The sequence below is a fragment of the Lissotriton helveticus genome, chromosome 4_1, assembly GCF_964261635.1.
Source record: "Lissotriton helveticus chromosome 4_1, aLisHel1.1, whole genome shotgun sequence".
Lineage (NCBI taxonomy): Eukaryota > Metazoa > Chordata > Amphibia > Caudata > Salamandridae > Lissotriton > Lissotriton helveticus.
Window position 1 is genome coordinate 453,288,810 of NC_136063.1, and position 72,089 is coordinate 453,360,898.

The following is a 72,089-nucleotide window of genomic DNA, read 5'->3' on the forward strand; positions in this document are numbered from 1 at the left end:
AACTGCAGAAAAGGGAGTCAAACCATAAGCAAACTAATCCAGCTCAGAGTTGAAGTAAGTCCTGCACCACCCATAGCCAAACACTGGTACTGTAACAACCTTCCCCCCCAAAAATAATTGAGGTGGGGACCTAAGATAAACATAAGAAAAAGTTAACCTTTTTAAATTAAGTTAAATCCTTTAAAATAGTAAACAATATTAATAAATACAATTTAATGTTAAGAAAAATATCACCACACTACCAGGGCCGGCTCTAGGCTCACGGAGGCCCTGAGCAGGGAGTGTAGGTAGGGGGCCCGAGGCCGCCAAGTCCCTGCCCGGGGCCGCCACGCAAATATGTATCTAAGGATATATATTGGCGTGGCGGCCCCTGGGGTTTGGCGGCCCTGTGCAGGTGCACAGCTTGCACATGCCTTAGGCCGGCCCTGACACTACACACTCTTCATACCCCACATACCTACACTTCATCAAAGGGAAAAATCAAAATATTTCCAGGAAAGAATCCCTTTGCGGATGCCCGTCAGGCATTGCAGCGATGGCCCGATGAGGAGCATGCCCAGATGATGAAGCATGACACCTTTCGAGGTGTGTGAGGGCACTTGCTCCTATTGGAGAGTATTCCACTGACCTGACATACTACTCATACTCAACCTTTGTCTAAGGAACTGCACACTTCTGTATTTAAGTGTCTTTACAACATGCCAGTTTTTCCTCATCAGTGCCCTCAGTATTTTTTCTTGCATATTAAAAGAGGTCATTAACCTCTCCTCAGTTTTGTCTTTCTTTGACTCCCTCGCATTCGTTCGGCAAACAGTATGCTTTCTCTTTCTTTGTTGTTGGCAGATTTTTGTGCTTCTTCAATAGTTTTGAAGCTGTACCCCCTTTGTAAGAAACTCAGCTTCATATCTGCCTGACATTGCTGTACTAAATATATTCACTGTAAAAACAAAGGTTACAGGGATGTTATAATTCGGCTCAGATTTCACTCAGATAAAACCATTGAAATTCAGCAGTTATATTTACCTGGGTTAACTATAACTTGCTTCCACGCAATGCACTTCTTATGACCTCACATATTAAATCTTTCATGACATCACTGATGACATCTACAATTACATCAATGATATATCATCCAGTGAGTGTATGTGTTTCAAAAACGTTTCTGAGACTGGGACGACCCCTGGTGGCCGACCACACTGGGAATAGCACCAACACCCACCGACCATGCACGCAACCTAGGATTCATCCTTGACTCCTCCCTCTCCATGGCTAAGCAGGTCACCGCCATCTCCTCCACCTGCTACAACAAACTCTGCATGCTCCGCAGGATCTACAAGTGGATCCCGACCGAAACAAGACCAGTGACACAGGCCCTCGTCAGCAGCAGACTGGACTACGGCAACGCACTCTACGCAGGAATCCCAACCAAACACTTATGACAACTACAACGCAGCCAAAACGCCTCCACCCGACTGATTGTCAATGTCCCCCGCCACAGCCAGATCACGGCCCACCTGAGAGACCTACACTGGCTCCCCATCGACAAGAGGATCACTTTCAAGCTCCTCACCCACGCACACAAAGCACTCCACAACACCGGACCAGCCTACCTTAACAGCAGACTCAGCTTTCACACCCCCACCCGCCAGCTCTGCTCCGCCAGCCTTGCTCCGCCAGCCTCGCCCTCGCCGCTGTCCCCCGCATCCACAAACCACCTCCGGTGGCAGATCCTTCTCCTACCTCACCGCCAAGACCCGGAACACCGTCCCTACCCACATACGGCAGACTCAAGACCTACTCGCCTTCAGAAGACTCCTCAAGACCTGGCTCCTCGAGCAGTAGCAGCACCCCTCCCCTCAGCACCTTGAGACCCTCACAGCTAAGTAGCGCTCTCTACAAGTACTCTGATTGATTGATTGATTGAAAGACATATACTAAGCTACTGCATGAGTTAAATTATGATTTGTTTTACTACTGAGTAATATTGTTTCTAGCATATGTTATCTGAGTGGCTGTGTGTCTGTCTTTATCAGTGGGTGAGTGGCTGTATTGGTGTGTGAGTGAGTGGGTAAGTGGTTGTATGGGTGAGTGAGTGGTTGTGTGAGTGTCTGTGTGAGTGGCTGTGTGAGTGGTTGTATGGGTGAGTGATTGGCTGTTGGGTAGGTGAGTGGTTTTGTGAGTGGCTGTATTGGTGATTGAGTGAGTAGCTCTATGGGTGAGTGAGTGGACATGCAAGTGGGCATATGGGTGAGTGAGTGGTTGTATACTGTTCAGTTAGTGTCTGTATGAGTGGCTGTATAAGTGAGTAGTTGGCATGTTAGTGCTTGTTTTGATGTGCAAATGGGTTTGTAAGTGGTTTTTTGAAAGTATGAATGTATGTTTGAGTGGCTGTATGGGTTAGTGACTAGCTCTGTTAGTAGCTGTATGGGTGAGTGAGCGGTTGTGTGAGTGGCTAAATGAGTGAGTGAGTTGTTGTATGAGTGGCTTAATGAGTGAGTGAGTGGCTGAGTATCAGTATTTGCATGGGTCTGTGAATGGGTAATTGAGTGGGTGTGTGAGTGGTTCTGTAGATGATGTAATCAGAGATGTCATGAGCGATATCATTTGAGATGTCATCAGTAATGCCACTGACCATGTCAAGAGTGATATAATATGTGGAATCATAAGCATTGCATTGTGGGGATGTAAGTTATAGTTTGTTCAGTTAACTATAACTGCTGAATTTCAATGATTTTGTATGAGTGGAATCTGAGCCTAACTATAACGTCCCTGTAACCTTTGGACTTCTCAGTGAAATTCTAAGCTTTTTTATTCTATTTCCTAACTATTACATCCCTGTAACCTTTGTTTTTTAAGTGAATTTTGAAGGTTTTTTACATTTTATTTCTTGACTGTAACATGTAGCCTTTCAGAATGGGTCTGTGAGTGCCTTTATAGGTCAGTGAGTGGGCATGTGAGTGGCTGTATGGGTCTGTGACTTGGTGTGTGAGTTGTTATGTGAGTGTGTGAGTGGGTGTGTGAGTAGCTGTAGGGGTGTGTGAGTGGGTTTGTGAGTGGCTGTATGAGTTTGTGAGTGGCTCTATGGATGTAAGAGTGGGTGTGTGAGTGGCTGCATGGGTCTGTACAGTGGATAGAGAAAGGGAGCAGGACATCTGGTGAGCTTTCAGTAACCCGTTCTGTGTGACTTACTGGTGGTAACAGGGGAGTTCTTGGCCCCCAACAATCCTTAGCATCCAAGGGGACTTCACCCCCAATGAGTAATGAGGCATGTATGCAGAGTGCTAGACAAAGGGAGCATGACCTCAGATGAGCTCTCAGCAATCCTGCTGTGTTGGACTTACCGGTGGTAACAGAAGGGGTTATTGGCCCCTACGACCCTCAGCATCCAAGAGAAATTAATCCCTCAAGTAGTGCGCTGGGAGGCACATTTGCAGAGTGGTTAAGAAAGGGGGTGGGGCCTCCGATGAGCTCTCAGCAATCCTGCTGTGTTGGACTTACTGGTGGTAACAGGAGGGTTTTTGGCCCCCAAGGAACCTCAGAATCCAAGGGGACTTCATCCCCAGAGCAGTGCGCCAGGTGGCGTGTTTGCAAATTGGTGGACAAAGGGGGCGTTACCACTGATGAGCTCTCTGTTGGACCCCAGGGACCTTATCCCCTGGGACCCAGCTTCTTCATGCTGGGTGCCCAGTGTTCAATGTTGGGGACCGCGGGGGAGCCCCAATGCTCCATATGACATAGGGAGCCAGCTCTCTGGTGACAGTCCCCAGGGCCATTGGTGGCTCCAGGAGGGGAGCCGTGCAGCCCTCCTTCTTTACTTTTCCTTAGGCTGGCCGCAGGGAGATAGTGGTCCACGGGGGTGTACATAGCCCGGGAGGGGTTGCATCGCCCCTCACATTCCATTTTGATTTCTGGTCCCAGGAAGGTGGTGGTCCCCAGGGCCCGAGGGGTTGCGTTGGCCCCCTCTAACTTCATAATTTATGCCCCAGAGAGGTGGTGGTCCCTGTGCTCTAAAGAGACACAGGAGGTGGGTCCACACGATTCCTCTCCATATTAGATATCAAGCCATAGGGAGGTGGTGGTCCCCAGGGCTTAAAGAAGCCTAAGAAGGGGGTCCCTGTGCCCCCCTCTTTTTTTGAATTCCCACATGCTCCCGGGACCTGGCCCACCTGAGGTCTATACTGTAAACAAGTGCAGGAAACCAACTTTTTGAAAACAATTGCTGCAAATTTGTGAAGCCTTTGTGATTTTTGCCGCAAAAATTTGAAAAAAATACTACTTGGCTCTTGCTGGGTTAAAGACCCAAGCACCAGACCTAGGGGGTCAGGGCATTCCTACCCTGCCCCCTTCTCTTTGCATTTTTCTTTGGGACTCGGCTGAGTCAGAGTCACAAGGTGGCTGCCAACACTTTCTGGTTGAAGGGTTGTCAGCCAATCACATCTCTGCACAAGATCCAGAGGATTCATAAAGAGGTCATGTCCCTAGATATGCTAAATAATTTTTTCTTTAATATTTCCAAAACTACTGAATGAGTTTACAACAAATAACAAAAAAATGCACTTTCTGGACTAAGATCTTGCTTTTTCCAAATTTGATGTAGTCCGTCCAACGATTCAGGTTATAGTAGTGTTTAAAATCCGTTTAGAAATTAACATGGGAAACTCACTTTTTTAACCCCCCTTATTGTTGGCCCCTGCTTGACGAATCACCCCATAACTTTCCATGCACAACTAGAATCAGCACAGAAGAAAGTGGTCCCAGTGGAATACAATTGGAAAATAATTCTTTATATTGTAGCTTTCATTGAATTACTCACAATGAAAGTTCCTATTCATTATTGTTTAATCATATTGACCACATCTAGACATGTTCAAAACACAGCACATAAGTGAATGATTTGTACAAAAGTGCAAAAGTGCCCCAAAGTAGGAAAAGGGGGGTTCAACCAAGTGCATAAAGTGAGCGTTCCGTGGAAAAAGGAAGGAAAGTGACAATATATACATTAACAGTATCATATACAAAAGACTGTCCAGTCAGACAAAGGGCTAAAAACAAATATTCAAAGCCATTATGTTTAGTATGGTGCAGTGAAAAAGCACCGTTGTCCACGCTGGTGGTAAGCTCCTCTTAAGTTCAAGGCAGGAACAGCAGCAGAATAGAGCAGGGAGTGCGGGTGTTGTGATTGAGTGTTCCGGGGGTTTACTGCCTGCGACTGGGTGCAGGAGGAGGTAGGAGCCCGGAGACAAAGACCATCTGCAACTTTTCCTGCATAGATCTATGCACAAAAGGGAGGCATCAGAAGGCCTGCAGGATCATCCTTGCAGTTTATAATCTTGGAACCTTTCGATTATTCTTGGCCATAATGTTGATGCATTGACAAATCCTTTAAAGTTAAACAGAAATTGCCATCCAGGTCCCCTCTCTGCCACAGGAGCCCACAGTCCCACTATGACCATTTTACCACCACAGACATGGGTGGTTAACGGTGCCCCCCAGTCCTGAGGAAGACCCCTTTGTAAGGATCAAGTTTACCCTACACTTTCCTGGGGTCGAAGCGTCGACAATCCGTTTTTTTATGCCAATGTCCCTCCCCTACTTAATGGCTTGACCACACAGTGGCCGCCATTAAGTAGGGGAGCCGGCAAGGAGGCTACGAGGAGGGGCCGCAGAGGCAGCAGCGGTGGGGAGGAAGCGGGCAAGGAGCACAGTAACTGGAGGTGGGCATGGAGCAACATGCTAAACAAGGGTACAGTAACAGGCACAATCACAGCAAGCAGAGACACAGAGGCACAATAAACTGGCACAAAAGGCAGAAGCCGAAGCAGAAGAATGGGTATAACTGGGAGTGGGCATGAGCAGTAAACTAAAAATGGCACAATACGGCACAATCGTGGTAAAGCAGAAAAAAAAGGCAGACAAGGCGCATACTGGCACAAAAGGCAGGCCGAAGCTGAGCAGGAGATCAGGCACATTACCGGGACTGGGGCAGCCTCAAACACCTCCTCCTGGAGGTCTTGGAAGTCAGCGATGGCTGCACAGACGGCGGAGCTGCTGGGGAGAGAGCAGATCTCAAGACCAGAGGTCATAGGTCTTGCTCTATGCCTAACTTTATAACCCCTTCATACCCAACTTGAGCCTCTCTTTAAGTGTTATTTTCTCAAAAAAGGCTGAACGGACTTACGCCAAATCACAGAAAATAATTCTCTTTTAGTAAAGTTTTAACATTTTGCCAAATTTGGTGTAATTCCATTCAGCTATTTCAGCAGAGCAAACTTTTCTATGGCAATTAGCATAGGAAATTGTACCCGCACCCGTTTATTCACCACTTTCTCTGACTCATAACTCTTGATTCCTAGTTCTTTTTCTCCTTTGGTGGGCATCCTCTTACTCTATTTGACAAGACTGTTTCGTCATTGTTGTTGAGTTGTCTTATATTCTGGTGATTAGTTTTCCTTCTTTTTTGCCGGTTTCTAAAATATTTTTAATGTACTCTACTATTCATCTACAAGACCTCCTTTCTTTGTTCTCTGTGTTTTTGATAGGACAGTTGCCTAGTTCTGTGTCGGGGACTGTGCCTACAACGTCAATTTTGGTGTTCTTTGGTTAAATCGTTTATTTTCTTTGTCAACAAAGAGAAAGACTGAATTGCCAAATATTAAATGCATGTACATGCTTAAGAGTGAGAGTCAAACAGAAAAATAGAAAGAGAAACAGAGAGAAATGGCGAGAGGGCGACAGGGAGAAGAAAGAACGGGTGTGGTGTGGAATGAGCGAGATCTAGAGTAACAGAAAGAGAGAGAGAATATCCCTCTATGATCTTTCTGTGGTATCATGAATAAAGTCTGGTGACAGACACATGACTACAAATGTATGCAAAAAGGGTAAATGTACCCTACAAAGGTTATCCAGCTTTCATCGGTGGACAGCATCAAAACAAGGAGCTTTCTATACAATATGTAACTGGTTTGTAAAACATTTGAAACTCCTACCCCAGAGAGATGTTTGGTATAATTCTTTCAATTATAGTCTGCAGGGTGAGTGGAAGAATCCCGTTTTAAAGTTAGAGCACATACACTGTGAGTCTCATCTTTATTCAACACTTCTACGAGACACCTCTGTTGTAACCTAGTTCTGGTTTCCCCCCGGGACCCTATGACAAGTGGTGTGTGCCAGCTCTCCTGCGCGAGAGCATCCCTTGCCCCCCACCCTTCCCATTGGTTCTCCAACATTCCATCCTGTCCAGGTTCCGTTCCCCTGCCACCCACTGCCATTATTATTCTGACTAACTGACCTACGCACCGCCTTAAGGTGTGGGGCTGATTTAATAAACTTCTACTTCATACTTCACCTTGACCCTGACTTTCATTTCAACAGTGGCGACGAGGACCTCAGCCCCTCACCACGAACCCACTGCCTTCCAATTTGAATGCGGAAGCAACCTCTTCTAAAGGCACGGTGCAACAGGTCAAGAGCTAAGGCAAGCTCCGTAATTCCGGCTAGTCGACTTTTGAGCGGGTCGAGTGTGAAATAGCCTTCGACTTGTGAGTAAGTCGAATGTGAAAGGAGCGAGGAACAGCTCTGTGATTTCGGCAAGCCGGCTTTTGAGCAAGTCGAGCGTGAAAGAAGCAAGGAACAGCTCTGTGATTTCGGCAAGCCGGCTTTTGAGCAAGTCGAGCGTGAAAGGAGCCATCGACTTTTGAGTGGGTCGAATGTGAATTCATCCATGGACTCATAGCAGATTTATGCTACCAGTGAGTGGTGAGCCGTGAAGTACAGTGAGGAAACTGAGCAGCCTCCATCAATCTCGGCAAGTGTAATTGAATAGTGACAGTGGTAAATGAACCGTGGATTTTCTAAAAAGTAAATGTAACCGGTGATTACCAATGAAACTCTGGGCGCTTTTGTGGAGCTAGTAAAGCAAAGGAAAAAAAAACGCTAGACCCGAAGCGGATGATCACTGGATCCTGAACAAGTCTTGGAGGTGAGCCTGGGCAGCCGGGTGGTGGTGATTTAAGCTGCGCGTTAGCGTGTGTAGTGAGATCTTCTTCACATACAGCGCAAACCCAAGCCAAACGAGACAACGCTGTGTGAAAGACAGAGAATTGCCAGTTGATAAGCGTTGAAAGGAGTTAGTGTGCAAAGTTCTCCACAAGACTGAAAATCAGTGCAGCGCTTGTCTAATGAGCAGCGTCTTACGTTAAAGTGAAGTGCGTTTCGGTGAAAGTGAGGTGCGGCGCAAATCCGTAAGTTGTAACTGTCCGAATGAAAAAAGGGTGATACCTTGTGAAGCCTTCCCGCTTATGAATTAAAATGGACATTCTGTGGTGGAATAATGATGAAGACATCACTCACTGAGGCCGGAGGTGTGTGCCGATCCTCTGCGGTGTGAGAACCTGCTGGTGTCAACTTCTGGTGCCGAGGTTTGAGTGTCTCGAGTTGTGGATGCCTAAGTTGGACCACAGTCATCGATGAAGTTTTCTCTGTCGGCCGAACCTTCGCTTCATGCGCATATTCCCTGAGGCAAATTCCAGTCAGCTGTTTTCGCGCTTCTTCCTCAAGCCAATCTGCGCATGCTCAACTGCGTGTGACGTCACTGGAACGCAGCGCTGGAGGCCATTTCGAGCAATAAGTAAACAAGGGCGTCCCACTCACGCCTCCCATGAGTCAGTGTTCAATCCTGTCAACGTTGTGATTGCGAACTGTGCACAAATTAAATACAAAAAGCTACTAATACTACAAGCATAACGTGAAAGTTCTAGATGGGTAACACCAACTGAAATAACACACGTTTCTGCTGCAATTACACGGATCGTGTTGCTCCCCTTCCTAGACTTAACCCTCCCCCAATGTGAATAGAGGGTAAACGCGAAAGGTAATCTACTCCACCTGGTGACACTTCATGAACTCGTTTGGTCATCAAGATGATCGTGTGCATAAGCACTTAAAGGATCCCAATGCATAGAGTTCTCCACAGCGTCAAAGATTAGTGCCTCTCACAACTGTTTAGCCGTGTCCTAAGTGATTTGAAGTGCGACGGTGTAAACCCATGATTGTTTAATAGTTCAGCAGCACATTGTGAAGAGACCTTTCTGCACCAGTATGCGTCAGCCCCTTCTGGCCTTCCTGTACAAGTCTGATTGAAGAAAATCCTGTCAGGGGATTTTCGCGCCATAAACGCCCCTCCTGTGTACCCGTCTGCGCATGCGCCAAGGCGTGCCACGTCACTGGAACGCAGTGTAAGGCGCCAGCGCTGAGTTTAGAATCGGTGTCGGGAGTTCTAATCCCGCGTTGGCACACGCTCAGTTTGTGAAACTTTCCGTGATAAAACACACAAAAGAGAAATTATACAAGTCTAATAGGTTTGCAACTGCAACATGGATAAAAACCTAATGTGCATTTTACCCCCACCAGGAAAAGAAACCAAGAAGGAAGCGAACAGTAATGTTTTTAAGGAGGTGATGGATGACTTAAGTGAACATTTCAAACAAAAACTATTGGCCAACACACAAAATGTCACAATTCACCGGGAAAATGGTGTTTGCAAAAATGAATGTAACATGAATGGAACCAAACCTGAGAGTACCATAGACATAAATGGAGTTGGGATTGACGTTATCGCTGATTCAGGTTCGATCTGCACATTGATAAACATGAATATATGGAAAAGTAAATTGTCTGTGACACAAGGCAATGAATTGATGGAAACTGAAATGTCCCCGATAACATACACAGGAGAAAACATCAACCTAACAGGGGGTAGTGTAACGAAATTGAGCTATATGAAGAGAAGCACATGGAGTACGGTTTATGTTTCAGAAGAAGGACCCTCGGTACTGGGGTGGGAAGAACAGAAGAAATGTAACAAAATGATAGATTCCAACCGTATTGAACCTTTGAATAGGCTGGCACAAATCAACAACAATCTCAGTTCAAGCTCCAAGACGTTAAGTGAGGAGAAGCCATCTTCCATGACCAAAAGGGGATGGACAAAGGCTGCATGGAGTAAGAAAAGGGAAAATGAAGCAGTCACTGACAAATTCAAAACCAAACATAATGCATTCACGAGTTATGAGGTAAAGGACAATATAAGTGAAGAAGTCCTGGAAGATAAAAGCGAACTGACCCATGGAGGAAGGTGTATGGTATCTCTGTCCACGGTACCAGTGGAGTACAATTGTAAATCTACCCGCCACCAAGATGTGGAAGTGTCGCACTCTACAGCAAGAATCAAGTCAACACCCGTCACAAGAAGGAATGACGCTGACGACCGTCACCTAGAAGAAAATGATGGTCAGTGTCTGGTAGAGTCGAAATGCAACATGCAAGGAGAGTATTATGACTGGTTATATGATGTAGAGCCAGAGAATGAAAGTAAAAACGCACACAAACACGTACTAGATCCTCACCCCAAAGCACAGATAAGGATTAACAAGAGGCTTGTGGAACGCTGGGGTGAATGTAAATTTAGAGACACAGATGACACAACCACATCCTTTAGGGGAACTCACGTGATGAAATTAGAGGAAGAACAGGTCCTTGCGGATGCAAGTATCGAAGGCATGAGAGTTGCTGGAAAAGAAAGTACAAGTGACACTGGTACAGAGTACTACAAGAGATGTGATGTCAGAACCATCCCTGAGAGCGACAACGTGAGGGATACCTGTGGTATGAGTAAGTGTAAGCGCAGACGCGGCACATTATGGTCCTGGAAATATCCCAAGAAAAAGGATTCCAAAGCCGTGGTCCCTCACCAGGGTGGAGAAGTCAGTTCTAGTAACAGCAGACAGGAGCACTATACTATAAGGGAGTGCCATGGTGGAGAGAACGATGAGGAATCAGAGAAAGGGAACAAGAGGGCACTCAGACCAGTACCATGCCCACACCTTGTGGTAAACATAGGTACGGACTAGATGCATACAGGTCCTGCGGGCCAGCATAATACCTGTGGATAACAAGACCCAGCGAGCCCTTACGGAAGCTCACCATCCACGTTAGGAATATGACTGTACTGTGTGAGGCCCTGCCACGATGAACGATGCAAAGTCTGATGATGTGGAATGGGTCACACCCAAACACCTACAATGTTTCCACCCTGAAGGTTCCATGCTATGATATGTGAGTTGAGGACGACAACCAAGCTGGACACTGTCCCACACCCATAAACACAGCTCACGCCATCTCCCACCTGCCACTGACTCAGCTGACTGTCAATCACTCAGACCAGTCCCTGGGGGCCATCCCACGCACTCCGTTCACCAAACGGAGCTGTACGGCAACTCCCACTCTGTCTCTGAAGCCAGCTTGGCGGTCACTGCTTCAGCGTTGGGTGGGCAGAATCCACACGGAATCCCAGACTGACACACAGTGCGTTCCTCATCTCCCGTGGCAAATAGAACGTCAGGGAGAGTCTTCCTGATCCCTAATGTTTGGGTCACACCCAAACACCTACAATGTTTCCACCCTGAAGGTTCCATGCTATGATATGTGAGTTGAGGACGACAACCAAGCTGGACACTGTCCCACACCCATAAACACAGCTCACGCCATCTCCCACCTGCCACTGACTCAGCTGACTGTCAATCACTCAGACCAGTCCCTGGGGGCCATCCCACGCACTCCGTTCACCAAACGGAGCTGTACGGCAACTCCCACTCTGTCTCTGAAGCCAGCTTGGCGGTCACTGCTTCAGCGTTGGGTGGGCAGAATCCACACGGAATCCCAGACTGACACACAGTGCGTTCCTCATCTCCCGTGGCAAATAGAAAGTCAGGGAGAGTCTTCCTGATCCCTAATGTTTTTAAAACTGTTTTGTGACCAATGTTTACCAGTTCACTCACCCCTAAAGTTCTTCCTGCCACACGTTGGACATACCTGTCAAAACCCTCAAGAGAGGAAGATGTGTTGTAACCTAGTTCTGGTTTCCCCCCGGGACCCTATGACAAGTGGTGTGTGCCAGCTCTCCTGCGCGAGAGCATCCCTTGCCCCCCACCCTTCCCATTGGTTCTCCAACATTCCATCCTGTCCAGGTTCCGTTCCCCTGCCACCCACTGCCATTATTATTCTGACTAACTGACCTACGCACCGCCTTAAGGTGTGGGGCTGATTTAATAAACTTCTACTTCATACTTCACCTTGACCCTGACTTTCATTTCAACAACCTCTCTTAGACCATGAAGTGCGTTGGGCGTGTGTGCCTGAAATGCTAATTTTAGAGACAACTCTGGCATCTGAATTTAGAAGCTCGAAGTGAACTCATGTATTGCAACTCTGCTAAAGAAATCTGGAAATATCCCTGACGGAGCGGGTGCGGCACATTCGATTTAAGTACAGGTTTAGCAGTACTGAAGTGTTAGTAATGTGCAGGATTACCGACAGGCGTGTTTCACGGTGGGGTCTGCTATTCAGATGAAATTCAGAGCGAGCAACCTGGAAAATGCATAAATGTTTGAAAACATGTACATTAACATATACTAAAGTAAGCCCCCGACGGAGGGGCAGGGTGAATGTCGTCTGTGTAATGGATTTATATACAGTTACTGAAACGTGATTCCCTGGAAAAACATGCCTCTATCCCTGGACGTAAGATTATGACTCAATACCTCAGCATTTCATTTTTAGCAACAAGTAAAGGGGAAAACACGGAAAGCGCACAATTTGTTACAGACAAGGGTGGCAGTGTGGTATTCCCTTACAACATACCTCCACACATAGGCGGCCTACGGCACGTGGTCAGGTCTGTGCATTAATGCAGCGGCTCAGACCTTTTGACATCTGTGGCCCTCACTGAATCATTACTGGAATCCTTGGACACCCAATGAGTGATTATTGGAAGACGGGGACCCCCCCCAGCCTAAGACATTTTTATGATTTGAACCTCATAACAATACACAAAAGTAATAAAAACAAACAAGTATCCACTAAACAAATGATCAAATATTGAAATATGTAGCTTAATTCACAATAAAATATTTAAAAAGTTTTCAAATGTTCAATTTTTCTTCTTAATTTGTAAATACTTTATTAATTTTAATGTACTCAGTTTAACATTTTTTAATTTTGTAAACACTTGCAAACCTCCTGACTAAGCCTCGTTGACTCCAAGGGGTCCCCGGACCATAGTTTAAGAACCACTGCTCAAATCAACTAATTGACAAAAGCTAATCCCTTTCTTATTTCAGCTGCACTGGACCTATTGGTTGCCGCTTGAGTGCTGGGACGACTTTTCTGAAGCAGCCGGTGCTATACAAAAGTTTGATTAATTGATTGATCAATGTCTTCCAACAAACTCAGGTGTGGCATGAGGACCATTCAGGGACTTTGTACCATGCAGTTTACAGACCTCGGCCACCCATTGACCACACCTCTACTGGACTACACACTCTCCACTTTCACCATGCAAACGTGGGGGCATCCAAAGAAGCAATGTTGGAAGGAGTCTATGGCAGAAACCAAATTTCACTTTCTGGTGTAGCAGTCTCCAACACACTCAGATGAGTCTGTTTTGGAATAAGCCATACCCTACCTTCTAGCACCATATTTGGGGAATTCTTGAAACTTGAAAGCCCGTCAGGGTGGAAGAGCTACTCTGTTCATTGAATTGTTGCAAAATGATTGGGGATGGATGTAACGTTAACTGGCTGCGCGCCGCAGGTTGTTTTGATGCAACATACCTGATGCCAAGGTTTAAACCGGGCGTCCAACCATTCTCCAAGACATGTTAGTTTTTACCCTTCATCAGAGGAAAGAACCAGAGCACAGTCCTTGCTTTGAGAACCAGAAGACAGAATGAGCTGGTGATGGTCAGTTACTGCAGCATGGCTCATTGTCCTCAGCAAGGGCTGTCCAAAGTAGGTCCTCAATGCCCTCTTACAGGCCTGATTTTCGTCGTAACCTCTGACTACGTAATGTAACTTCATTTGGATTTGTTAGATATAAATAGATCTTTTGTGGACAGTTTAAGTATCTGACATGGATCTGGCTCTCCTGGGTCTGTGCTGGGCTCCCTCCTACCCTGGAATGTTACAGCCTGAAGAATACAGTTGGGATAGTTTCTCAACCCCCTCTTTTTACATGACATATTGACACATGAGAGCTCGTGTGCTGAAACATGTTCAGACATGGCCTCTACCAAGCCACAATCCCAAGGAAGATTGTCTCACTTGCATTAAGGTCACTCAGCCAGTGTAATGTCATTTTTACTCCAAATCGCCTTCACACCTGCATACTCAATCAATCAATCACAGACATTTATAGAGCGCACTACTCACCCGGAGGGTCTCAAGGCTCTTGGGGGGGGGGGGGGGGCGTGCTGCTACTGCTCGAAAAGCCAGGTCTTGAGCTTCTTCCTGAAGGAGAGGTGGTCTTGGGTCATGTGCAGGTCGGTCGGGAGGGAGTTCCAGGTCTTGGTGGCCAGGTAGGAGAAGGACCTTCCTCCCGTTGTCGTTCTTCGGAAGCGGGGGACGGCGGCGAGGGCGTGACTGGCTGAACGGAGGTGGCGTTTTGGAGCGTAGAAGTTGATGCGGTTGTTGAGGTAGCTCGGGCCTTGGTCGTGTAGGGCTTTGTGTGCGTGGGTGAGGAGACGGAAGGTGATTTTTTTGTTGACGGGGAGCCAATGCAGGTCTCTCAGGTGTCCGGAGATGTGGCTGTGTCGTGGGATGTCGAGGATGAGTCTGGCAGAGTCGTTCTGGATCCGCTGGAGTCTCTTCTGGAGCTTCGCGGTGGTTCCGGCGTAGAGAGCGTTGCCGTAGTCCAGTCGGCTGGTGACGAGGGCCTGGGTGACCGTCTTCCTGGTCTCGGTGGGGATCCACCGGAAGATCTTCCGTAGCATGCGCAGGATGTTGAAGCATGACGAGGCGACGGCGTTGACTTGTCTGGTCATGGTGAGGGAGGAGTCCAAGATGAATCCCAGGTTGCGTGCGTGGTCTGTCGGTTTGGGTGCGGTGCCTAGGGCGGGGGGCCACCAGGAGTCGTCCCAGGCGGAGGGTGAGGAACCCAGGATGAGGACTTCCGTCTTGTCTGAGTTCAGTTTCAGGCGGCTGGTCGTCATCCACTCGGCTACGTCTTTCATCCCTTCGTGAAGGTTGGCTCTGGCGGCGGCGGGGTCGTTGGTCAGGGAGAGGATCAGCTGGGTGTCGTCAGCGTAGGAGATGATGTTGAGGTTGTGTTGGCGTGCGATCGCCGCGAGGGGGCTCATGTAGACGTTGAAGAGGGTGGGGCTCAGCGAGGATCCTTGAGGGACGCCGCAGATGACTTCGGTGGCCTCTGACTTGTACGGTGGTAGGCGGACTCTCTGCGTTCTTCCGTCGAGGAAGGAGATGATCCATTCCAGAGCCTTCTCCTGGATTCTGACGTTGCTGAGGCGCTGCACTAGGGTGCGGTGGCAGACAGTGTCGAATGCAGCGGAGAGGTCAAGGAGGATGAGGGCCGCTGTTTCTCCGTTGTCCATCAGGGCTCGGATGTCATCGGTGGCAGAGATGAGGGCGGTCTCGGTGCTGTGGTTGGCTCGGAAGCCAGATTGTGAGGGGTCGAGGGATCCATTCGTCCCGAGGAAGGCGGCCAGCTGTTTGTTGACGGTCTTCTCGATGACTTTGGCTGGGAACGGGAGGAGCGAGATGGGGCGGTAATTCTTGAGTTCGGTGGGGTCTGCTGTAGGTTTCTTTAGCAGGGCGCTGAGTTCGGCGTGCTTCCAGCTCTCTGGGAAGGTGGCGGTGTCGAAGGAGGTGTTGATGATGTCCTGCAGGTGGGGTGCGATGACAGCGTCGGCTTTGTTGAAGACGTGATGAGGGCAGGGGTCGGTTGGAGATCCGGAGTGGATGGAGTTCATCATGCGGACGGTGTCTTCGGTGCTGATCGGAGTCCAGGCGTGGATGGTGGTGGTGGGCGGTGGTTCGGACGTGGCGTGCGTCGGTTGAGCGCCGAAGCTGTTGTGAATGTCCGCGATCTTGTTGTGGAAGTAGGAGGCGAGGGAGTTGCAGAGGTCTTGCGATGGGGTGATGTCGTTGTTTCCGGCGTTGGGGTTGGAGAGCTCTTTCACGATGTTGAATAGTTCCTTGCAGTTGTGTGCGTTGTTGTCCAGCCGGTCCTTGAAAGCAGTTTTCTTGGTGGCGCGGATCAGTTGGTGGTGTTTCCGGGTGGCAAGCTTGAGGGTGGTCATGTTGTCCGGTGTTGGTTCCCTTCTCCAGGCTTTCTCGAGGGCTCGGCAGTTCTTTTTGGAGCTCTTGAGTTCGTCAGTGAACCATGGGGCCTTCTTGTTGCTGGGTCTGCTGGGCGGGGTCCTCAGTGGGGCGAGTTCGTCCGCGCAGCTGCTGATCCACTCCGTGAGGTTGTCGGCGGCCTGGCTGGGGTTCGCTGAGCTGGTGGGAGGGTGCTGGCTCAGGGAGGCGGCGAGCTGGTCGGCTGTGATCTTGTTCCAGCTTCCTCGAGCAACCTGTTGCTGGTGGTGGTGGATCGTTGTTTTTCTGAAGGTGAAGTGGACGCTGCTGTGGTCCGTCCAGTGGAGTCCGGTGGCGTGGCTGAAGGTGATGTCTTTGCTGGATGAGAAGACGGCGTCGAGTGTGTGTCCGGCGAGGTGGGTGGGGGTGGACACCAGCTGCTTGAGTCCGAGGGTGTCGAGGTTGTCGAGCAGGGTGGTGGTGTTGCGGTCGTTTTTGTTCTCCAGGTGGAAGTTGAGGTCTCCCAGGAGGATGTAGTCAGCGGAGGGGAGGGCATGCGGGCTGACGAAGTCGGCGATGTCCTCGCTGAATTGTGTGCGTGGTCCCGGGGGGCGGTAGATCAGGGTGCCTCTGAGGGTGGTCTTCGGGTCGGTGCGGATCTGGAAGTGCAGGTGTTCGGCGGTTTTCAGGGTGTCTTCGGTGTTGGTCGTGATGTGGATGGTGTCCCTGTGGATGATGGCGATGCCTCCTCCAGTCTGGTTGACGCGGTCTCTTCGGGTGATCTTGTAGCCCTCTGGGATGGCGATGGCGATACTGGTTTCTTCTGATAGGACAGGTTTCACATGAGAGGGATTACCCGACATCCTGGGGGCCGGCTGAGTTATAAACTCCGCTACATATGTTAATTTTTACTAGCAGCTAGGCATGGTCTTGTAAAGAGTCATAAAAGTATCTGTATTTGTGTTATACATACTCCTTAATGTTCATCTGTGCGGAGTGACGCCTGTGAGGCTCATTGTCATGTTCCTGAACTAATGGTGCATCTCTCACCTTTTGCTGTAACCACTGTATTGTTTATTAATTCTCCAATAAAGATGGCTTTAAAAAAATAAAATAATAATTATCACTGTTGGGCGCCACATAAGCACTTCCCAGCTGCGTATTGTTTAAAGTACATGGTTGAAAACAAGTTAGCTAATTACTGTCATTTTAACCCAAAACAAGTTAGGCATTAAAAAGGAGGCTGAACTTAGAAAAAAAACAGTTCTGTATGTAAAATACATGAGCTTCAAAGTATTTCATGTATAACTTAATTGACAATGAGCCTTTACATAATGTATGTTGTATGCATGATCCCTCTACTCCTTGATTAGAATCTGCCTGGGGAGTAGGGTCAACAATATCCAGGAGATCGTGCAATCAATGAGACACGTCCATGGCTGTCTTACCTCCAAAGTTGTACCTTGGCCACCAATTGAAGTCTAAGACAGTTCCTTATAGTTAGCCATTTTGACTGTGATGAGATCCAGAGCTGTAGCTGGCAGCGGTGCAGCTGGTGCAGTAGCACAGGGTCCTATCGGTGCAGGCGGAGCCCCGTTTGCCTTGCACCAGCTGCAGTTAGATTGCAGGTTACTGGCACTGAATGATTTAAACAGAGAGCCTGCCTGGGGCGTGGCGTTGTGTTTACTGTTGAGGGAGGGTTCCATGGGTGGAGGGATCAGTGAGGGGATAAAGATGAAATGGAGAAAAGAGAGGAAAGGAATGAAAGAAGAGGAAAACGTGTCTGAAAGAAAGGAGGTAAGGATGAGCAAAAGGGGATGAAGATGATGAGAAAGAGGTCAGGAAAAATATGTCAAGGAAGCAACAGGAGGAAGGAGATGGAACATAGTAAAGAAAGATAAGATGAGAGCGAAAGAGAGGGAAGTAATAAAGAGAAAAGATAGATTAAGAAGGAGCTGGGGAGAGAAGGGTGTGGTGTAGATTGAAAAAACAGGACACATGAGAATTGGGGATGCGAGGAAGGGAAGGAGAAGGCGAGGAGAGGGGTAAAGCAGATTGGAGAGAGAAAAAGTGGGAAAGGGTTGCAGGAGATAAGGATAAGAGAGAGGCAAGAGGCGAAGAGATACAGAAAAAGTCATGGGGAGCAGAAAGGGTTATGAGAGAGCGGGAGTCCAGAGGTGCGAGGGGCCTACTTCACTCTAATAATGGCAGTCTTTTATTAGTAACCTGGGGTGCAGAGGGGGCATTTTCCTTTATTGCAATAGGGTCCATGGCACCTTTGTTACGCTGCTGATGAGATCTTCAATTTAAGGTGTAAATATTACTGGGTGGGATTATGCGTCTCTCTCCAATACAAATCCAGCCGCTTTATGTTACCAATGAGCTAGTTCATAAGCTCTCACTGTTTTGGACTCAGAACGTTGGGTCTTAGTGAACCAGGAGTTGGTGGACTTGAAACTGAGCACTATCCCTCCTCTTTGGTGTTCCACAGAGCATACATGGGACAGCATCTCACTGTTAACAGGTCACAAAAATACTCTCTGAGAACCCTTGTTTCCTCTACTCGGCTTTTTAATGGCAAGCAGAGATATTTCAAGGTTCTGCTCCAAGTACCAGGATACAGCACCCGAGGGAAGCCCCGCTGATTGTGCAGGATGTACTTTTGACAGTTGAAAAGACCAGCATGCCCATAACCCCGGCTTACCCCCGACCCTACAGCCTGACATCTTTCAAGCTTGGGAGGCCGGTGAGTGCCCCACGATAGCTGATCCCTTCGTAGGAGAGATATTTAAAACATTTGACCAATGTAGACAAGATTACCACCTTCCCCGCAAGACTCACCTTCAGTATTATCAGATCAGACACTGGCTACATACTACTAACAAGCATTGAAAATACAATAGGTCTCGCCTTTGATTAAGTTAAAGCCATTTGCTTTGCTAATGGTATTGTATAGCAAAGCAAATGGCTTTAACTCAATGAAAGGCGAGACCTATTACATTCTTAATGCTTGTTTTGGTTCTTTGTTGACCTAGCGCCATTTCCCATATTTACAAGGTGGAGCTAAACCACGTGACGTAGCTTAACATCACCTTGTAAATATGCCCCTTACCGCCACATTCCTCTGTGGCAAAGGGGTGTGCAATGTGTGTTGCAGTGGGCTCAGCACCCATTGCTTTTAGACGCAGCCCCAGATTTAAAAGTGAGGCAGCGCCAAAAACTAACACCAGGGAATACTTGCTCATAGAATGGCGATACGAGGAGAACCTATTAATTTCACCTCGTTTTTTTGCTTTTTGTAGGTGTGCTGCATTCTGCAGCACACATAGACAGCAAATCACCATTATTGTTTATGAGCAGGAAGGTAAGCCTTCCTGCACAAAGGCTATGACCCACTCAGACTGACGTTTGATACTCCATGTGTTAGGAGCAGCAAAACAGACCATTGTGCTCCACTGGAAAAAAACGAGCCTGTCTTCGGTGTGGCTCACCCGCCTGTGGCATGTGATGGAGCTCCTCTCCAGTCGCCTTGTGCAGGCTGATGCCAAATTCATGTATATCTGGCAACCCCTAGTACAACATCTATCCAAATTAGAACACGTTCGCTCTGTTCCTCCCCATCTACAGGCTCTCCAGCTGTTTGATGATGCTTTGCTCCCAAAAGGGGAGGACCTCTCAGACTGAGGCGGAGCTGGTAAAAGATCCACTACACCCTTACTATCCCCTCTCCTCTTCCCCGCCCCCACACGGAAAAAGATACCTCCTGAGGCCAGAGTTGGGGAACATCCCCAAACACAACGGCATGCAAATTACTCTCTCCCCAACCCCCCCCCCTTCTACCGGGACCCCCCTCCCGCACCCTTTTCATTGGGTTTATTGCCGTCCATTTCTTTTTTCCTTTGTGTGCTTTTCCTCATTTTGTGGTTATCATTGTCCCTTTTTATAGAACTGCCGTACATGCCATACAAGGAGAAGACAATGTGGCACTATCTATGTTATTATGTAATCACTGGCCTAACCCTTTCTTTCATAGATAATGTATATGCCTGTTAGCCTGCGACTCCGGATGGACATGAGCAGCTCTTAAAGCTGATTGCTAAGCATTTCTGACGCGACTCAGACTGAAATACCTATAGCCTCCTTGCTTGATGCTTATGTTAATATTGTGGCCATTCGATAATTTTGTTTGATTGTGTGAAATTAATAGAAGAGATTACAAACACAAGACCAGCATGAGTAGGGTTTATTCTTTAAGCCACAAGCAGATTACATACATGCCCTGCCCCTGCTCTGCTTAAGAGAGAGGACCCATTAGCAGTGTAAGGCCTTTCCTTTATACAGTGCTTAATTTGAAAAAGAACATGAGCCGGGACCCAAAGGTTTGCTCAGAAGTTCCTGGCTGGCACTATTGAATGCTGGCATGCCGAATACTTAGGCTAGATAGTCATGAGCCCACCTCATGCCTCTTTAATTCAGCACCAACATTCCCTGATACGTTATCTTCCTCTAGCAGGCTCCTGGTTTGTCCCTTTGTCATGGTTTTTCTGTCCTTCTCTCTCTTTCCCACGTCTCTGTTTTTCACACTCTTGCTCTTGGTCAAAGTCTTATGAGGTAAAATAAGTGCTGGTGTCCAAATAAAAGCGCTGGTGGGTCCCACCTGCAACCACGGGCAGAAATTAAGCACTGCCTTTACCTGCTCTGGGAGATGCAACTTGGGAGGGATAGGGAAAGAATCACAACATTTTTTCATCTGTTTATTTTCAGAGGTAGTATTAGACCTGGCATCATTGGCGTGATTTTCCCTGACTTTTTGCCTCTACCTCCTGCATTTTTTGAGACTGTGCTGGATTTAGTTTTTGCTAGTTTAGATGCTTTGGGCACTTTGCCACTGCTGATCAGTATCAAAGTGCAAGTGCTCCCTGGGTAAATTGCTATTGTGATTGGTTGTCCATGATTGACATATTTGTTTACCAGTAGGTCGCTAGTAAAGTGCACTGAGTGTGCCAGGGCTGGTGATTCAAATGCTACCAGTGGGCCTGCAGCACTGATTGTGCCACCCACATGAGTAGCCCCAAAATGGTGTCTCAGGCCTGCCACCGCAGTGCCTGTGTGCAGTTGCTAACTGCCATACTGACCCGACCAGTGTCCCCACTGGCCAGGCCTAAACCCCTCCTTTTCTGTACACATTGGACACCCTTATGGAAGGCCAAAGGTACCCCCATGGGCAGGGTGCAGTGTATGTGAATGGTAGAGCATGTACTAGTGTGAGTGACATGCTCTGATAGTGAAGTACTGCCAATTTCGTTTTTCACTATTGAAAGGCTATCTTGCCCATAGGCTAGAATGGGGAATGCTGTGTATAATGTTTTCCTGCATATCTTCCCAAAGGAGCAAGTTATAAAATTGAAGTCTGGTATCCCTGACCACAGAATTTAATAACCCATCTTTTAGGAGGGGTGTTTTTTGAATCCTTTGTTTGAAAACATCACTTTTAGAAAGTGTCTGTTTTCTTGTCTAACTTTTCTGTGTGCCTCTGCCTGTTTGTGACTTGACTGTCTGTTTGTGAGTGACACGGGATGGGGTGGCTCCAGGAGGCTGGATGAGTCAACAGTGGGCTGAATAGCTCCATCTGCGTCTTGAGTGGTGGGAGGGAATAGCACTTGGGCCTGAATAGGGCTGTGGCCTGCCTTCCACAATGCTGGCTCTACCTCCTGCTGGGCGGCTGACGACCCTGCCCCTCTCTCTCAAAGGAATGAAGGAGTCATGTAAACAGAGTGCTCCAGGACTGACCAGAACTGGTTTGGACTAGGCAAAGGCCTCTCTGCCCTCAGAGAACAAATACAATAAAATCTTGGTATAAAGAGGGATACCCAGACCCCAGAACTTCAGATCATCCTGGAATCAAGAAGGAACCTCTGCCAAGGAGAAAAGCTGGAAGACTGAAGAGGAAGGACTGCCCTGCTGTGTGTTTGTAGGCTGACCTGCAGTTGCTATTTTTCCAAGGAGAGGGGAAGGACTTTGCTGTTGCTGTGTTCCCTGCTTCAAGAGATCTCCAAGGGCCTGAGGAGAGCTGGCCTCCTGTTAATAAGTCCCAGGAACAAAAGGACTTCACCCCCCATCTTCCCCCTGAACTCTGCTGTGTGAGGTCTGACCTGCCTAGAGTGCTTGATCCATTTGGGGGGCCTCTGGAGGTTGTTTCCTGCTGTTTTGGGAGCTGGACAAGAAGAAAGGAAGAAGATCTACAATTTGCACGCATCCTTTGCGTGCGGAGCGCATCGCCCCGGTGCGGGAAGATGCTTGTCGCTGCGAATATCGTCGCAGAGCCTGCCATTGCTGCGAGAACCATCGCACCTCTTGCTTCCGGACCGCATCCCGCCGCTGCGAACATCAGCGCAGAGTCCAGCGCCAACGCATCGAGGTGCCGTGGCAGAAGAGGATCAACGCTGCGCCGTGCATCGTGCCACCCCTATGATCGTTGCGCCGTGCCTGTGTAAGACGCTTTCTACCGGAGAACCTTCACCCCGGAATCCATACAAGGTATCACATCGCTCCCCATACAGACCGGATTTGTCGCAACATGCCTGCTGCATGCAGCGGGGTTGTCGCGTCGCCACCCCAGGGTCTCTGGAGTGATGCATCGCTTGTTTCTCGATGCTGCAGTTGCCGCTAGGAACTTTTGTCGCATCTACAGGTACTTTGGGCTAAAACTGACACAACTGTGGATTATTTTGACGCAAACCCTAGAACTCTTTTAAAATCATAATCTTGAACTGTGTATGTTGGATTTTTTGTCGTTTTGGACTTGTGTAGTTTATATAAAAATACTTTATTTTTTTTAACTTGTGTGGAGTCCATTCGTGGTGTTTTCACTGTGTTACTGTGAATGTTGGTACAAATACTTTACACATTGCCTTTGATAAGCCTGTCTGCTTGTGCCAAGCTACCAAGGGAGTGAGCAGGTGTTATCTAAAGAGTGTATCCCCCTTACCCTGACTAGATGCAAGGGTCCCTATTTGAACATTGGTACCTACCTCTGCCAACTAGAGACCCTCAGATCTAACAGGTACTATCTGTATTCATGTGCCAAAATACCCTCAGTGCACAACTCCATACAAAGAGCAAAGGACATTGTTACCTCCATGAAGCCTCTACTACCATAGTCAATGTCAGTAGTATGTTGGAGTTTGGGGAGGGGTGGCAATCAATAAATAGTTTCTCTTGCAACGGACATACAAAACAACCTTTTGGTCTTATCAATTAGACAGACTCTAACTCGAAATGCCACATGTCACTGCTCATTTGTGGATGTCCACTGATTATATCAGTGCAACATCATCAGGTCACATTAGCACATTTCTTAGCTTTTTTAATCTGCTCTAGCCAATCAGAACACCACAACTGACCAATACCACCAGTCACTGAAGCAAAAGAAAGGTAATGTTGAAGATCTGACAGCCAAAGGAACCAGGAACTTTGTTCATGGCTCACCTGGAGATGTGATGTTTTCTGCTCTGGCCAGTTCAGATATGTGTGATGAAATAGTCTTCAATCTGGAAGGTGAATTCAAAAGATAAATTACCTAAAAACGTTCAAATCGCAAATAGAATGGTTTAGCCTGATCACTGCATTGATTGATTATATAGGTGATAACCTATAACTGCAGAAAAATGTTCACACATCAAGGGCCAGATGTAGGTAGGATTGATTTACCGATTCATAATTACCGAATTTTACCGATTCGGTAATTATGAATCAGTAAATCAGAGGGGTGGGTATGTAGGTATTCCAGATGTGCTGGAATACCGAATCGGAGAAAAAACGCTATTTACCGATTCGGTAAATACCGATCGGTAATGCCCATTCATTCCTATGGGCTTTGAAGTCCATAGGAATGAATGGGCATTACCGATTCGGTATTTACCGAATCGGTAAATACCGAATTACACAAGGGTGCAGGGGGTGTCACTTTGACACCCTCTGGCCCCCCAAAAGAGGCTCGGGTGCCATGTGGCAGGCATACCTGCCCTAAGGGCAGGTCTGCCTGTCATATGGCATAGGTGTGCATGCACACATGTGCATGCACACCGGAATCGGTATTTTACCATCAAATTGGATTTGATGGTAAAATACCGATTCGGTAAGGCTTGTGGGACTCAGAAGAGTCCCACCTACATATTAAATTTACCGAATCGGTAAAAATACCGATTCGGAATTTTACAGAATCGGTAAATTTACCGATCGGTAAATTTACCGATTCTGTAAAATTTAATGCCCTACATACAATTACTGAAATACCGGTCGGTAACGGCCGAAAATACCGATTTTCGGCCGTTACCGACCGACCTACATCTGGCCCCAAATGTTCTAGTCTAGAAGAAATGATTCATAAAATGTGTCTTGTCCATATAAGGAATCGACCATGCTATTGGCCCGCCATAAGGTTTGCACTAGCATTCCCCGATCCCCTAGATGACAAAATGTTTTTCCTTTTCATAGTGTCATTTGTCCACTAACATTTTCAATCCTATATCAAGCTCATTGCAGGACCACAAACATATGTACCACCATGTCACTGGTATCCCTGCATCAGTAAATCTTAACTTTAGTTTTTTAGCTATAAAAGTCATACAGTGCAGTAATTTCATGTAGTTTTCCTTCTTGGTGCATGCATCCTCAGCCCAGTTTAACATTCTCTGCACAGTCTCTGTAGCACCTGCAATGCACACTGTAGAAATATGGATTCTCTGGTTTTGGTATACTTTAAAAATGTCTTTTTGTTTACTTTTTCCATAACTTGTACAACAATTACATTAATTGCAGTGTAATACGTATCATTGAGTCCACTGTTCTGTTTCAAATTTCAGTACTTTGCCCATAATCCCAGCACTCCACCACATCATTCGGATCAAAATGAGAAGGAAAAAGAGATAGAGAAAAAAAGAAGCAAATTCCCAATTCAACTACATCAATAAGTACTGTACATCTATACGCATTTCAAAAACAACTTCTTCTTCACCATATTAGGGGATCTCCTTCTCATATATATACATTACATTTTGCTACTTCATGGATCATTTGCAGCTGTGGAGTTAAGCCAATTTACAAAGGGTTCCCATATATCTCTTGGACGAGATCTGGCCAGTAAAAGCTCCCAATAGTTTGTCAATTGTGCCCTACAGTGTGCTACATTCTTAACCCACTCTTGCGTCGTTGGAGGTTGGATCGCTTTCCAGTGTACGGCCACCTGTCTTTTAGCCATTAAAAGTAGCATTTCAGGTAATTTACGTGATTTTGGTGGTCCCGTCTCTCTCCTTTCCAACAGGGAAACTAATGGTGTGCAGGGCCGGTCCAGCCCAGTAATGGCTTTTATGTGACTCATTACTGCAATCCAGAAGTTTGCCACTGGTCTGAACTGCCATGCTAAATGTAAAAAGGTCGCCGGTGGGGCACAGCAGCGCCAACAGCCGTCATCCGCTTGTAGCCCGATCCTATGTAGCTGTATGGGAGTTTGATATAGGTGGTGGAGATACTTAAAATGGATGAGCCGGAGACGGTAATTGGGCGACAGCCTCTCTAGCTGCCTATAGCTGAGGTCCCACTGCATATCTGTTATGGCTTCCCCCAACAAATCCTCCCAGGCCCTATGAGAGATTGGAACAATTATGGGAAATTCCCTTTGATTGATGTTGTGAATACGTGAAATGAGTTTACACCTCGATTCCACCACCAATAGGTTTTCAAGTGCCGGTAGTGTTGGAGGCGTGTCTGGAAATGTGGGGAATTGTCTCTTGCAGGATGCCCGGAGCTGATAGTATAATAGCATGTCAAGCGCTGAGGGTGGTGTGGGCCCGCGCATTTGCTGCAGTGTGAGGAAGGTGTCCTGTGGATAGAGATCGCCACCTGTCTTAATATTATGCATGGATATGCGCTCTCGTGCCTTGGGTTCCATGAGTGGGGGTATCAAGGGATTGCCTGAAAGAGGCATGGACAGGGCATTCAGTACATTCAAGGGTGCTCTTTTATGAAGGCCCTCCCACGCCCACCTGGTAACTTGTACCGTGTCTGTTTCATCGCAGAGACGCTTATATGGGTGAAAAAGCGCCGTTAACAGTGGTAGTGGTGCAGCCCTATCGATTTCAATAGCAACATGCGGCTAAAAAGGTGTGGGGTATGCCCAGAAATGTAAGAATTGTGCCTGTGCACTGTAGGTGTAGAGGACAAAGTCCATGGCTGCCATTTCACCTTGTGCTTGTGGTAGCGTCAAAACTTCCCAGGATATCCTATGCTGTTCCTCGGCCCACACCAGCTTGATCATAAGCGATCAGAGATGGTTAAAAAAATGCACTGTGAGCGGCAAAGGGATGTTGACAAAGAGATATAGTAGCTTGGGTTTTGGGATACTTTGCATTTTGTGCTGTGCTCATTTTTAATAAAGAAACAGTGAAATGTGGAACATTATCAGTGTCTCACGTTGATAGTCACACTGTAAGTGAATCTGACCACTACAGTAAATCATTGACCTTTATTAGTCCAGGCTTCCAACTGTACTTGGAAGAGAAGAAGAAATATATTTTAGAGTAGAGTCTGACTGTGTTCTGCATACGCTGCTTTTCTTAATTGCAGTACACTAGTCCTTGTCTAATTCTCACGATTTTCTGTACTACTTTCATCTCACTATAAAATATACTGGCCCTAAGAGGTAGAAAGAATACCTCCCAAAGACCTGCTTGCTCCTCTGGTACAGCAATACAGTAATTCCTTTTTGTTATTAAACAAATATTAGTGTGTTATTTAGACCTCGGGGCAAGGCCTACCAAGGTTGCAGATGCCATGGCCTCTTCTTCCCTGGTGGGATTGCACTCTTGAATATCACATACAAAATATCATGGCACAGTAATATCATGGCAAAATAATAGAATGACAACATTTTGAAAGATAAGTTTTTATACATTTTCTATACCTGTGTGTGTGTGTCTGCATGCATAGTGAATGAAGGGGTCAGGTTAGAGCTGTCCTGTCCCCGTGTGTGTGTTAAAAATGAGAAGTAAGCATGTGTACTGGGCAGTAAAAGGCTTCAAAATGTTGTTTTTTTGCCATGCGCAAGATTCGCAGATCCATCGCAGGGCTCAACGACAGATCCGCAGACTTGGCAGAACTAAAAAAATGTATATATATAAACTTTTGCACCCACTCTAACACCCATAGAGACACTCTCACACTCTGTGACATACCCATACATACACTGTTACACCCACTCACATACCCATATAGACACTCTCATGTCTATACTTATACCCATACAGACACTCTTACATCCACTCATATACCCAAACACTCACACACACACTCACATACCCATACAGACACTGTTACACCCACACTTACACCCATTCAGACACTGTCACACCCACTCACATACTCATACAGATTCTGTTGCAACCAAACTTATATCCATACAGACACTGTCACACCCACTCACATACCCATACAGGCACTGTCTCACCCACACTTACAACAATACAGTCACTCTCACACCCACTCACATTCCTAGTCAGACACTGTCACACCCATTCACATACCCATACAGTCACCCTACCACCCACTCACATCGCCATACAGACACTCTCACACTGACACGTATACCTGGCACGACTAAAATAAAAATATTAACTTTTACACCTACTCTTACACCCATTGAGACACTCACACTCTCTGACATACCTATACAAACACTGTTACACCCAAACTTACATGCATACAGATACTCTCACACCCCCTCATATACCCATAAAGACACTCACACACAAACTCACATACCCATCCAGACACTCTTACACCCACACTTAAACCCATACAGACACTGTCACAGTCACTCACATACCCATACAGACACTGTTACACCCATACTTACACCCATACATACACTGTCACACCCACCCACACACGCATAAAGACTCTCACACCCATTCACATACCCATATAGATGCTGTTACACCCACACTTACATCCATACACACACTCTCATAACCACTCACATACCCTGAAAGACACTTTCACAGCCACTCACAGACCGACTGACAGAGCTACTCAGAGATCCGCTCAGACACTGATACACCCACTTGGGGATACACACAGGCATTCACACTTTCAGTCACAGATGCACACACACAGTCATGCATCTACTCACAAACTTCTACAAGTGAATGCTAAATGTGCTGTTTTGTATTGAATATGTGATTTTGGTTTGTGGCTCCATGATGTATCCATGGAGTTGAGAAGAATGTATTAAAATAGATTTATAATAATAGGACAAGTGTTTTGGAAATAGGGTGGCTCTGATAAGAGCCTTTGGGGCCGATTCACAGAACTAATCTGAGAAAAAATCCTAAACGTACTACTTTTATTATTCACAGAAGACATTTAGTAGTAGTAAAGTTAGGATTTTGTCTTAAATTAGGATTTTGTCTTAAATTCGGATTTTGTCTTAAGTTAGGATTTTATCTTAAGTTAAACTTAAGTTAAACATAAGTTTGTCTTAAGTTGTGGTCTAAGTTTAATAAAAAGATTTCACGTTTCTGCCGTGAGTTTACATGAGGGGCTGCACTGAGCACCGCGGTGAATCCACGGAGCCACCCTCAACACCTACCAATTTGGGATTTCTTTAAAGGAGTGCAAGACAAGGTTCAGAAGAGGTATATTACTAGTAAAATATGAAAACAGTGTTGTGATTAGTCTACAGACTGTATAACCTTGAAAACAAATTTAAAAAGGTTGCTTTTAATGGTTTCCTTGTATGAGAGTGCTGCAGCATTCTTGTGCTTGGTTTTTGTGTACTTTCTGATAGAAGACATTCAAACTGATACTGAGAAACAAAAATACAGACCAACAATCACATTTAACAGGGATGTGAATTAAGCTGTAGCATAAGAAATGTTTGATAGAGAAGGAATGAGTGCATAAAAGATGGATGGAAGTGAGTATGTTGTTTAGAAAAAGTAAAAGGGAATAAAAAAAGAGATTATGTGATAAAAATAAAGAAACATACAGTGTTCACCAAAGGAGAATAAAACTGTGTTAAGAGTAACAAAATGCAGGTATACACCAATGTAGTCACTGACAAAAGCAGTGAGATACCCAGGCATTCTGTCATGTACATTCTGACACACTCAGGTATACAATAATATTTAGGCCTGGGCAGTGAACTTTGCTCTGTTCGCTGAGCTTGCAGAGTTTTCTGCACTTCACACTCCGCGGAGTTTGCGGAGTGCAGAAAACTCCGCTTCGCAATGTGCAGCGGAATTTTTTCCCTGTGTGCGATGGCGAATGGTAAGTTCGCGAGCGCGAGTTGCCGCTAGGGTAGAATTTCTACCCGAGCAGCAGGAATGCCAGCACAAACTGCAGTTCGCACTGCACTCCGCCACTCGCATAACTTAGCTGACTTTTTTTGTAACTTCTTGGAGTTTTGCATAGCAAAACTCAGCGAACTACGCCCAGGCCTGCTGATATTTAGATTGATAACCTGGCACACACTGATGCTTACAGTAGTTCAGTAAGGTATAGTCTGATATATACACTAACACACATAAAGACATAACTATGCATGCACTAATAGAGCCAAGGATACATGTATGTATGCATTAAGACAATGAGATACAACCTGGTGTGTACACTAACCGATACAGACACTGATGCATACAGTTACATAACTAGACAGAAAATGATGCACCCTGACAGAAACTGATGCATCAAAGTATACTTTTATGTATATAGTAACACACTTATGCACACAGGTACATAGTAATGCACATAGAGATAGGTACTGACAGAAACAAACCAGACACAGTAATGCAAGAAGAAACACACCAAGGTAGAGACTAAACTATCTAGAAAGGTAGCCGGCTAAAGAATAATACTGATATTATGAGGCCCAGCTATACAGTGAGACACAAAATAATAGACTGACTCAAACAGTAATGTATGCACTGATACAAACATTCACATATTAATACATACAGCAATATTCTTAGTGTATCACTAATACCTTTGACAAAGAGAGGCAGATGATATACATTTAAATCTATCTACTGTACAAAACAGAGCTGAGAACAAAAGGAAACTATCTCTTGTATACCTATTTGCAAACAATAGAGAAAAGAATACACTAGTTACTCAGTGAATTAGTTATATAGTGATTTAAAGAAGAACAATCGCCATGCCTGTCAAGTGACAAAGAAAAAAGAAACCGAGGAAACAGTATTACCAACTTCAAACTGAGAGAGAAGAAGAAAATAAGGTGGAGAATGTCCAGAAGGAAAAAAAGAGAAACTGGTAAGAGTACTAAGCAGTTTCAGAAAAATATATGTGATAACAGGTAGAATGAGGGAAAATTCTTATCTTAAAATGACATTTTCACATCAACTGTAAAAAAGCAAGGAGTATATGTTTCTGACAGTAAGAACTGATCCAAAGAAAACAGGGAGTTACAAGCCTAAATAGTTCACAGTAGAGTAATATAGACTTTGCTACATTGGATGAAGAAATATAGGAGGAGAATGGCTGCATTTAAGCAAAAACAACATATTGAGGGTGTTGTTGAGAAAGTGTTTGCCCTGAAAAGGAAACTATTTATCTTAATATTGAACAGAATGAAGATACTAGGCAAAACAGTATTGTGTATGAAGAAACAAACCCTTAGGAAACAGCTTATTATTAGAACTAATTTTTGCAAGAATTTTAAAGGTGAACGGAAGCATACTTCTAGTACACAACATTTTTATAATGTGTATTGCTATTTTCAAGAGAACACAATAGTGCATGCTGTTGAATAAACTGATCATTGTTATTAAGTAAATGATGGTACCTCTGTTGCAAAAGAAGAGATGGTTCCCAGGAAAGTCGAGGAAGTGAAAGCTGGTGCAAGGAAGGCATACACATGCCCCAGTATACAAATGGAACTGTAGTAGTATTTGCAGTGCTTGTCAAGAATCAATTGATTTATTAAGAACTTTCATACATGAGTTTACATGCAAAAGTCTGAAACTGAAAATTTAAATTTTGCAAAGATTAGATCCATATAAAAAGTGAGGAAGTATAATATTTTACAGGGACATTCACTGGAATAAGTTTTGAGGAATGTTTGCAGATGTACTTTTCATCATTTCAGGATGTTAGCTGTCAACCACTAAAAAATATGAAATTTGGTTAGGAGACTGTACTATGTAAATAAACCTCTTGCCTTATGTTCAGGAGAGATGTATAGAAGTCTATTGCATGGTACAGTAGCAGAGGTAGAAAACGTTTGTGAAGATATTCAGTTTTGTTTCTTTTCTCCTGAAGAGGAGTCTAGGGAAAATGAAGTGTTGATTACTGGAGGTGTAGAAGAACAGGATTCAGGAATTAGTACCCAAAAGTTTGCAAAAGAGATTGCAAAGTTTAACACAGTTTGTTCAGAGAAACCAAACTGTGTTTGTATTTGTTGTTCACACAATTACTACAAGAGACAAACCTTTAATGTAGTAGTGTACTCACAAACTGAACAGACAAATAGAGGTAAGTGGCAAGAGTTTGCTGTATTTTTTTTGTAGAAGAACGGTTTGATTTGAGCACACAGCAAATTATATGTAAGTACTGCAATGATAAGTTAGAAGATTATAACATGCCAGCTAGAGCAGTACATAACAAGTTGGAATTAGTTTCAATTCCACAAGAACTTCGAGACTTAAATGTTCACAAATCCATTCTTATATAATGTATACTCCCTTTACATGCTATAGTTTGTATGGAACCAAAATCCTACAAAGAAATGATCTCCAATAGAGTTATAAAAAGGTCTTAAAGGTAGAGTTGTGCACTTGCCATTAGATTTCAAAACGAATGATGAAACTATAAGGATACAGAGAGATTTTGATGATCCACTTTTTATTCTAGTAAATGGTGTCCCTACAAAGAGCAAAAAAATATGGCAAGAGTTGGTGAGTGTTACTATTGTAAAAACAAGCAACATTATACCTGGTACAAAATTATATTTAATAAAAAAAATGCTAATGCTGTTGAAGATATAACACATATGGAGGTAGAAACATAACCATTAAGTGGTCAGGTTGAAAAGGTGGATCGATTGAGATTGAAGAAATGTATGAACACTTTAGCATCCATCCTCTGCATTCTAAAGAAATCATTGGTGATACTATTGAACTCTTTCAAATTAAACAAGCAAAAGGAGCTCCCATTTTTTTTGTTTAAATATCTTTATTGGTATTTTACTTATTTAACATGGCTGACAACGCGGATCCATACAAAATTTTCTTTTTTGATGTGGATATCAGAAATGCAAATCCCATGTGCAGAATAGCTTTAACCATCACAGCAGTATAGAAACAACACATTTATGCTGCAAATCACTGTTTAATAGGAGAAAGCACTTAAATAATGGTAGAACGCACATATCGATTACTAGTGAGTACCAATAAAGCTCATTATATCAAAATATTCTAAACATAACTAAAACTTAACACATCAAAAGAAACATCTGCCATCCACTAAACACAATTGGTTTAACCATGCAGGACTGTATATAAATATGTATTATCAGAACACTTACACGTATCCGCACACCCAATGGATAGTTGTTACATTACACATAACAGGGCAGAGCAGCCATCAACGAGGAGGATCCATGTGTCCGAAGACTGAGGGGGTGTTTGAGGAGCCATCCATAACAGACTAAGGGAAACAACATAAATAACTCTGAGGCGTGCAACTCCCCATAGCTGAGTAGCGGGGGCTGGTGAGTTTATCATTGATTGGCCAACAGGGTGGCATCAATTGCTGTCAAATTGCCAGTCTCGAAGGCGACCAGCAGTGCATCCCAATCTTGTGCAATGGGGAACTTACAAAGCCCAGCCATCTCCTCTCCATGCAGTGCAGTACTTTCAGCTTGTGCACATACTATGAATGAACGCCTCCAGCTAAATATCTCCGGGACAACTGCATTTTTCAATTTTTTAGTTATGAGGCGTTTTGCAGTGATGAGACCTCGGTCCCGAAATTTTGAAGTAACTTTATTCTTTTTTGATCTAGCGTACAGCCCTAGACGGCACACCTCCCATGACAGTGGCATTTCCGTGTTTGTGCATGAAGCTAGGGTTGTGACTACCTCTTGCCAGTAATGCTGAAGGGATTTACAAGCCCACAGCATGTGGAGCAGATCTGCATCAACATGCTGACAACGTGGACACGTGGAAGTGGCGATGTGGAAGTATTTATTGATCATGTCAGGCGAGAGATATGCTCTTTGTGTAATGTATGTTTGGATGAGCTTGAACCTCGAGTTTCTGGGTATGTTCCTAGCACTCTAATATAGCATCCCATTCCTTGTCCGTCTAAGGCCGGCCTCTATCTTCCTCCCATCTGTCTTTAAGTCGTGTCATCGGCTTCAGCGTGTGCGTGAGAAGTGCCTCTACCAGCCAGTGTACCACATGTGAGCCTGTACCCATTACGTGGAAATATTGCACCAACAGGTGCGTCGATGGCTCTAGAGCCTATCCCCCAGTTGACAGAGCTTTCAGGAGGGAGATGCGCAACAAGAATTGGCCCGCTGAGATATCATTGTCTGCGACTAGCATCTCAAATGTTAGTAATGCGCCGTCCCTATATAGGTCACCCAGTGTCTTGAATCCTGCCGCGTGCCAGGCCGTGAGAGCCACCCCTGTGGTACCCAGCCTCCCTCGTGGTGTCCCCATCAGTGGTAGGATTGGGGCATACGGAGGCATTGTGCGGGTGAGGTATAAGCTTCTTTTATAGCATTTAAGGGTTAATCCCAAATGTATCTGCTGTATCCGTGGAAGTTTAGCGATGGGATGGAACAAATGGCAAATTTGGGAATGGGACCAGGGCTGGTGCATGGTTGCTGTGTCTTCAAAGCACATGGCATTCAACCACTTTGTTGCCCATTGAAGATGGGCACCTAAATAATACAGTTCCATGTTGGGGACCGACAGCCGTCCCTGGCCAGTGGGAGCATACATTTTCCACAACGTGATACGTGGTCTTCCCTTATTACATATTAAATCCCCGGATAGTCGCTCAAAGACTCAGAATGTCTTAGGAGGAACAAATAGTGGAAGGTTAGAAAAATAATAGAGTACTTTGGGGAGTATGATCATTTTCAACAGAGTGATGCGGCTCATCACATTCAGCGGAAGCGTCTTCCAGAGGTGCGCCTGAGCACGCATGGCTGAAATCGCTCTTGTTAAGTTACCTTCCATTAAATATTCAGGTGAGCGATATATGAATACGCCGAGATATCTGAACGTGGTAGGATATCATGTGAGGGGCATGCCCTTCAAAGAAACGTCTACCTCTGTGGTGTGCGTACTGAATGAGAATACCCCATATTTGGTCCAATTGACCTAGAGTCCTGACTTCTCCTCAAAAGATGCGAGTATATCAGCTATGGACGTTGGGATTGCAGTAATATCCCGAAGATGCAATAACAGATCATCTGCATATAGGGAAACGGCATGTAGCCCGTCTCCCAGCCATATCCTCCACTCTTCACCGTCGCTCCAGAGTAACATTGCTAAGGGTTCCATAGCTAGGGAAAACAGCAACGGAGATAGTGGGCATCACTGGCGTGTACCCCGTCTCACTCTGAAATTATCTGCAATTAACCTGCCTGTACGAACCCGGACAGTGGGCTGTTGAAAAAATAAGCGAACCATAGTCAAGTAGTGTACCCCTAGTCCGTATTTACCCAGCACAAACGTCCAATAAGGCCACTCTAATGAGTCAAAGGCTTTCTCCAAGTCGAGCACCAAGCATCCCGAACGAGGCCAGGCCTGCATGGTGTACTGCTGTACTCTAAAGAATCTGTGTATATCTAGGGAAGCACAGCGCGACGGGACAAAACCATTCTGATCAGGGTGTACCAATGTTTTCACTAGTGGTGTGAGACGCCTAGCTAACAATGTTGCAAAAATGTTATAGTCCGTTTTAAGGAGCGCCAGTGGATGGTAGGAGCCTAAGAGGTCAGGATTCTTATCTGGCTTGAGGAGGGAGACCAACAAAGCCTTGTTCAGCGTAGCAGTGAGGGTGGAATCATCGAACGCTGTTTCATAAACTTTGAGCAGTTGTGGTACTAAGATGTGTGTGTATGCTTTGTAGAATTCAGTCGGCAGACCATCCAGTCTGGGTGACTTCCCATTGGACAGGGAAAAGATGCTGTCACAAAGCTCCTTTGATTGAATAGGGGAGTTCAGATCATCGCTTTGTGCATGCGTTGGGTACGGTAAATCAAGTTTGTCCAGGTATGTCTGTATCTCTAGTGTTGTGGCGAGTTATATAAGTCTCGGTAGTGTGTCACTAACGCTTCATGGATGTCGAGCTGCGTATATGCTATTGCCCCAGTCATTGTTTTTACTGACGCTACGGGCACCGATGACTCATTCTGACAGATGAGCCATGAGAGCAGTTTGCCTGCCTTGTCGCCCATATGGTGTGTTCTCGCCGAGTGTGCAGCATAGTTAAGGCATCGCAGTTGCTCAAACAACCACGCATGTTACTGTTTGAGGGAGCCATGCCATCCCTGAGCATCATCTATGTCTGCCTGTTCTGCGGCAGTTAGTCTGTGCTCCAAAATTATGAGTTCCTTTTCCAGCTGCACACGCATACCTGCTTGCGTCTCCAGACAGTGTCCTCTAACAACCACCTTAAGGGCATCCCACTCCACCAATGGCGACATGGCTGTCCCTGCATTATCCTCAAAATACTGTGCCACATTAGTAGCTCATGAATCCCGGAAGGGTGCGTCCATGAGAGTATATGGCTGAAGGCGCCAAATCAGAATCGGTGGCAACTCATCCTCCCACTGTAACTCCATAGTGTGTGGGTTATGATCAGAGTGTGTACGTCCCATGTAGGTGGAGTCTGACATACACGGACAGTGGGCTGTTGATAAAATAAGTGAACCATAGTCAAGTAGTTTACGTCCCATGTAGGTGGAGTCTGACATACACGGCAAGAGGTCGTTGGACACCATGAAGCTGTCAAAACCAATGTGTAGCCTATGGGCCCCGGAATAGTAGGAGTATACCCTGTCCAGTGGGTGTCTATGTCGCCATACATCAGAGAAGCGCTACTGTGATGCCCAGTACCCCAATGCCTTAGCAGCTGTGTATGTGATTGTACAAGGCAAGGGAGAAAAGGATAGGTCCAGGGAAACGTCAAGTACACAATTATAGTCCCCACTCAGAATCATCCCTCTCAGAATCATAAGGAGATCAGGCCATATAGACAGTTTTTGCGATAAAAGATCTAAGAAAGCAGCCTGCTCTGTATTAGGCGCATAAAGCGTTGCCAGTATTACCAGTTTCCCATCAAACACCCCTTTCACTACAACATATCTGCTCTCCCGTCCACTAATGCATCCATTACTTTAAATGGAGTACCCGGCCTCACCCACATTAGGACTCCCCGCGTGTATGCAGAGTACCTCGTCGCATACAGTTGCCCCCTCCATCATCGGTGGAGACGTGTGACTTCTACTTGAGCTAAATGTGTCTCCTGGAGAAGCGCTATTTGTATATGATGGCGTTTTAAATAGGACAATATAAGATAGCATTGTTCTGGGCTGTGGATGCCACGCACATTCCATGTCCCTTTTTTAATGGGTGCCTTAACCAGTGAATGTCAAAGGTGTATTTAAGCTGACTCAGCCGTATGATAGGAGGGGGTGGGAGTGTGCGTATATGGGTCAGTGTGGTAGGTGCTTCTTTGCGGAGTCTGACTGTGTTATAATCATACCTGCGTCTAAGAGTGATGGCAGAAATACCATAATAACAATTAACAATCAAAAATACCAATGAGAACAATTTTGCAACTGGCAATCGCCCAAACTTGAAATGCAATAGCACACAGCTAACACCTGGGGGGGGATATTGTGCACAGCAACTGAACAGTCTAAAAGATCGATAAAGGGGTTCTGTCTTATATAGCTAAACCTATCCCCGGCCAGACCCTTATCTAGATGGGACAGCTGCCTGCGTACTATACATAAGATTCCCATGCATTACAGAGTTAACAAAAAGGGAGTGGTAAGAAATCCCGGGCCCACCCTGCAATGACCCATACTTGAACAATAGATGCAATCATTTCAATTCGGATACAGCATAATAGACTTTTGTATACTTGCGTGTCCATTAAGTTCGTGAGTCGCTCAGGATGAGGTGGGAAGCAAGCAGAAAATAGGTATACATTCAAGAAATATTATCGGAAGTCTGTGGAGTGACATGTGGCAGTTCACAGGAGCTGTGGGAAACAGGAAAAGTGTCTGACAGTTCCTCTTCACTATTCGGCCCTTGGTGATCGGATTCAGAATCGGAGTCCCCTTCCGGGGATCCGCTGATGTTTGCTACTGTCTGCACCGCCTCGAGTTGCCCACTTAGTATCAATTCCGGCGTCAGGCCGGGTGTCTGAGAGATAGAAGACTGTGACCTCCTCCTCCGCCGTCTGCAGCGTCGCAAAGTAGTCTCCATCGTTTGCTCTCTGCGTCTGGATTGCGAGGGGTTGAAAGAATCCAGCCAATCCTCCACATTCTCTGGTGTGGTGAAGAAATAGGTCTTTCCGTTTGCCTTGACCCTCAACTTTGCAGGGAACAACAACAAATATTTAAGAGCACATTGTCGCAGGCGTCTTTTCACTGCTAAATAGGAGTGATGTTGCTTCTGAACTTGGAACATGTAATCAGGGAAGATAATGACTTTGTGAGTGTCAACTTGTATGTCTTGTAATGTTCTAGTTTCTTGGAGAATTGCATCCCTGTCTCTGTAATTTAACAGGCAGATTAAAAATGGTCTTGGGTTCGAGCCCAGAAGAGGGGGTTTGACAGGTACCCTGTGCGCTCTTTCAAGCACAAAGTGTGGGGACAAGGCCTCTCCTGGTAATAGTGACTATCGGACTGCGCCCAAATCTACGGGTGAAGGCCCATCGTGCCCCCAGTGCCAGTCTTGTATGGCCCCCACGCGACATGGAGCAGATGGTGACGGGCACCAGACTGAATGTACCACACCGCTGCTATACTTGGAACAGCGCCTGGATCCCTATCCACCCTTCGCAGCATGCAAAGTCCATGTGCAATTCAAGAGGGCAGGCACTCTTCACCGACGCCGTCCTCCGCTATGCTACTAATTGTTGAGGCAGGGATAGCTAGGCGGAGATTGCTACCTCCGGGCCCAGCAGCATAGTTCTGGAAAATAGGGTGTGGCAGATGGAATGGGGCGTCGGTTGCCAACACACACCAAGTCACATCCGCAACTGCAGATATATCAGACCAGTCCAATGCAGTGACCAAGGGTGAGGCACCCAGTGTGGCAGCTTTCCCAAGTGGGGCGTGTAGGGCGGGACTATCCTAACCTGGAACCCTCCAGGGCTCCCAGGTTGGAACCGTGATGCAAGCGGGGTGGGGACCCCGTCCACCGCAGAAGGCCACAGTCACTTTGCTCAGATAGCGCTGGCCACTGTCTGCAGCTTGGGTAGGTGGCTTGTTGGCTCTACGCAGAATCAGAAAAGCGTCACTTCTCAGATTGGATGGCTAGCCGTGTTGGGGGTACACCAGTGTATCGACCTAAGCGCTGAGGTGGGACAGCCACTGTGAAACAATTACATTAAACCTCTCCCTATTGGTTAATTAACTAATTTTGTTGATATATAAGTTGCGCTGTTGATTGTGTTTTTGTCTAATAGTCTAGGAATGTTATGGTTGGTATGTATGTGATTTGTGGTGTCTCATTGTCACTTTTTTGTGTATGTTAAGTTTCAGTGGGGCTGTTTTACTTGATGGATGTTTTACAATGAAGGTTTCATATAATGAATTGATATATGAAATTATTTATCGATATACATATATGCAAAAAATATAGAAAAATAGTTTTTTGAATAACAAAACAAAATGAATTTCTGTGTGTGGGACAATGATGTTATGTTTTATCTAGGATGTACCACCATTAATTAATTAACCAATAGGGAGAGGTTTAAAGTTATTGTTTCTAGTTTCTTTCCCTGCCCTCCTCTCCCTTGATTTAGGTACCCAGGGACCCTCTTGTGTTTTCTTTTGGGACAGCCACTGTGCACAATGTTGCTGCAAGTCTAATGCCCTTTATTGATGCACCCCGCGCAGCATCCACTGGCAGAAGCAGGCCAATCCCCTCACGGCAAATCTTATGCCGCCAAGTCACACAGCCGCAGGACAAAAGCAAATGCGTTGCCCGCACAGCCGGACACGGCCTACCATCACTCCGCCACGCTTCTCCAGGCCAGGCCTAGTGGGTGGGGCCAGAACCCGGCCTCGCCTAGGGGACCATGGCCGACAGCGATGCTCCACACATAACTACAAATCTGGGCCGAAGCAGGATTATCGCTGCAACACTCCCTGATGCCGCCCAGGTGATCACAGGGTCTCTATGGCTGTGAGAGGTCCAGGATGCGGAATGGAGCTCCAGCGCAGATCGGGGCCCAGGGGGCAGGCCTATCCCCAGCACCATGTACCTTGTGGCGCTCAACGCCCTGGAGCCATTTTCGGCAGCAATGCAGGTAGGGGGGTACGCAGCAGAATTTCAACACCTCTACTGACATAGATGCTCGTCAGGGCAACCGGACTACCTCCGGAGTAGCCACAGCCAGCAGCAGCCCCATCAACTCCTGAAGTAATGGAGCATAGCGGCCAGGGAAGGGAGCCACAGACGGAGCTCCTCAGCTACACGCCCTTCGCTATTGCCGGTCAAGCCACGCCCAAGCAAAAGGTGCTCCCTTGAGTGACCTAGGAAAAAACCTAGAAGGCTCGCTGTTTTCCTCAACTGTTTCTCACTGGAGCAGGTAGCCGCTATGATGACCGTCCTGTACAGATACCAACAGCTGAATACCGGTCAACATGATTATATTCAGAGGATCTAAGATTTCACCAGTGCATTCCATACATGTTCCATCTTCTGTTTGAGAGTGACTTGTCTGGACTTTCATATGCTGTAAACTACATACCGAAGACGGAGTTAATCTGCGAAGATTTTGTTGAGAAAGTTATTGAAAAGAACATAAACATAGAATACAACTTGATGATGTGCCCATGTGGCACCAAGGAATATTGGTATTGTTGTCATGGAGAACTCAAATGTATGTTGAGAAACCTAGGTGCATCTACTTGGTTTCTGACACTCAGTTGTGCTGAGTGCATGTGGAATGAGTTGCTTGAATTTTTTAAAGAAACAAACTCAAACATTTAGGACATCAATGTCAAGACAACAGGAAAACCTTACTCTTTGGATCCTGCTAATGCTTGAAGATGTTTTAACCACAGGTTTCAGGCTATGCTGTCTTTCATCTGCAACAAAAGAAATCCTCCTCTTGGTAAAGTGATTGAGTTCTTTTGGCAAAAAGAGTACCACGCAAGAGGTGCTCCTCCTATTCACAATCTGTCATGAGTAAAAGATGCCCCAAAATTTGGAGCAGACAGTGATGAGTCTGTCTTGTCTTTCATAGAAGAGTATGTGACATGCGTCATCCCAAAAGATATTGGTAAAAGGTCTTGAGACAACAAGATCTATGCTTTCAAACTCATAGATGATAGAAGTACTGTTGTTGAATATATACATGGAAAGGAAACTTTTATATGAGATGTCGATTTGGATTCCCATGACCTGTCATTTCTCAAGGAAGAATGAATAGTTTTTTGTCTGCAGTCAGACATAACCTGACATAGAAATCTCCCAAAAAAACATACAATCTGAGAAGAACAGAGGCTTCCCAGTATGTTAAAGACCACAACACTGTGATTCTCAAGATGTGGAATGCAAATATGGATCTACAGTTTGTGGCAGGCAACTCAATTGCTGTTGCTCTGTATGTTACTACAGATATTGCAAAATCATATAAGACAGAGTTGAAGGAGAAGTGAAAGGACATTTCTGCAAAAAAGATTTTAACCAAGAAATTGTAAAGCTCGAGGTTGAAAATGTTTTCCCATAAGGAGGTAGGTTCCTATGGGTGCTGTGACCAGTTAAGCTCAGCCACTTTGTTCTTAAAGTCACAGGGAATTGTTTGGGTCTAGGATGGCAAGCACCCGAAACAGAGTCGGAAAACCTATTCAAATAAGAAATGCCTGTTGATCCACGCATCCAAGATCGAATCAGAATTTAATTAAAGAAAGCTGTCCTTGCATGACCTTGCTAAATACCATGTGCATAATTTCATAGCTTTTTCTTCCCCACCCTGCCTTCTTACTTACATAGGAGCTGAGCCGTGTGTTAGGCTCCACCGGGCACTGTTGAAGCCTGGGGACCACAAAGAGTGGGTGAGTCCTCAGTACAATAATGTTTTTTTCTGGTCTGTACCTCCCACAGGGACATGATTCACCTTAGTTCACTATGGAAGATCCAGAAAAGGGGGTGGTGATGAACAGAGTGCCTGAATTAAGCAGACCACTCTTACCCAGTCCAAAGATCAGGGCTTGATCCATCACCGTTTTTTAGCTCACTGCACCATCCCAGCTCAGAACTTGGCTATATGCAAATTAGTCTGTTCCTGTCCCAGTGCATGATGGGAACAGGGCAAACCAAACTACCAAGCCAATTCTTATACTGGGAAGGAAACAAGCTTCCGGGGACCGGTTTCTGCCATTTCAGGCGTCGTCGGCCCGGCTTGCTTGAATCCTGATGGTGTGGCAGGGTATACTCAGACATGAGTCCCTTGCTCACTGCTCCATCAGGATTCAAGCAAGCCGGGCCGACGAGGCCTGAAATGGCAGAAACCGGTCCCCGGAAGCTTGTTTCCTTGTTGTTTCTGAATCACTATTGAAGATCACCTGCTTTTTAAGTTCTTTTAACCTTACTTGTTCTTTTCCGCCAGTGAGCGAACACACCAGAAATTAAGTAGCATGTTTTGGAGTCACCATTGGTCAAATGTTGGTGTCGGTAAACAAATGATTTCTTTCCCTCAAATGCCTTTTTTTCTCCCACAGGTAGATCCAGGCAGGTCGAGAAAACTTAGGGTATAAGTACTATTATTGACTTTATAAAAACCTTTTGTTTACCAAGTTAGAATTTACTGTAGATAGCTCACATTTCTAGGTCCTGAAGAATCGCAGGGTTAGTACACCACGAGCGAGAAACATGTTGACCAACATACATTAACATGAGCATGTAGACACGCAGAGTGGGCGTGCCAGTGCCTTGTTACATTGCTTTTAATTAGGACCAGAGACCCCCAGAATAAAGTTTGCCATTTCTAGGTACTCCCAGCCCTATTTTATCTCACTGCAAACACAACAATGATGGACAGAATGTGGATCAATGTCACACATTCACCCCAGCCCAAAGATCTGGGCCCAAATCCATCGTTTTTCCACTCCACACCACCCTGGGTTAGACAATGGCGATATGCAAATCAGCGCTGACCCTGTGCCCCATGGGAACAGTCCAGTCCGAACTACAAAAGCCATGTCCTTCCCAGAACGGAATCAAGCATCCGAGGACCGGCCCGGTTTCGAGGTAACACCTCTCATCAGCCCGGCTAGCTTGACTCCAGTGGTGTGGAGTGCCTGGGACTCACGTCTGAGCATCCCCAGTACACTTAGAGCGGTAACTGCAAACACAACAATGATGGACAGAATATGGATCAATGTCACACATTCACCCCAGTCCAAAGATCTGGGCCCAAATCCATCGTTTTTCCACTCCACACCACCCTGGGTTAGACAATGGCGATATGCAAATCAGCGCTGACCCTGTGCCCCATGGGAACAGTCCAGTCCGAACTACAAAAGCCATGTCCTTCCCAGAACGGAATCAAGCATCCGAGGACCGGCCCGGTTTCGAGGTAACACCTCTCATCAGCCTGGCTAGCTTGACTCCAGTGGTGTGGAGTGCCTGGGACTCACGTCTGAGCATCCCCAGTACACTTAGAGCGGTAACTGCAAACACAACAATGATGGACAGAATGTGGATCAATGTCACACATTCACCCCAGTCCAAAGATCTGGGCCCAAATCCATCGTTTTTCCACTCCACACCACCCTGGGTTAGACAATGGCGATATGCAAATCAGCGCTGACCCTGTGCCCCATGGGAACAGTCCAGTCCGAACTACAAAAGCCATGTCCTTCCCAGAACGGAATCAAGCATCCGAGGACCGGCCCGGTTTCGAGGTAACACCTCTCATCAGCCCGGCTAGCTTGACTCCAGTGGTGTGGAGTGCCTGGGACTCACGTCTGAGCATCCCCAGTACACTTAGAGCGGTAACTGCAAACACAACAATGATGGACAGAATGTGGATCAATGTCACACATTCACCCCAGTCCAAAGATCTGGGCCCAAATCCATCGTTTTTCCACTCCACACCACCCTGGGTTAGACAATGGCGATATGCAAATCAGCGCTGACCCTGTGCCCCATGGGAACAGTCCAGTCCGAACTACAAAAGCCATGTCCTTCCCAGAACGGAATCAAGCATCCGAGGACCGGCCCGGTTTCGAGGTAACACCTCTCATCAGCCCGGCTAGCTTGACTCCAGTGGTGTGGAGTGCCTGGGACTCACGTCTGAGCATCCCCAGTACACTTAGAGCGGTAACTGCAAACACAACAATGATGGACAGAATGTGGATCAATGTCACACATTCACCCCAGTCCAAAGATCTGGGCCCAAATCCATCAATTTTCCACTCCACACCACCCTGGGTTAGACAATGGCGATATGCAAATCAGCGCTGACCCTGTGCCCCATGGGAACAGTCCAGTCCGAACTGCAAAAGCCATGTCCTTCCCAGAACGGAATCAAGCATCCGAGGACCGGCCCGGTTTCGAGGTAACACCTCTCATCAGCCCGGCTAGCTTGACTCCAGTGGTGTGGAGTGCCTGGGACTCACGTCTGAGCATCCCCAGTACACTTAGAGCGGTAACTGCAAACACAACAATGATGGACAGAATGTGGATCAATGTCACACATTCACCCCAGTCCAAAGATCTGGGCCCAAATCCATCGTTTTTCCACTCCACACCACCCTGGGTTAGACAATGGCGATATGCAAATCAGCGCTGACCCTGTGCCCCATGGGAACAGTCCAGTCCGAACTACAAAAGCCATGTCCTTCCCAGAACGGAATCAAGCATCCGAGGACCGGCCCGGTTTCGAGGTAACACCTCTCATCAGCCCGGCTAGCTTGACTCCAGTGGTGTGGAGTGCCTGGGACTCACGTCTGAGCATCCCCAGTACACTTAGAGCGGTAACTGCAAACACAACAATGATGGACAGAATGTGGCTCAATGTCACACATTCACCCCAGTCCAAAGATCTGGGCCCAAATCCATCGTTTTTCCACTCCACACCACCCTGGGTTAGACAATGGCGATATGCAAATCAGCGCTGACCCTGTGCCCCATGGGAACAGTCCAGTCCGAACTACAAAAGCCATGTCCTTCCCAGAACGGAATCAAGCATCCGAGGACCGGCCCGGTTTCGAGGTAACACCTCTCATCAGCCCGGCTAGCTTGACTCCAGTGGTGTGGAGTGCCTGGGACTCACGTCTGAGCATCCCCAGTACACTTAGAGCGGTAACTGCAAACACAACAATGATGGACAGAATATGGATCAATGTCACACATTCACCCCAGTCCAAAGATCTGGGCCCAAATCCATCGTTTTTCCACTCCACACCACCCTGGGTTAGACAATGGCGATATGCAAATCAGCGCTGACCCTGTGCCCCATGGGAACAGTCCAGTCCGAACTACAAAAGCCATGTCCTTCCCAGAACGGAATCAAGCATCCGAGGACCGGCCCGGTTTGGAGATAACACCTCTCATCAGCCCGGCTAGCTTGACTCCAGTGGTGTGGAGTGCCTGGGACTCACGTCTGAGCATCCCCAGTACACTTAGAGCGGTAACTGCAAACACAACAATGATGGACAGAATGTGGATCAATGTCACACATTCACCCCAGTCCAAAGATCTGGGCCCAAATCCATCGTTTTTCCACTCCACACCACCCTGGGTTAGACAATGGCGATATGCAAATCAGCGCTGACCCTGTGCCCCATGGGAACAGTCCAGTCCGAACTACAAAAGCCATGTCCTTCCCAGAACGGAATCAAGCATCCGAGGACCGGCCCGGTTTCGAGGTAACACCTCTCATCAGCCCGGCTAGCTTGACTCCAGTGGTGTGGAGTGCCTGGGACTCACGTCTGAGCATCCCCAGTACACTTAGAGCGGTAACTGCAAACACAACAATGATGGACAGAATGTGGATCAATGTCACACATTCACCCCAGTCCAAAGATCTGGGCCCAAATCCATCGTTTTTCCACTCCACACCACCCTGGGTTAGACAATGGCGATATGCAAATCAGCGCTGACCCTGTGCCCCATGGGAACAGTCCAGTCCGAACTACAAAAGCCATGTCCTTCCCAGAACGGAATCAAGCATCCGAGGACCGGCCCGGTTTCGAGGTAACACCTCTCATCAGCCCGGCTAGCTTGACTCCAGTGGTGTGGAGTGCCTGGGACTCACGTCTGAGCATCCCCAGTACACTTAGAGCGGTAACTGCAAACACAACAATGATGGACCGGGCCGGTCCTCGGATGCTTGTTTCCGTTCTGGGAAGGACATGGCTTTTGTAGTTCGGACTGGACTGTTCCCATGGGGCAACAGGGTCAGCGCTGATTTGCATATCGCCATTGTCTAACCCAGGGTGGTGTGGAGTGGAAAAACGATGGATTTGGGCCCAGATCTTTTGACTGGGGTGAATGTGTGACATTGATCCACATTCTGTCCATCATTGTTGTGTTTGCAGTTACCGCTCTAAGTGTACTGGGGATGCTCAGACGTGAGTCCCAGACACTCCACACCACTGGAATCAAGCTAGCCGGGCTGATGAGAGGTGTTACCTCGAAACCGGGCCGGTCCTCGGATGCTTGTTTCCGTTCTGGGAAGGACATGGCTTTTGTAGTTTGGACTGGACTGTTCCCATGGGGCAACAGGGTCAGCGCTGATTTGCATATCGCCATTGTCTAACCCAGGGTGGTGTGGAGTGGAAAAACGATGGATTTGGGCCCAGATCTTTTGACTGGGGTGAATGTGTGACATTGATCCACATTCTGTCCATCATTGTTGTGTTTGCAGTTACCGCTCTAAGTGTACTGGGGATGCTCAGACGTGAGTCCCAGACACTCCACACCACTGGAATCAAGCTAGCCGGGCTGATGAGAGGTGTTACCTCGAAACCGGGCCGGTCCTCGGATGCTTGTTTCCGTTCTGGGAAGGACATGGCTTTTGTAGTTCGGACTGGACTGTTCCCATGGGGCAACAGGGTCAGCGCTGATTTGCATATCGCCATTGTCTAACCCAGGGTGGTGTGGAGTGGAAAAACGATGGATTTGGGCCCAGATCTTTTGACTGGGGTGAATGTGTGACATTGATCCACATTCTGTCCATCATTGTTGTGTTTGCAGTTACCGCTCTAAGTGTACTGGGGATGCTCAGACGTGAGTCCCAGACACTCCACAGCACTGGAATCAAGCTAGCCGGGCTGATGAGAGGTGTTACCTCGAAACCGGGCCGGTCCTCGGATGCTTGTTTCCGTTCTGGGAAGGACATGGCTTTTGTAGTTCGGACTGGACTGTTCCCATGGGGCAACAGGGTCAGCGCTGATTTGCATATCGCCATTGTCTAACCCAGGGTGGTGTGGAGTGGAAAAACGATGGATTTGGGCCCAGATCTTTTGACTGGGGTGAATGTGTGACATTGATCCACATTCTGTCCATCATTGTTGTGTTTGCAGTTACCGCTCTAAGTGTACTGGGGATGCTCAGACGTGAGTCCCAGACACTCCACACCACTGGAATCAAGCTAGCCGGGCTGATGAGAGGTGTTACCTCGAAACCGGGCCGGTCCTCGGATGCTTGTTTCCGTTCTGGGAAGGACATGGCTTTTGTAGTTCGGACTGGACTGTTCCCATGGGGCAACAGGGTCAGCGCTGATTTGCATATCGCCATTGTCTAACCCAGGGTGGTGTGGAGTGGAAAAATGATGGATTTGGGCCCAGATCTTTTGACTGGGGTGAATGTGTGACATTGATCCACATTCTGTCCATCATTGTTGTGTTTGCAGTTACCGCTCTAAGTGTACTGGGGATGCTCAGACGTGAGTCCCAGACACTCCACACCACTGGAATCAAGCTAGCCGGGCTGATGAGAGGTGTTACCTCGAAACCGGGCCGGTCCTCGGATGCTTGTTTCCGTTCTGGGAAGGACATGGCTTTTGTAGTTCGGACTGGACTGTTCCCATGGGGCAACAGGGTCAGCGCTGATTTGCATATCGCCATTGTCTAACCCAGGGTGGTGTGGAGTGGAAAAACGATGGATTTGGGCCCAGATCTTTTGACTGGGGTGAATGTGTGACATTGATCCACATTCTGTCCATCATTGTTGTGTTTGCAGTTACCTATTTTATCTCACATCACATCATCTACACCATCAGCCCAACATTCGCACTTCATCATATGGCAGTTGGATAGAAGATCTCCGACCAAGAGCCCCTTTTTAGGGAGCCCGTTGGGGATTGCATCGTCGCCCCAACGGGGAGCAGCCCATATGATGAAGCATGACACCTGAAAGGGTGTGTGAGGGCATTAGGATCCAACAAATGGATCTCCAATACTACCCCCTGTAGGGAGAAGTGTGATCCAAACAATTGGCTTCTCCTAAACCGCTACAATTCTTTAGACAAGGAACTTCATAGAAACCCCTTCTTGTATTACAAACTCCGGGGACCCACCTATGGGAGGATTTGGAAAGAGGGGTGACTACACCCAATTCCTTTGTCCAGTTTCATACCAGAGCAGGGGCTGCAACCGGTTTGAACTGGGCTATGCACAGGGACACCAATTGTGCCCCCAGTGCTGACTTCAAGGCACTCTTGGAGTGTACCCGGGCAGCCCCAATACAATAAAGCCTGTCTGGGAGGTGGTGACACCTCCCTGTGACAGGAAAACTATTATCCAGGCCTCCCCTGCCGGATTTTCATCCAGCAGCAGGATGCCAGACTCGTGTTTGTGGCATTCATTTTGTGATGCCAGGGTTCAGTTAAGCTGGTACCGGGTGTACCAGTGTGGACATGTCTCTCCCTCTAGAAGGGTGGAATCATATCCCCTCCACCAGTACTGACAGGGGGATATGATTCCAAAGTGTTTGACACCAAACACATGTTTCCTTGCAGCCATTACAAAGTTAGTATTTACCGCGAGGTTATAATGCACTTAAGAGTATATGGTCTGGCTGCATCACAGAACAACCTCCCTCGGAGAATAGATTCTGAAAGCTGCAGAGGGGCCCGGCTCATGCATGGGTACCCTTTCACACAAAACACAGCATTCTTTCAGGATTGATAAGGCCTTCCATAGGGGTTACTGATAGGTTTGTATGTGTAGTGATATAAGGTAGATATAGGGAACCTACATCTAAGTAAGGGGTGCATGCACCACCTTACGCAGGCTGCAGTAGCAGACCTGTGGTATCATTTTGGAAGGCTGCCCAGGGGTGGTATAATACATGCTTCAGCCCCAGGTAGGCTTCTGGGGTACCTATGCCCTGGGTATATAGGATACCATATACTAGGGACTTATAAGGGTACCCCAGTAACCAAACGTTAGTGTACCTAAAGTACATGGAATAATTTTAAAAGAGAAAGCAGATAGGCTGGGGCCCTGAATAGCAGCATCCCAGGCAAACTAAGTAAAAACCCACTAAAACACCTGGAAAAAGTGGGGGCAACCATGTAGTGAGATTCCACCTTCCTACACTATCCAAGAAGGAGTCCACATCTGGAGAAATGTGCTTTTATGAAGTACTTCAACACTACAGATACAAAAGCTATATAACAGAAAACATAAAAGAAGGAAGATATGCAGTGGTTGGACGTGATAGTTGTTTGGTGAAACACACAAAAGAAAATCTAAATAACCACAGAAAGCTGAGTTGTCAAACTCCAGACAGAAGAGAGTTTTTCTATTTAGCTCTTCTGCAACACTTCAAGCCTTGATGTGCTGAATCAGAACTACTTGGAGACTATGACTGCTACAATGCTTCTTTTAGCGCTGTAAAAGACAGCATTCAATGTTCAGTCATCCCAAATTACTTGCAAATGTTGAAAGATGATATTGAACAGGAAGAATCCAGATGAGATAGCTAAGAAGAGTTCACAAAGCAGCCAATGTTCTGGACCACTGAGCCAAGGTCCCCTTGGACAACCAGTTATTCAAAAGGAAGCAGCCATAGCTATGAATGAGGTGGACACTGCGATGCAACAAGCAAGAGAGGAAATTGCTGATTATTTTCAAACATGTATTAGCACAACTAACCAATGAACAGAAAGAAATGTATATTGAAGTGAGAGATAAAATTTAGCATAGATTTCTGCATGACAAGAAAGAATGTGAATGCTATTCAGTTAAGCCAATACTACAATACATCAGTGGTCAAGCTGGCACCAGGAAAAGCTTAGAATTAAAGTTCTTACTGCTTCCTTACAGAGAACAACAACACAAACTGGTCTAGCTGTGCACAAGATGGATAAAGGGTTAACATTGAAATCCCAGATCCTTGGGGTGGCGGGCACCTGCTTCGGCATCCTCAGGATGCTGCGGAGGTTCCTTCCCCTGTTGTCTGAGGAGCACAGGAAATTGACAGTGCAGGCTCTGATTGGGTCCAGATTGGATTATTCCAACATTCTTTACCTGGGCCTACCAGAGTACTTGCTGCAGCGGCTTCAAGTGGTGCAGAACGCTGCCGCGAGAGCAATCTTTGGATTAAATAAACGGGCCAGTGCATCGGGCCTGTTGAAAACTCTGCACTGGCTTCCCATCCGGAAACGGATTGCCTTCAAGGCTTTGACTCTGGCCTACAAAGCTCTCCACGCGGTGGGAGCAAAATACCTTCAAAAGAGACTGGTCTTCTATCAACCGACTAGGTCTTTGAGGTCGGAATCTCTGTTCTTGGCGGTTGTCCCGCGTGTGCAGAGAGCTCGCCTGGGAGGCCGCTCTTTTGGATTGCTTGCACCACAGTTGTGGAATTCTTTGCCGCTTGCCTTGCGGGGAGCTTCCAGTCTCCTTGCTTTTAGAAAAGGCCTGAAAACCTGTTTGTTTACTCAGTAGCCTATTTTTTCCTGTTTGTATTTTTTCTGCATGTCTGTCCTTTCTTTTATCGGTGTTATGTTATTGTGTAGCAGCCTTCCTTTTCCAATAAAGCGCCGGGACACTCTTTTTGAGTAGCCGTGCGCTATACAAAAGAATAAATAACATAACATAACATAACATAACAACATTAATTTGTGTAATAACATCCCTAACTGGTTTAGCTGTGCACAATATTAAAGGGATTACTCTACATTGACTCCTAATGGTCCCTGTTGAACATGACAATAAATTAGCATACCAGAAGTTATCCTGGGAAGCATGTAGTGAAGTGTTTAGTATATTAAAGAAACTGAAAGTTTTATTCATCAATGAGGTAAGCATGGTCTCAAACATAAAGCTTGCCTTCGTTCACTTGAGAATGCAAAAGATTTTAAGAACAGAGTATGACATACTGTTTGGAGGAAAGCACTTAATTGTTTTGGTGACCTACTACAACTAACCCGCAATGAAAGGACAGCCTATTTTCAAGACACTTTTGCATGATAAAACTCGTAATGCTTTAGAGAGCACTGGAAAAGTAAACATTTGGCTGAACTTCCAATACAAGGAACTACAGAAGAAGATGAGGTACACGTAAATATTCAGGATATTAGAGTTGAAATTCTGCCAAAGAAAGGTAAAAGTACCTTGGAAAGTCAGCCTATCAAGAAAGTATTCTCCTTTAGGAACACAGCAAAACAACTAATGTTCAAGGTCATTGAAGAAGGTTAATCTATAGTCTGTTTAATACACCTCAAGAGTGCTCCAAAGTTAATTTAGAATTACTAAAACTGAAGAAAGAAAAAAATTTGGAACTCACAGCAATTGATAAAATGAAACACCAGAGAGTGACAATACTACTAAGTGCAAAACTGCAAGCAAAATTGGATTGATTGGTGAAATCTGTATCTATGACTGCAGGTTTAGAAAAATGTTTACGCGTGTGCAAAAACTGTAAAGTAATTTTGCAGCATAACTTAACTGTTGAGGAAGGATTAGTAAAGGTTCAATAAGTAAAGTGATTGATGTAATTAATTTTCTGAATAGGGATGAGGTTGAATTCTTAGCCATAAACTTTGATCAGATTGAAGGTGTGAAGCAGATTGGCTGATGTATTGTCCTTCGTTAGCTTGTAAAAGACTTATATATCTGGCGACAGCAGTCCCGCTGTCTCTAGCATATGCTGTAACTATCCAAAAAATCACAAGGTTTAAGTGTAGATACAGCTTTTAATAATATTAGAAGTACTGTATTCACAGAAGATATGTCGTATGTAGCATTATCCTGAGTTAGAACATTGGTGTGTTCTTAGTTGTTTTTGGTGAAAAGAAAGCTAGTGCTGATGCAAGTTGTGTCAGAGAATACAATCGGTTAAAAAGTGTATATGCTTCTCACTTATGATAATATCCTATTTATGAGAAACAGATAATCTGTCTTAGGTGAAAGCTTCCAAAACAATTGATGGATGTTCCGCAAAAGAAAGACAAGGAAGAAGATGTTAAGAAGAAAAAAAGTGGAGAATGAGGGATATATTCTAGGTTTCCAGTTAGAAAATAGTAATAGTGTCAACTGCTATGGCAATGTTCTCTTAAAGCGGACACCAGATTTTGCTCTCAACTGTGTCATTTGCTGGAATGTTTTCATAGTGATAGGACTGTAATACATTCTGCTTCAAGCATTAGAGATCTAGTAGACATATATAGTGGATCTATAGTATGTCAACACTCAACAAGACGCACAGGAATTTATTCTTGTCATCCTTGGGGTTTTGGAACAAGAAGTAAAATATTGGTGACTTATATGGACTGAGTTACACATGGAACCATGGCTGTGAAGATTGCTCTTTCACATCTGCCACTTGAAAACTTTCTGAACGTCACAAAAGGGAGGCGTGGCTTGGATGGCGAGGAGGCAGCAGACCTAAGTCCGGAGCTCCCGACCCCCAAGTCGAACGAACGGCGAGCAACCGAGGGGAAACACCTCAAAAAGGGATAAAAGTGGAACGAAGAGGTGTGTGAAGGCCAGAGGCATCCGAAGGAGCAGTCTGCAGACCCCCGAAACCCGTAAAGAAGACGTTTTAGGCGGCGAAACAACGGCTTTGGGAGAAGGGAACGCAGCCCTAAGATGGCGGCGAGAGGGAAGTAGGCGATCAAGCTACTACTGAAGAAGCCACCAGCGTAAACGCACCCAACGCTGGCACCACACAGCAGGTAACCGCCGAGAGGTGCGCAGGAAGCGATCGTACAAAAGATCACACAATAGGGACATAAGGTAACCAAGCACTGGGAAGACTCACGGGGCAAACTGAAACCGAAACCAACAAGCGGGCTCAAGGTGCGACCATTTTCAGGCGCCCGTCTCACCCCGGCATACAAGCAGGAGAGCCCTCACTCGCCACAGCGCGTGAAGAACGGGAAGCAAGGCAGAGCGCAGGGGAGAGGAGGGAGATCAGATGCACAGAAGCAAGCGGTGGTGCGACCAAGCGACACCAAGTCGCAAAGACACAAGCCAGCGACACAAGGTGCAAATTAAGGGGTGCAGTCCCCACCAACCGGCCCACGCCTAAGCGAGACAGGCGCAGAAGCCAACTGTTAAAATCAAGAACAGCGGCAAGCGCAAACCTGCACTAATAACACCGGCGGCCAGACACCAACAGAACCAGGCGGCGGCCATCATGATGCGGTAATAAGAATCGATATATGAGCGGCTACAACAACAAAGGAGACAGGATTAACAACTCCCTCGGAGCCAACAAACAGGAAACAAGCGGGTAAAGCCACCACACCCAAGCAAGACAAACCTCAGCACGGAAAGGCGGAACGGAACTTGGACATACAGCGGCCATTTTGAATCGGGCAGACCCAACAGTCATGAGAGGCCATCTTGGTAAAGGTAAATCCCCAAAGCAGCAAGGTGGAAGGAGCATAGTGCCGCGGCGGACATCTTGAGGTGGGACCAAACAAAAAAAAAAAAAGAAGAAGGGAGACTGAACACGGCGACTCGCGGATGCAGCACGACGTGGTCTCTCTCAATATCGCACCATACCAAGCCAGAGGCACAAAAGGCTAGCGACCTGCTGGGGGGGGGGGCACGAAGTGACGCAGTGGATCTAACAAGAACAACACACGGTTAGAGGAGCAAATGCAGCGGCGGCCATTTTTGAGGGGGGACCAAACAGGCAAAAGAGAAGATTGAACACGGTCTGCAACGGGTGTGCGACTAGCATAGACAGCGCGACGTGCTCTCACGAGCACGGCTCATCACCGGTTCTTGGTAACACAGCGGCCATTTTGGATCGGGTTGACACACGGATCATTGAAGGCCATCTTGGTGAGGGCAAACATAGCGCTGCTGCGGCCATTTTGAAGGGAGATCAAACAAGAAGACAGAAGATAGAACACGGTGGCTCGCGGAGGCTCTCAAGACCGAGGCCAATTAACGAGGGAGTAAAGGCAGCGAGTACAATTAAAACAGACACAAAGAGCGGCCACCCTAAACGCAGCTAGACATACCCCCAGGCCAGGAAGACCAGACAAAAGAGCTGGTGGGGGCAAAAACCAGAACCAGGACGATCAAGTGGCCATGTCGATTCAGAGAAGAAGTTCCCGCACCGCAGGGGAATACCACCACTAAGGTCGCCAAAACAACCAAAGCTCCCAAAGAAGACCCAACTAAACAGCAGCAAAGAGAGGGCAGGCTCCTAACTCACCAAATCAGAAGGGGCTTTGACACCATGACAGGGAAGGACGAGAAAAGAATCTCAAACGAACCAAAAAAAAGCAAGAACGAATACCCGGACTCCCCAGGGAAAATCAAAAACGGTCAAGGCGGTGAAACAATAACACTAGACACACTCCTAAAGAAAAAAACTGAAGGCAATGACCTCGCTAAAGCCACGAAAAAAACTGTGGACAACATTGAAATGGAACTAATTGCTATTAGGGCCGAACAAAGTAGAGCAAATGAGAGGTTAGACGAGGCTGAAAGAAGAGTGAGTGCCGTGGAGGACCGCACGGAAGTAATGCACAAAGACTTGGGCATGGTCATAAGAAGAACAAACATCCTGCAAAGAATCCAAGCAGAGCAAGACGACAGAAGCCGCAAGGGGAACATAAGACTGCTGGGGGTGCCTGAAGGCGAGGAAGAAACCCCCGGATCGTGCGCAGCCATGCTAGAGACCATAATACCAAAACTCCCAGGCCTCAAGTTCGACAGGCCCTTTGAAATTGAGAGAGCGTACCGTATACCAGCTAGGAAACCCTCCAACAGCAACAGCCCAAGACCTATAATATGCAAACCACTTCGAGCAAACCAAACAGATGCAATCTTCGCCGTTGCAAGGAAAGGGCAGCCTCTTCACATCAACGGCCAGAAAGTAACAATTACACAAGACTTCTCCAAAATAACGGTGGAGATAAGGAAAGAGTTCCTAGCCATCAGAGAAAAAATGAGAAGGAACAACATCACGTTCAGCTTCGCAGGGCCGTTCAAGATAAAAATAACAGACAGGAATGGCACCAACGTCTTCGAGGACCCTAACGAACTAAGGAGATACCAAGAGGGACCAACCCAGGAGGAAATGGACCTGCAGAGCCCAGGAGCAAAGAGAAGAGCATTGTCAGATGCCGCCACAGGCGGAGCAGAATAAGGACGCACTGAATATAAACAACAGCCAACCGCAAGTCCTACATGCACAACCACCTGCGAACTTTCAACAACATACCTACCTCAACCAGGAGAAAGCAGCGACACGACTATCATGCGGCCTCAAGAGGGACCCTAGCGGAAGCATACAAAAAGACAACCTATCTACCTCTATCCACCTCAAGTTCCCGACGAGCGCAAGCGTGACAACTACGATCACCCCATGACATTAGCAGCAGAGGGGTAAAAAGGACGCAGACACCACGGAAAGCAGCGGCGGAAGAATGCAAAGACACACCATAGTCGACATATCCTTTTTATCTTTTCCACATGCTCGAACAATTGGGGGGAAAGCCACTATGCATGGGACACAAGACCTCCTCACCTGCCTAACAGACAAGGACTTGGGGGGGGAGAGAGGGAAGACCCTTGCTGTCACACGCTCACAATTCAATAGGCGGAGGGAGGGGGGAGGGAGGGAGGGGGATGGGGAAGAAATGGGAATGGGGAACTACGGGTAAACGCCACAGTACATGTATATGCATCTCACTCACTGTACATCTCTATCTTATCTACATCCCCGCTGTCACTATCCCACGGCCCGGGGGGGCCGCTAGAGGAGAAACTAACAGAACAATGCCACAGATAGCCACACACCAAGCCAACCCACTGAGCGGTGAAACACCGAAACCACCATGAACCCACCAACGCAAGCCGGGCGAGCCACAAACCTCAAAGTAGCGTCCATGAACGTCAAAGGTCTCAACCACCCCATCAAGCGCAGGAAGGTGCTAGACCACCTAGCCAAACTGAAGGGGACGTCTACGTACTTCAGGAAACCAAGCTATCACAAGAAGAAGCATCCCACCTGAAGGCAAGATGGAGAGGAGAAGTCCTATGCTCTCCTGCCAAACAAAAGAAGCGGGGGGTGATCACCAGAGTGAGCAAGAAAGCTAACCTAATCCTAAACACCTCCCGTACGGATGAGGAAGGCAGAGTACTACTCGCAAGCCTGGCCAGAGGAGTTGAACGGATACATATTGCCAATATTTACGGCCCAAACGCAGAGGACAAACACTTCTGGCAGGAAGTAGGCACGATGCTCGGGGAAGTCCCTCAAGATGAGCTTCTATTAGTGGCAGGCGACATGAACCAAGTTTGGGACCAGGCAACAAACAGACACCCACACAGAACAAGCCACGAATCACAAAATGCCAACACCCTGAAAAACCTATGTGCCAAGCTCCACCTTGCCGATCCATGGAGACTTCAACATCCAAGCGCAAGGTGGTACACCTTTTACTCACACCCACACAACTCCTACAGCAGGATAGACTACATACTGATGTCCAGCACACACACTGAAATAGCGCCGATAACCATATCAGACCACGCACACATCACACTGTCAATGAGCGGAAGACACAATGAGAAACCAACGAGCAGATGGAGATTGAACAGCGACATCCTGCAGAACCCCAGCAATGTGAAAGAGATCGAAGACACCATACGAGAGTACCTGGACCACAACGACAATGACGAGGTGGAGAAGAGCACTATTTGGGACGCCCTAAAAGTGACATTGAGAGGGAAACTGATAAACATCAAGGCCAGAATGAACCGCGGTCGAAACAAGAAAATCAAGGACCTAGAAGAAGAGATTGCCCTTCTGGAAAAGGGGCACTGCGCGAACCTGACAGACAGGAACACCCTAACGGCCCTAACCAAAAGGAAATATGAACTAAACAAGATCCTCAGCGAGAGGGCAGGTACGTGGATAAATAAATTCAGGGCAATAAACCTATGTGCAACCAACAAGGCGGGGAAACAACTGGCGTCTTACCTGAAGGCAAAACAGAGGCAGCACACAATCACGGCCATAACTGACAAATCAAACAAATCACAAACAACAAACAAGGGTATCCTAGAGGTCTTCAGACAATTTTACCAAGAACTATACTGCGCTGACAAAAACCTAGACGCCGATGGAGGCTCAAGCCTACTCAGCAAGACCAACCTGCCAGCCCTCACAGCGGCTCAATGGGATACACTTGAGGAAGACATAATGGATGCGGAAATCGACGCAGCAATCACCCAACTCAAACCCAACAAAGCTCCCAGACCGGATGGGTACACGGCAGACTTCTACAAGACATTCATCGGCCAACTGAGACCGATCATGGCCGCAACCTTCACGCAATGCATTCACAGGGGCAGAGTGACAGACTCCATGGCCGAAGCCAACATCATTGTGATACCCAAAGAAGGGAAAGATCCGCAACTTCCACAAAACTGCAGACCAATATCCTTAATCAATGTAGATTGTAAAATATACGCGAAAATCCTGGCAAACACACTGAACAGGGTCCTACCACTACTCATCCACAACTCGCAAGTGGGCTACATCAAGAACAGACTCTCCCAGGATAACACGCGACTACTATGCCATCTCATCAACCACACAACACACAGCGAGGACCAGGCAGTAATGATAGCTCTAGATGCTGAGAAAGCTTTCGACAGAGTATCATGGCCCTTCCTCAAGCATGCATGGAGAAATTCGGACTAGGTACAAAATAAAGAACAATGGTAATGGCCCTCTACAACAAACCAAGGGCAAAGGTGGTGGTAAACGGGTGCACATCGGAGACACTAACGCTGGAAAGAGGCACAAGGCAGGGCTGCCCCCTATCACCCGGTCTCTTCCTCCTGGCACTAGAACCACTACTAGCCAGAATAAGAAACAACAACGACATAACCGGTGTCAAAATCAAAAACAAGACGGTGAAACTCGCTGCCTACGCAGACGATATCCTCATCACCACCACGGAGCCCACCTCATCAATCACAGCCCTAATCGAGACCAAAGGTGAATACGCAGGAGCCTCGGGATACAAGCTCAATAAGGACAAGTCGGAGTGTAAGCCAATGAACGTGCACACCACTAAAGATGTACTGGGCCAGTCGGGCTTAGCCTGGCAAAACAAACCGCTCAAATACCTAGGCCTACTCTTTGACTGGGACCTAAAGACAACACTGGAATGCAACGAAGAGGCCATCCTGAAAAAGATAAAGGAGAGACTGGACACCTGGTCGCCCAAATACATAAGCTGGTGGGGCAGGATTGAATCGATCAAGATGATGGTTACACCAGCTATCAACTACACGCTCAGCATGCTGCCCCTGGCTACGACAGACAACTTCCACAAGAAACTTGATAAACTAATCAATGGCTTCATCTGGAGAGACAAAAGACCGAGAATAAGTCTACAAAAGCTGAGGCTAACAAAAAATTTGGGAGGCCTCAACCTAATGAACTTCAAAAACTTCCAGACGGCTTGCTTAACGAAACAGGGCACCTTTTGGCTGACCAGCTTGCAGGAATACGAACCAGATTGGCTGAAGGTGGAAAAAAACATCTTGGGGGGCTCAACCCCATAGCGCTACTCACAGCGAACAAACACCCTCAGCGATTCAACCCAATCCTCAGACACACCAAAGAGGCACTAATGAAAATAGACAAACAAATGGAACAGAAACTGAAGGGTTCAACCTAGGAGTCGATCTGGCTAAACACAAAAATAACGTACCAGGGTAAGACACTAAGCAGTGAAACGTGGATGGAAAAAGGCATAACCACACCCAACCAACTGGAAACAAAAAACTCGCCAGTCACATTCCAAAACCTGCAACAACTACACGACCTCCCGGCAAAGGAACTATACACATTCCTGAAAATGAAAACGGCCATTACAAAGGCAAACCTAAGCAAAATCCCGCCAACCATCATCAAATACATGGAAGCCCTCAACGCGACTGGCCACCACACAGCAAAAATATACAAGCTTCTCAACCCTCAAACATCCTCGCTAAACAAGAAAGTAACGAACACATGAGAATCACTCCTTGGAAGGCAGCTAAACGAGGAAGAAAAGGGCAAACTGTGGCGGTCGGCAACAACAAACAAGGTCACGCCACAACTGGCACAAACTAAGTTCTGGCTCCTCCACAGAGCATACTGGACCCCGGCAAGACTCCACAAAGTAGGCATAAAAGACACGAACATCTGCTGGAACTGTGATAAAGAGGAAGGGACCCTGGAACACCTAACCTTCGAATGCCACAAAGTCAAGAAGTTCTGGGCGAAAGTAAACAACTTTATCAATGACATCACCAACAAGAACATAAAGCTAACCTTCGTGAGCCTCCCCACAGGCTTCATGACGGACGACCTGGACAGCAAAGAGGAGAGAGACCTGGTAGACATCCTACTAACGGCAGCACTAAAAATCATCCTAACAAACTGGAAGAACACAGCCAAAGCAAACTTCAAAACATGGATAAACTGGGTCACTTTCCTCAGAGGCGCAGACAACATCACCAGCAAGCTCACAAAGGAGCACAATGCCAAAGATGGAATGTGGGAGCTCCTCGACACATACCTGGAGTCACGAAGGACTTAACGACAACCCCCCCTCCCCTTCCCCCTCCCCCCTTTCTCTTTCTTTCTCTCTTCTTTCTTTCTGCATTATAATGTACTGTATGTAACTTCTGATATGAAACTTATATTTTAATAAAACAATTTGAAATAAAAAAAAGAAAACTTTCTGAACGATTTCTCTACTTACCATGACCGGATTCCAAAACTGTGGCTTTTGGCAGATTGATAAAAAAGGCGATCCTAAATATGAGCTGCCCAAATTGTAGATAAGATTGTATGACTACAGAGAAGTGGGAAATACATTGTATTAATGCTACAACAATGCAGAGCAGATGGATCTAAAATGGAAACTGAAATTACAAAGTTCACAGCAGGACAAATATCAATTTCTGGAAGGACCTACACTACAGTGGCTATCATCTTTCATGAAGGACTTCATATAACTTCAGGACACTACACTGTGTACTTAAGAAGTGTTAGTGGATGGATGGAATATAATGACAGCAAGCTTACATTGAAAACAAACTGCCTTTCATACTTCCAAAATCATACCTCTTCTTTGTTGAACAAAAGTTCTAAGGAGGATTACTGTTTAAAAAGTGGAATGGAGTGTTTGTTCTTCATGGATCATCAATGTGTAAGACATCATTCGTCCTACCAGGAGTGATGTCGTCAAACGGACTCCAATATTCCAATGTGTTTTACATTTATTACGAGTAATGGACTACTTACAAAGTTATAACATTTTATTTTTTTCTATGTTTCTTTAAAGTAGTTCAGTAGCTATGGCTGAAATAATTTATTAGGTATTTGTAGTGAGTGCAATGCCTAGTGTCACTAATTTATAGTGCCATACAGTTTTATTCTACAATCTACATGATTGTTTTTACCCCACTGTTCAAGGATGAATATTTATACAGTACATCATTTATGGTGTACGAGTATGAAAGCTGAGAAAAAAGGGAAAATTAAATGTTTACATTAAATGTATAAGTCGTATATAGTGTTACAGCTGTGTAATGCTTTAATAATAACATAAACATTTGATTTACAGAAACTCAAACTTTACTGTGCCATATATACTATGTAACAATAACTTCTATTTTTGTTTTTTCTCTTTTTACAGAGATTAATGGAACCATTTGCAGTTATGTTGGTGACTAATTACTTCTTTAACCTATATATTACATTCAATAAGACAAATTGGCAGACACTGTTAGAAACACTGCGAAGCTAAAGCACACACTCATACAGATAATAACATAGCCAGGCAAACATAGCTGCATACACTGAGAAACCCATGAACACACATGCATGCTTTGACATACCCAGTGACACAGTCGTTCATACACTTATTCATAAAGTTACACACTCAAGCACTCACTCCTACATGCAATCAGACATCCAGGGATACACTCATACATACACTGACACACCCAGGCAGACTCTGCTACACACAGTGCCACACCCACTAACACATTAATATATATAATAACACACCCTGGCACACACGCATGTCTACATTGACATGTCCATCCACACACTCATCGATACTCAGAACACACATAGGCATAACACTCAGGCATCCATGCACAAACATATTCATACACTTAACCACCCAAGACACACTCATACATACACTGACACACCCAGGCATGCACTGATGCCTTCCCTGACATTCTCAGACACTCACTGATACATACACTCAGACACAGAGAGACACTCATACATACACTATCACATCCAAGCACACACTGATTCATTCAGAGACACACTCACACACTAACTCATACATACATTCAGGCACCATGAGACACACAGATACATACACTGACACACCCATGTGCACCCTGATATATTTACTGACATGCTCAGACACTAGCTCATCTATACACTCAAATACCCTGGGACACACTTATACATAAACTGACACACCCAAATACACACTGTTGTATCCACTGACACACTCAGACACTCAGTCATATGTACACTCAGACACCCAGGCACTCACTCCTACATACAATGACACACTCAAGCACACACTGATGCATACACTGAGTAACTCACACACCCACTGACACCTACACTCAGATGCCTCTGGACTCACTCATGCATATACTGACACATGCAAGCACCCTCTGATGCATTCAGTGAGTCACGCAGACACTCACTCATGCATACACTCAGACACCCTAGGATACACCTCAAATACACTGACATACCAAAGCACACACTGATGCATTCACTGACATACACATGCACTCAGTCATACATACACTCAGATGCCCAGGGATTTACTTATACATACATTGACACCCCCTACACACTGATGCATTCACTGACACACTCAGACACCCTCAGGACACACTAATGCATATACTGCCACAGCCACGCAAATACACTGAAGCGTTCACGGATTCATTCATACATACACTCGGACACCCCGGGACACACTCATACATACACTAATACACCAAAGCACACACTGATGCATTCATTGACACACTCAGACACTTATTCATATATAAGTTTAAATAATTGTTAATAGTTTTGATTAAATAGACCTTAGTGTACTAGTAAAAGGCATATAATACAGATCATAAATTATGTGCACTACATATACAGTAATTTGCTTTAAAAAGGTAAACAGATAATTATAATAATTAGACTAACATTTAGATTAAAAAGGAGAAATAGCCAGATAACTATAATTTACAGATTAAAAATGATAATCAATATATCTTACATGGCATGCATCTACAAGCATTCAAGCATATTTCAACTACTGTAAATTTCATTCATTTCTTAGTACTGCTAAAATTAGTACAATGAAACTTTAACATCAATCCCCCACCCACAGTTACCTCATATCAAGTAAAGCAGTCGTAAATAAACTGTCAAAATATTCCACTTGGACAAGTATATCACAGTTGTACCCATTATAACCCAATTTATCAGTATTAAATTAGATTTCCCTTCTTTCACCTGCAAGGACTCAAGGAGCTATTCAACAAATCTGTGCATGCTTCCGTGTTCAACAAACTATCGACCAGGTGTTCCCAAACTTTAACCATTTCAATTTTCCCTCATTTTATTTTATCGCACAAAACAATACAGCACTCTCCAAACTTGCCCATTAACCATTTATTTATGCCATCTAGTAATCTGAGGACCATGCGCCGATTTCCAGTGCCTAGTCAATTCTCATTTTGGCAAATCAATCCTAGGTCAGTAAATCTAGTAGTACTTTTCTTATTTTTAGGGTAAGGTTATCCCCATAAGAGGCAGACCAAGGGTGTACAAGGTATATCCTGCAAGGTTATTCCATTAATATATATTCCATTGCTTCCTTCCAGAACCCCACTAATGAATGGCAAGACTATACCATGAGGAACATTTAGGCCTCCAACTCCCCACATCTAGGGCACTTTGCAGCAGCAGTCACATAGAACTTGTTCATCCTGCCAGGTGTAAGATAAGCTCTATGCTGGATATACAAATTAATTAATTTGAACCAGGCATTTCTAGAAACATCTGGTATATGTGCTACAATCCCAACCTAGCCAAATTATTAATTTGGAGCTCTAAGTCTCTCTCTCACTTTAATTTCAATTCAGCAAGAGGAGAAAGAATATTTGTATGAATCACACGATACAAATATGAGACCACTCTTACACATCCTTTTGTTTTACAGAGCTGTTGACACACTTGATGTGTGGCAGGTTCAGAATCTCTTTTTCTCCAATAATTCCTTATTGTTGCAACCAATGCCCTATGTGCTAAAAAGTGGCATCTACATATATTACATCCTGCAGCCAAGTCCTCAAACCTAAGCAACACTCCAGCACAATCTAGGTCCTCAACGCGTTCAACTCCAAAGGTAGTCCATCATTCAATCCCTGTTACACTTAGTCATGTATGCACTGAGACACCCAGGGACTCGCTAATACATGAACTAACACACCCAAGAACACACTGATGCATTCACCGACATACGCACACATTCAATGATGCATACAGTCAGACACCCTGGGACACACTGTTACATACACTCACACACCTATGTACACACTGATTCATTCACTGACAAAATCAGGCACCCACTGATGCATTCACTCACACCCGCTTGTAATAGGTAGCACAGTGTGTTACCGTGCCCCCTAACTTTGTGGAGGTAGCTAACACAGTAACTGCTATTTCCAGAAGAGGTTGAACCATCTGCGGCATCTGCAGATCTTGACTCCCTCTCGCTCACCATCCGCAGATAAGACAGTTCATGTATGGTCTTGATGTGTTTCCACATATTCGATGTTCCATGGCTTTACTTTTTTGCAGTGCCACAAAATAACTCCTTTCCACAGTTTACATTTCACGAACCTGGCAGATAGATACTTCCTTCTCTCCTGAAGGTATAATGAAAAACTGTTACACCTCGCTATCTTTCCTAGAAGTAAATGGCACTTCTTCTTCATCACCAACAAGTTCAGGGTCTCCAGACTGAGGTGGTGCACTCCTTCAGCCATTGGAAATGTAACTGGAACTGGAAGATGTTGCAAGCAATGCTGCTCCCACAACAGTTTGAAGAAGAATAACTGTTTTAAGGAGAGGTCCTAATCACAAATAGGTGTGGTTTAACATTAACCCATAGAATGGAAGAATCTTCTTTCACATCGATGTGGTGTCGCCGAAATCGTAAAAGCACTTTTTAGAAAAGAAATTAGATATACTGTAGGTAATTTGTGCTTCCAAATATGTGCAGCCTTATGGTACATTTGCAAACAGTCTCTTATACACTTATACATTTCTTTTACAAATTTGATGAGTCCATGGATTGCAACCGCAAGTCCATTCCCATCACATGATCTGAACAAAAACCATAGAGCATGACCTGTCTGTTTTCGCGGTACTAGGGAGGAAACGCAGAACTCAAAACCATTTGGGAAAGAAAATTAATAAAATAATACATTTCCAAAGACACTACCTTTACTTTCTTTTTTAACCAACTTTCACTAACTACTTCTTCATATACATTCTTTTATAGTAACTGTGGCGGTTTCAATCATTTTTTAAGTCCCTTCTCATTGATTACCCTCATTTCTCCTGTACTTTTCCTATATTTCACAAGTTCATAAGGTCGTTTCATTTCCCTGTCATATATTACTTTTCTGTCTAAGCTTTTCTTTCCACTCTTTCTAAATCCTTTTTTTCAATTTCACCCTTATTTCAAATCCACTGGCACACCAACACTCAGATACCTACCCATTACCATAGGTATTTAGCTACTCCCACATTCACTCACAAACTCACAAACCAACTCATTCATCTATTCATATACCCACTCACACAGCTACTCACAGACCCCTGCCGCTACTCGTAAATGCTCATACACCCACATACGCACTCATACACCCACTCAGCAACCCATACAGTCACTCATAGAGCAAGTCTGCTAACTACAAAGACACCAACACATCCACTCTCAAAGTTTAGAGGTTACAGTTAGGATGAAAAGTTTAAAAAACCTCTGAAATTCACTAAAAATGTAAAGGTTACAGGTATGTTATAGTTAGGAAATAGAATTAAAAAAAACCTTTGAAATGTATTGAAAAAAACAAAGGTTTCAGTATGTTATAGTTAGGAAATAGAATTTAAAAGAACATTGGTAATTCACTGACAAAAATAAAGGTTACATAGACATTATAGTTAGGCTCACATTTCACTCGTACAAACCATTGAAATTCAACAGTTATAGTCACCTGGGCTAACTATAACTTACTCATCCACAATGTACTGCCTATGACCTCACATATTACATCACTCATGACATTGTCAGTGACATCACTCATTTTTTTAACCATATTTTATTGCCATTTAATTCTCATTATCACAAACATTGCCTTATGACAAATAACTTCTTGACATATATAATAATTGGTCTGTGAACAATCGCAAATCATTACGTTCAAGAAAGATAAAACAGTTTCCGCCTCCCCCCCTGGGTTGCATTGGAACACGTAAAATATTGTGGCAGCCTGTTAGTAGCTGCATATAAATGTGGGGCTCACACAGTGATAGCCGGTGTGATAGATTGCGTGTAATAAAGTTGGTGTTCTCCTAGGCCATTGCCTTTGGCTGTGTCAGCTGCTCTAGGGGACCCCCCCCTCTTCCGTATCTTCCTGTCCAGAGGCTATCATTTCATTCACTAAGGTTTCCCAGGTTTTGGCCCTGTCCATCTTGCCAATCCCCGACTGGCTTCCCTAAACAGTAGTCTGCTTTCTGCACCCACCCATTTTTCTAATTATTATTATTATTATTATTATTATTTATTGTACTTGTATTGCGCAACAGCTACCCAAAGAGGGTTTCCCGGCGCATCTAGCCGCTTCTGTATAGATAAAAGTGTCTTTATTTATCAAACAGCCAGGTTTTTAGCAACTTGCGAAAGTTGGAGTAATTCGGCTTGTTTCTCATTGCAATGGGGTGGGAGTTCCAATGGTAAGGACCCAGGTAGGCAAAGGATTTTCCTCCAGTGCGAACACACTTAAATTTAGGGATTACAAATGGCCCTGGGTGGCCGATCTGAGGGTCCTAGTTGGGATATAAGTTTTAGCCAGAGTGCAGAGGTACTAAGGGGCCGTGTTGGCTTTAATTTTGTACATGTATATGAGTGCTTTAAATTTCACTCGATTTTCTACATTCAACCAGTGTAGCTTGCGTCGGAATGTAGAAACTGATTCTCTTTTTGGTACTTTACATAGCAATCTGACTGCCGCATTTTGGGCAATCTGTAAGCGGTGGGCCACTGTTTTATTTGATCCCAAGTAAAGTATGTTACCGTAGTCTAAGGCATTTACTACCGTTTTTTTAGTTGACTCAGGGAGCATCCAGCAGATTTTTCTCAGCCACCTAATGATGGAGAAACAGGTGGCTGCAACTTTAATTGATTGTGCATGCATGCTCAGATTATCATCAAGGAGTATGCCAAGATTTCGTACTTGTGGTACTGGGATCGGGAGGTTACCCATTTTTTCTGGCCAATGTTTTTGGCTCCATAGGTGTTTCTGTTTTCCAAAGATTACTACCTCCGTTTTTTCTCCGTTAAGTTTTAAGAAGTTAGCCTTCATTCAAGTTGCGATGTTATTTAGTCCTGTTTTCAGCGTCGAGATATCATTTGCATTTTGAGTTGCAAGGGAGAAAATAATTTGTGAGTCGTCTGCGTAGGAATAAATCGTGAGTCCCGACTCCTCAGCTAACTCCGCCAAAGGCTTTACATAAAGGTTGAAGAGAAGCGGACTCAAGATTGATCCCTGCGGTACGCCATGGCTAAATGAGTGTGTTTCGGAGCAGGCATTTTGGGAGAAAACTTGGAACGTTCTGTTTGCAAGAAAGTCTCAGATCCATTTTAGGGCGTCTCCACCTATTCCTATGTTGCTCAGTGTTTTTAAGAGCACATGATGTGAGATAGTATCAAAAGCAGCGCTCAAATCCAAAAGGATGAGCGCTACTGTTTCCTCTTGATCCAATTTCTGGCGGATTGTCTCCGTCACACCCAGGAGTGTGGTTTCCGTCGAGAAACCTGCCCTAAAACCGGACTGTGATGGTGAAGTAAAAGGTGGGTATTGACGTATTGTGTCAAGTGTATATGGATGTGTTTTTCCAAGATTTTGGACAAAATAGGAAGTAAAGAAATGGGTCAGTAGTTTTTTGTATCAGATGTATCTGCATTTGGTTTTTTCAATAGAGGATGAATCATGGCATGCTTCCAGAGGGCTGGAACTTTGGCGTCTTTAATTGACGTGTTGAGTACATTGGTTATGTTTGACATCACTGAGTGATCAAGTTGTTTAAGAATATTAGCTGGGATCGGGTCCCTTGGAGATCCTGATTTAATAGAGTTTAGTAAATGTCAGGGGTTGCGCCCTGGTATAAATCCCGCCTGGTCGGGGTGAACAAGATGAGGCATATGTGGCAGTAAGCGGGTTGCGAGAATCTTACTCAAGATTTTATAGTCCATATTCAACATGGACAGCGGTCTGTAGGCCGTGTAGTCCTGGGGTTCCTTCCCTGGTTTAAGTATGGGGACAATAAGGGCCTCCCTGGTGCTGTCCAGTAGCTGTCCCAGTTCGTGAGCCCTCTGGTACATTGCGGCCAGGTGAAGGGTCACCTCCTCCGCGTATGTTGCGAAAAATTCGGCAGGCAGGCCATCTGTACCCGGCGTTTTATTGCGCGCCATTCCCTTGATGGCCACCCGAATCTCCCGCTGTGTGATATCTGCCCCTAGCAGCTCTGCAATGTCAGGGGTCACGCGCGTCAGCCGAAGATCAGCCAGGTAGTCCCCCATGTCCGCCAACTCGCATGTACACTTTTTGGTATAAAGTGAGGTGTAGTAGCGTGCAAAAACCTCATTAATCTTATGCTGAGCAAAATGTCTAATCCCCCATTCGTCGTCTATTTCTACTAGGGGGGAGCCCCGGCTCACCGGGTTCGTCAGCCATGCCAGGAGCGATCCAGAGGGTATCTTTCAGCGTAGGTGCGCTCCAGATATTTTTTGTAGTCAAAGCTCCTGAGCCTCTCCGTTTGTCTCGCAGGAGCGCTCTTTGGAGCTCCGGATGTCCTGGTCTCCTGCATTCCACTTCCCGGAGAGCTGACTCTGCCCCCTCTATTTCCCTCCTAAGGACCTTCTTGACTCCTGTGGCACGCGTAATACACTGGCCCCGCAAGACCACCTTAAAAGCGTCCCATTCTGAGGTTAGGGATGACGTAGTCCCAGTGTTGAGTCGGAAATATTCCGCTATCTCACCCATAATCTCCTCCCAAAAGACCTGATCCTCCAGAGTGTCTGGTCTAAGTCACCACATGGGGATCGCCGCTGGCGGGTAAACCCACCTCAGGGACATAATCAACGGGTTATGGTCCGAAATGGTGCTGGCCAGATATTCTGTTGACGTAATCTGTTGTTGAACATCTGCTGAGCACAACAAGGCATCTAGGCGCGTGTGCACCTCGTGAACCACCGAGAAATAGGAATAGTCTTTGGTTTGCGGATTCAAGGTTCGCCACGCGTCCAACAGTCCCCAGCTCTGTCTCCAAGTGATGAATGCATGGGAAGCATGCGCCGCCTGGGAGGTTGGCAACGGGGGTGGAATCGATCCAGAAATACATTGTCTACACTGTTAAAGTCGCTCCCCACTATCACAGTGCCTGCAAGATACTGTGCTAATTTATGGCTTAGTGTCGCAAAGAATGCGGGCTGATCTCCGTTAGGGGCGTATACACTAATCATGGTTACGTCTCTGCCCTCCAGCCTTCCCTTGATGGCCACAAAACGGCCCTCTGGATCGGCAACTGAATGGAGCAATTGGAACTGTACTCCCGCCTGGACCCACACTAACACTCCTCGTGCATAGGCAGAGTAAGTCGTGTAGAAGAGCTGCCCCCTCCACCTCTTGTGTAATGCCTGCCCTTCCTTTTGTGTTAGGTGCGTTTCTTGTAAGAGGGCTATCTGGGCTCCTCAACATTTGTCTTCCAGCGTGCGCACTTTCGTTTCCAGTTGAGACATTCGTTTTTGCATGGCGGTGATCGCCGGCATAGCCTCCGCAAGCTCCCCTTCCGTCGACCTGACCCTGTCCGCTAATTTTCTATGGTCTTCGCGGAGCAGCCCCATATCTAAGCTCAGCGAGTCAATTTTACTTTCCAGGCGCTCACTAGAGGCAGTGATAGCCTGTAGGATATCTTGTAGTGTGGGGGCTACAGATTGCCCTCCCTGGTGCAAGGTATGCCTGCACTCCTCCGCTGGTGTATTCATGGTGGGGTCTTCCTTCTCCTTCTTTTTGGGGGGTTTCCCCATGTTGTCGTCGCCTCCTGTGGTGCTCCTGGTAATCCGCTCGCTCAAGGGGCACCACAAATCCCCTCTGACCGTTATGCGCCTATCCCTTCTAGCAATCATTGGCTCCGGCGTCTTCGTCTCACCAGATCAATGCAGGCGCCAAAAGATGCGGGACACACCCAAAGTTACAGGCCTAATCGCCAATCGCCGCTCCAGGCCCCTCCTGCTCCTCGTTTGCGCAATCGTCATCTCAGGCAGAGTGCAGGCCCCGTGAAATTGGGCAGCAGGCAACGTCCTCTCTGCAGGCCTACGGTTCCCCCGGCCCCACACCCCAAAATCTTACCGGAGGGGGGAAGCAATGTGGTCTGTAGCTCCCAATGTCTCACTTTTCTCTGCTCCCTCTTGGGCCCACCACTCCTTCAGGCACTCCACATGCTGCCACACGCCGTCGCAGGTGACCACTTCAAAAAAAGGGGGGGCCCCAGTAATTGCCCCCGCCAGCCACGCACCCCACAGGGCCGTATTCCTGCATAGGGAGCCCCCCTGCCTGGCGCTCCGTCCAGCGTCAGTGGTGGGAAGGAGAGAGCACCTCAGGCCTCTGGTGGGTTCAAACCAACAAGGGAGCTCAGTCCTGCCACCGGGCTTCAATGCTGGCTAGGGGGATCTGTCCAGGCACCCCTGGCTCGTTGTATCTGACACCACGGGGAGGGCTATAGTACAATGGAGCGCTCCGCTGCCGGAGACCGTCTGGCCTCAGACGCGGGAAGGAGGGGGCACCCCAGGCCCCCAGGGAGATCGCGCCAGTCAGGCTATGCAGGGCTTGAGATTCATGCCGCCATCTTACCGCTGGGCTGCTATTCGGTCGGCAGATTCAGTCACCCAGGTATGCCAGCTTTATGGGTCAGACCGTCTCGCTGCGCTGCACCCTGCAGAGGAAAGAAGGGAAGGCACCCCGTTGCAGGGAGCGTATTCCTCATTGCTGATAGTCAACGTTTGTCCCGTCAGTTTCAGGTCCCGCTGGGCGCCGCCATCTTGGATCGGCACCCGGCCGCGCTGGTCACAAGCAACTGCCGGTGGTTTTCAGCTGCGTGTAAGGCTTAAGTCACCCCAGAACACTCCTGATGTATCCGTGATTGCGGGGGATCGCTGTGGGGCACCGTGCCCTAAAAAGGGGATCAGGATGGCCTTCGATGGCGGCCGGCCGACGGGGAGTTCGCGACTCACGCTGCTTACTCCATCGGCGTCAAGCCACGCCCCCCGTCAGTGACATCACTCATGACATGTCACATCACATCACTGATGATATCACCCACAGACCAACTCACCTACCCATTCACAGACCCATAACATTACTGACATATACCCACCCACTCATACAGCAACTCACACAATCACTTACTCACCCATACAGCCACTCACACACCCACTCAAAGACCCATACACCTATTCACATGCCCACTCACACAGCCATGCAACCCCTCACACAACCACTCACTCGCCCATACAGCCACTCACACAGCTACTCACTCACCCACTAATAACAGAGCTATTCACACACCAATAGTCACTCACAAATCCATTCACTCATCCAGACCATGTACAAACCCATTCACACATCAATAGCAGCACTCAGATAGCCACTCACTCACCTACACAGCCACTCACACAGATACTTACTGGGCAAAACAGCCACTCACACACGCACTTATTTACCTATATACCCACTCAAACAGCCACTCATTTACTCATACACCTGCTTTCACACCCAGTCACTCACCTATAGAGCCATTCACACAGCCCTTGAGTTGCTCATACAGCCACTCATAAGCACACTCACCCACCCATACAGCCATTCACACACCCACTCACTCACCAGTACAGCCACTCACACATACAGCTACTCACACACCCACTTATTCCCCTATACAGCCATTCACACACCCACTGGCACACCCGAACAGCCACTCAAACACCCACTCACACACTGATACAGACAGTCACACTGCCACTCAGTTGACATTTGTTAGACATGGTTTCACTTATTAGTAGTAAAGAAATAATAGTAAGTTAACTTATGCAGTAGCTTAGTATATACCTTTAAGACTCAAACATTTATGTAACACTTATACTCACTGGATGATGTCATCATTGATGTGATTTGAGATGTCTTCAGTAATGCCATCTGTGATGTCACTGACCACGTCATGAGAAATGTAATATGTGAGGTCATAAGCAGTGCATTGCATGGGAATAAATTATAGTTAGCCCAGGTAACTATAACTGCTGAATTTCTGTTGTTTTGTAACAGTGAATCGTGAGTCTAACTGTAAGGTCCATGCATCTTTTGTTTTTTTTCCAGTGATATATATTTTTCCAGTGAGATATATATATATATATATATATATATATATATATATATATATATATATATATATATATATATATATATATATATATATATATATATATATATATATATATATATATGACAGGAACCTCCTTCCCTTGACAAAAAGGAGCAGAGACCCGGGGGGAACATTGGAGGCCTTTAATGTGTTCTGTGGCGAATGCATTTCTGGCTCGATGTTAGCCGTCATCAGCGCCCAAAAGCCTCCCAGGATTGAAGTAACACAACGCCAGTGCGTCCCACCTTCTTAAGCCTCGATGTTGCAGGCTCGCTCCGCCCCCTCAGCACACCTGTGTGGCCTCCCCAGTGTACCGAGAGACTACAAATCCCATATATATATGATCCACAGGTTGCTTAAAAAGCACACAAGACGCACTCAGGAAATTGCAGCAATAACGGATTTAATATCCAGACAA